Source organism: Neophocaena asiaeorientalis, unplaced genomic scaffold (genome assembly GCF_003031525.2).
Source record: "Neophocaena asiaeorientalis asiaeorientalis breed wild unplaced genomic scaffold, Neophocaena_asiaeorientalis_V1.1 scaffold671, whole genome shotgun sequence".
In the NCBI taxonomy this organism is placed as follows: Eukaryota; Metazoa; Chordata; class Mammalia; order Artiodactyla; family Phocoenidae; genus Neophocaena; species Neophocaena asiaeorientalis.
Window position 1 is genome coordinate 528,382 of NW_020175533.1, and position 72,089 is coordinate 600,470.

At 44.1% G+C, this 72,089-nt stretch overlaps 1 protein-coding gene across 1 annotated transcript; it reads right to left on the minus strand.

Moving 5' to 3' along the window:
• Positions 1-2,939: 2,939 nt before the first annotated feature.
• Positions 2,940-53,695, minus strand: FSTL1 (follistatin like 1). Its single transcript, XM_024769343.1, has 11 exons — positions 53,575-53,695; positions 53,357-53,413; positions 20,529-20,633; positions 17,724-17,853; positions 16,856-16,888; positions 15,441-15,571; positions 11,743-11,861; positions 10,319-10,431; positions 9,884-9,994; positions 8,882-8,958; positions 2,940-5,607 (listed from the first exon to the last, which is right to left on the minus strand). The coding sequence occupies exons 1-11, from the start codon at positions 53,575-53,577 to the stop codon at positions 5,563-5,565; spliced, it is 924 nt and encodes a 307-aa protein (XP_024625111.1). The 5' UTR covers positions 53,578-53,695; the 3' UTR covers positions 2,940-5,562.
• Positions 53,696-72,089: the final 18,394 nt, after the last annotated feature.

A 72,089-nucleotide genomic window follows, 5' to 3' on the forward strand; every position in this document is an offset into this window, starting at 1 on the left:
TATATGAAGTTATAAATATTACTGGTTGCCAGCTTTAACTATGGAGTCTAGTGGAAGGATTTTGGAGCATTTTGTTTTAAGTTGTCACTGCTCCTTGGAAAATGACAAATTCTGCTAACTTATATAATTTAAAATGAGGCAAGGCACTAGAAGGATAAAGTCCCTTCTCTTTTGGCGGCAGAAATTTCCTTTCATCATCCTCTTGACAATTTTATACAGGTTTCCTGGTTAAATATTTTATTCTTATCCATTAACAATCTTGCCTCTTATTTTCCTGGCAATATATTATTTTTACAGACCCTAACACTGTCAAGTTTCCTAAGTTTCTTATCTGACCACATCAGGTCAGTTAAGACCTGTGCATTCCAGTGATCATGATCAGGGTGCATTTCCTGTTCCTTTCTCCTAAATTCATTTAACCCGTTTTCCAGCAAGTTGTGTTACTCCATTCCACACATTCATGGTGTTTCCTTCTCAGTTTTGACCTCTCTATAGAATCCATGGTACCATTTCCCAGCTGAACTCTCTACATGCTGTTTTCATCTATGAATCCAACCCATTCTACCATTTTTCTAACGTGTACACCGTTTGTTAACGATGCCACAAGGAAGCAGGAGAAATACACGTACCCAGAGTTTCTCAAAAAGGTTCTCTGTCTTTATTATGGACCTTCCCAACTCAACATTTTCTTTTTTTTCTCACTTGATATATTCTCCATAGGCCATCGTGTCTACACAAAGGAACACTATCTCCATACTGTCTATTCCAAGATCTTTATCTCCAGCCCAGATCTCTTCCAAAACCTTCCTATCCAACTACTCATACCTCCAAACTCAGATTCAACCTGTGAAAAACTGAATTAATCATCTCCCATTCCTTCCTCCTTTCCCCAGCCAACTGGTTTCTCCTGCTCTCTTACCAATGCTAGAAAATGGCACCATTATCTACCAAGTCATCCAAGCTGGAACCTTAGGGTCATTCATGACCATTACCTCCTCCTTAACTCCCATAGCTAGTCATTAGCCAGCTCTTGTCAATGTTACCTCATTAAACTTCTATTAATCCCCACTGCCATTATCTTAAAATTCAAGTCACCATTATTTCTCACCTCATTCTTGAAGTAGCCTTCTATCTGGTCCACTACTGCCAGATCTTGCCACCCTCATGACAAAGGGCTAATAATAATACATGAAGAACTATTATAAACCAGTAAGCAAAGGCCAACAACCAACAGAAAATGAACAAAGGTAATGGAAGAAAAGAACAAGGACCAATAATTCACGAAAAGATGCTCAATCTCACATAAGGAATAATAAAATAATTAAAAATAAGTCAATGAGTTACCATTTTTCCTCTGTTAGACACCCCAAAGTTTGAAGACACAGTGCTTGCAAAAATTTGGGAAAATAGATATGCTCAGTGTATGTATTTTTGGTGCAATTGTAGGTAAATGCATGCAACCTCTTTGAAGGACAAGTGGCAATTATAAGCAAATTTATTAAGTGTACACACCCTCTAAGAGGATGAATTTTTTTCACTGTATTTTCTTTGATACAATTTGAATTTTTTCTTTTACCATGTGCATGTATTAGTTTATCAATAAGAAATGTGTTAAATAATTTTTAAAAGTGAACTCCTATTGACAGGAAGACCTCTCATTCAGACAGCAACATGATACTTCCTAGTTACTTCATGAATCAGCCTTCAGCAGCAGTAGCCCAGGGTTTACGTTCTTCATGTCTTCCACCTATGCTACATTTACTCCAGGGCTCTGAGGGCATCTGCTTAGATCTACTCGTTCAATAGACTTTTTTTACTCCCTCCTGCCCCTTATTTCAGAAGTAATTTAAGAGGACTGTTGGGGACTTGACACAGGCACTCCAAAACTAAAGTTAATCACAGTAATTTGTTCTAATTTACAGAACTCATAATGTTACATTTTGATTATAGGAAACTTACCTTCTAAATTATGTTTCTTTCAGGCTCCTTTAATTCATTTTCATTTCCTGAACACATGCATACTGTAATAGCAGAAGTGCTCCCAGAGCATGGTAGAAGGTTGGGAGAGGCCAGCCAGCATTTAAAAGTGGTTGTGGATAAGGTACCCTTCAAATTGGGTTTAAGAATTCTGAGAATGAAAGTTCAAAGAATCAAACGGTGATTAATGAGATCAGTAATTTGTAGCAATAACACAACCAGAGATGACATTTTAATATCTGATTAGCATTTGAATAACACTCCAAATCCAATCAAGGTGACCTGGCTATAATTGGAGAGAAGCAAGACTTCTATACATTATGACTAAAATTAAGAAAGCTTAAACCAACTGTAATGAGTTCTCTTGGAAGACAGAATTAATTGTTGCTGGTGGGGAGTACATGATATCTGTAAGAATCACTTGGACAGGGAGATGGAGAACTAGTATTGGTCATGTGTCTCCAAGATAGAGCAAAGCAGAGGGTCTTAACTAGCCAACATTCAGTCCACTTGGAAATGCTTATCCCTATGGTATACACGTGTACCTGGTAAACAGCCACTAAGATTATCCTACCAGATCTTCACATGCTCCCTGTGCCACCTTCCCGGGTTTGTTTGGCTTCTCATACAGGTTTACCTGCAGCCAGCCTCACCCGATGCCATTCAGTCTCATAAGGTCCATGGCAGTTTTTGGAGTCATTTAGTTTAACCTCTACCCAATACTGTTTCCTGACTTCTCATTACTTCCTACCCAGACCCACCATTGGTGATTCTTTTAAATAAACTTGTTCTATCAGTCCTTGAGTAAACCTTTCCCCCTGCAGCTGCAGTCCCGAGATTAGGAGAAACTTTTCAGGCCTCTTTTAAGCCTCCTGAAACTCAAATCTACTTTTATGAGGTAAATGGTTAATGTTCTTGCAACTTTATTTGGGCTTAATTTGGGGGAAAGAAAACAATACAACTATTATTTTAATTTCTTTATTTATCAATAGTATCCAAAAAAAAAAAAATCAAGAGTTAACAAAAAACAAGTTAAATGCAATAAGGAAGCCTACTAAATACAAATACATTTCACAAATACACAGGCAACAGAAACCTGTCCAAATTGCTTCTTGGAATTTGACTGTTTAAAAACACAAGTATAAAGGGAAGACATTCAGACTGGTCCACATGGGCTTATTAGCAGGTGGAGGAGCCCTGCTTTCCAAAAGCAGTGATGGAGTCCAGAGTCATGGCATGTGAGGTTTCCATGGACACTGAATCTTAACAGATGCTGTAATATGTTTATAAAAACCATACACACACAGAGAAAGCCCAAGGAAGCTTGCAGTCTAAGCCCTGTGCTTTTAGAGAGCTGGAGGAACTGAACCCAATTGAATCCTGTTTATTTGCTCCATGCAAAGCTTCACGCAAGACTCCCCAGACTAGGCTATTTAGCAGCTTTCCGTGAATGATTGTCAGATCACATGATCCTATGGTGCAGACAGTAGCTTCCCTATTTACAGGAGGAATGCAGATTTTGCTCTTGGGAATTCAATGTTGCAGGGGAGGGTCGTCTTGGATAGCAACCACTGACCTAAATGTAACTGGTGAGGAGACACTCTGCCTTCTTGCTTTAAACAGACTGGTACTCCTGCCCTCTCTTCCATAGTGTCCAAGGGCTGGCAAATCTTGATCAAGGCGTGCTGTTGGGAGTTCTCCAAGGCACTTTGACAGGGAGGTACATTGCAGACCACACAAGTTGGGTTGGAAGACAGCTTTTAAGTGGGATGATTTACAAAAGCTCAGAATTCTAAACAAAGTGGAATGTTTTCAAAGGAGAAAAAGGAAACCTGTTTAGAAGGAATTCCATTTTCAGCACAACTGTCTCAGAGTTGCCTGTGCAGTATAGCCTACATCATTTCCCTTTGGTGGTCTGTAATCTGCTCTCTGAAAATGAGATCTTATGTCAAGTTTTTAATTTTGTTATTCCAAATGCATCCTAAACATCGTATCGAGTGGAGTTAATTATCACAGAGGCCGAAAGACACAGGAATGACTGACTTCTCCCCAGTCACAGTTTTAAGATTCAATGTCCATTTTTTTCCCTCTCGAAATGTGAAACCTTCTTTCATCCTCATCTCTAAAGGGAAAGCCATTTCTGTTCCCACGAAGGTTAAAGATGAAATGCAAAAGTGAAGACAAAGTGAAGTGGTTCTCTTTCCCACTCTCTTCCTGGGCAGGCTTTACCAGAAGGCTCTACATCACAGCACAACCCGTGGGGCCATTCACCGAGGTCAGATTTGGTCAGCTTGTTTTTGGCTGTCTGACTCTTATATAACAACAAGGTTTCATTTATCTTAAAGCAGAAGGAGGAAAATCACATTGTCTCCTTCTGGACCAATTATCAGAACCACAGAATTTACAATTTCTCAAGTCAAAAGTTTAATGCATTCCTACCTGCTGAGGAAACTGAGGCCCAGAAATAGGAAGAGACAGGGACAGAGTCACTCTCCTAGTTAGTGGAGGATCAGTGAGCATATTGATAGGCTGGGACATCTAAGCCTTGCTTAGCTGCACTGGTCTCAATCCTTTGGAATACTGATTTGCATGGATCTATGAGAATGGATGAAAACAAATTAGCTTTTTGGATCTTAAAAGCTTTGTATGGAGACACTTCTCCTGGCTGCTGTCTGAGGTACTCCCTGATCCTCTGACAGACTGCTGACCCACTGGAAGCCAGGGGGCAAACTCTGGGCTGCATCTAGTATGTGGCAGGGCTGGGGGGGAGTCCGGGTGATAGCAGTCCCTGCACAAGGAAGAACCCCAAACTCTCCCACCTCTGAAATGGCAGGACTAATGAAAAATAATTACAAAAGCTTAATTTCTAGTCAAGAAAATAAAATATTAAACAACAACAACAATAATATAATGATAATAACTGAAGAATGAAATCAACTTGCCAAAAAAGTTTACAGAAAAATAGCACCTTTGGTAAAAAGTATTTTAAAAATTTGGTTAGGTCTCTAAGGGGCTCAAAAGTCTACAAGTATCTGCATCATTTGGGTGCACCCTCCCAGACACTGGGTAACTAGGAGGATGGCCGTGTATCTAGAGCCAGTGGCTGGGGCCACGAGGAGAAGCACAGATGCTAGAGGTCTGTTATGCTGATGGCAGCAGGAAGGGCTGGAAGCCGAATGCAGTCTTCTCCACTGAGCTTCCCAAATCCCCCCTCTGGGGACAGCCTGCTAAGCTCTTTCTCACTGCCTGCACCCCCTGCAGCATGTTCACAGCTGTGGTAGACTCAGAAGTGTTCCAGATCTGGGTACACTCTCCCAACACCGATGCAGTTTCCCTCCAGCCCCCGAGCACCATTTACAGTTTCTCTCAAAGTACTCCTAGAAATGAAGGCTATGGCCCTTCCCCTCCTAGCCAGCCACCCCCATTTCCTTTACTGCAAAACAAATAGACAAAATAAAACTCATTGCTATACAAGCAAATACTGGTGATTTGGCGATTGTAGCAGACACTTGCGTATACTGGACTCAGCGCTGAAGTGGAAGAGAAGGTGCCAGGCTCTGGACACCTTTCCCAGATGCCTCCTCATTAGATCTCTTTGGTGCTCACTCTCTTGGTCTTTTCAGCTGTTTCCTTTGAGAAGCAAGAGAAAATAAGCATTATGGAATAAAAAAAAAATATTGGCATTTATCTAGTCTTCAAGACTTTACATAGCATGACAGATACATGCTTATGCCGAGTTCTGTTTACTTGTCTATCTCCTCTGTGGATGATGAACAACTTGAGGACAAGGATCATGTCTTACTCGTGACACGGCTGTATAGGGACTGTTGCTAAATTAAGAGCTGACCCCATTTAAACTCCTATGAAACAATAACGTCAGACATTATTATATTCATGAAGAAATGAAGAAAAGGATGCTAAATGGAGGTGCTACAAAATGTTCTGAATCCAAGTTGGGAGAAGCATTAAAAGTAACAGGCTCGGGACTTCCCTGGTGGCGCAGTGGTTAAGAATCCATCTGCCAACTCAGGGGACATGGGTTTGAGCCCTGGTCCGGCAAGATCCCACATGCTGCGGAGCAACTAAGCCCATGAGCCACTACTAAGCCCACGTGCCACAACTACTGAAGCCCATGCTCTGCAACAAGAGAAGCCACTGCAATGAGAAGCCCTGAGAAGCCTGCGCACCGCAACGAAGAGTAGCCCTCGCTCACTGCAACTAGAGAAAGCCCGCAGGCAGCAACGAAGACCTAATGCAGCCCAAAAAACAAACACACACACACACACACACACACACACACACACACAAAAGAGCAACAGGCTCTGGAGGCAGATTGCCTGAGCTTGAATCATGGCTGTGTGACTTTCTGGGGGACTTTGGGCATATTATGAAATCTTCTGTCTCAATGTCTTCAACTACAAAATGAGTACTACCTCTTATACCAGTAGCCCATTTCTCCAAAGAAGACATTCTTACTTATAGCCAAAAAGCACACGAGAAGATGCTCAATATCTTTAGTCATTAGGGAGATGAAAATCAAAACTACAATGAGATGCCACTTCACACCCACTAGGATGGCTAATAAAAAATAACGACCATGACAAATGTTGGTGAGTTTGTGGAGGAATTGGAATAGTGCTGGTGAGGATATAAAATGGTACAGTCACTTTGGAAAACGGTCTGGAAGTTCCTCAAAAGATTAAACACAAAGTTTCCATATGATCCAGCAAATCTCACTCCTAGGTATATACCCAATAGAGCTGAAAACATAAGTCCACACAGAAACTTGTAGAAGAATGTTCATAGCAGAATTGCTTATCATAGCCAAAAAGTAGAAACAACCTAAATATACATCAACTGATGAATGGATATATAAAATGTGGTATATCCAAACCATGAAATGTTATTTCGCCATAAAAAGGAATGAAGTCCTGATTCATGCTGCAACAAGGATAAACCTTGAAAACGTTACACTAAATGAAAAAAGTCAGACAGAAAACGCCATATATCATATGATTCCATTTATATGTGTCCATAATAGGCAAATCTATAGAAATAGAAAGTAGATTAGTGGCTGCCAGGGGCTGGGGGAGGGGAGAATGTAAGTGACTTCAAATGGGTATGGGGTTTCTTTTAGGGAAGATGAAAATGCTCTGGAATTAGACAGTGGTGATGGTTGACAATCTTGTGAATAAATTAAAAACCATTGGATTGTATACTTTAAATGGGTGAGTTTTATGGTATGTGAATTACATCTCAATAAAAAAATTAAATAGGGAATAAAAAACAAGTGTCTGGCATCTAGTACACACTGTCGGTGCCCCATCCATAGCCCGTGCCTTTAACGTTTCAGTACACTGGCCTGGCTTCTTACTGCCAGCAGCTGCATCTCTTTGCCTGAGGCTTTCTCTGGCTGCTGGAGCCTGCTCTGCCCACACATGCTGACAGGGCAGAAATGCCAGGGAATTCATGTTTGCCGGTGGCTGCTCTCAGCCAATGGCTGACGGGAGTTCATACAGGCATAGCCCAGCTCCCTGCTCCCTTGTGCACAGTAACTATTCCTGGAGTTCTGCAACAGGACTAAGCTCCACTTGCTCCCAGTGGTAACGTGCCTGGATACGCACTCTTTATTGTTTCCTTCCCTTCCTGGGCTCTCTTCCCAACTCCCCTTCTGGTGTTTCCTGGGACTGCCTCCCAAATAAACTATTTGTACTTGAGTCCTTGCCTTGGCGTCTGCTTCCGAGGCAACTCACATAAAACAGAGACGCTAAAAAATGTTAGCTATTATCATTCACTCCCCACTGTCTACTCTGATCATTTCTCCACCCTAGATGAAAGGAATTCCTATTAAGTTCTTTCTGCTTTTAAGGGTTTATACTCATCTGGAGGCTCAAGGCTGCTGAAATATGGAAAAACAAAGGGCTAGGAGCTTCTGCATTTGTTTTAAAAAATGACATGAGGTTTCTACACTATCAGTGACAATAACGACAATGCATATGAAAAATCATCAATAAATATTGGAATTTATTATTAATACTAATAATTCTTGACTTTCAATTCAAATATTTCATGTCAATAGTTCTTGTGACCATTATACTCCTTAAAAACTTATATGTCAGAGAGAAGGCCCATATTACCAGACCCAGTTTACAGACAGATGATTCAAGGAGCAACATCCTCTGTTAAAACTACAGGTAAACCAGTGGAAAGACAGGCTCAGAAGTCCAGCATATCCATGTTTTCTCCCTAGGCCCTCAGAAAAATATGTCAGTGGATCACTATTCTGCTAAGAACCTTTTCGCCAAGAAGGTCTTCAACTTAATGACATAGAATACTGATTTATTATTTTCTCAAGTCTCTAGGAAGCAGAATCTCTAAGTTTCCAGGCTATGTTCTAGCTAGCTTGGCATTTAACTTAAATCCTTTCTGCTGTGGCCCAAATCCACTAATTTCATGCTCATTGAGAGCCAACTGTACACCAGACCCTGTGCTAAATGCAGGGCTACAATGGTGAGCAAGTCATAGAGCCTGCCCTCAAGAGGCTCACAGTCTTTGGGTCTGGGCACTGGTGGTGAAAAGAAATAGGAGGTTTTTTAGACTATGCTCATTTGCAAACCACTTCCAACACATTTGCAAACCACCACTCAGCTGATTCTAACTTATAAAGCAATGTACCAAGTTGTAACCTACATCTGTTGGGGCATACTGGCCCCACAAGGACTCCGTCAGGGAGCTATATGTATCATGGTTTGCGTAATACAGGTATACAGGTATATCGTTCGGGACCTAATGTATGGGACAGAGCACATCTCCTTGGTCACCTGGGGAGTTAGGCAGTGTCTGAGTGGTGGAAGGGCCTGGTGGCAACAGGGATACCTGAACCAGCATGGAGGCTGCAACTCACCTGGTGCTTTTGGAGCTCCTCAACATACCTGGTCATTTCCTCCTCTGTATGGGTCTGGGCCCCCTTCTGATTCTTTCCTGTAAGAAGAACCAAGGCTCAGAGCAGTGGTGGCTGAGGGAGGCCAGTTAGGGATCCCCACTAACATCTACCTTTTAGGCTCTCAATTTCATTTCCCATTTACCATATGGAAGGCGAGGTGAATTACCCACATTTCTCTAACTATAAAGTGTCCCAGTGCAAAGGACACCTCCCAAGTAATGTGCGTGGGTAGTAAGTGACTGGGCCAGGGCCCAGATCCAGGCCAAGGGGAGACGGATGGAGCTGGGGTTCTAGAAAACTTTTCTGAAACATCTCCTTGTAGAAGGGTGATAGTGGTGATGCTGGCTTGTGCACGGCCCCCTCCTCCCCAAACTCTCCCTGACATCTCTATCTCCCAACCCACCCTGCCCATGTCTCAACTATCTCAACTTTCTCTTTTTTGGGGGACCCAATGCTGTTAATTCAAACATGTCTATGAACATGCCTCCTTCTCCTGCTTGGCATGGATGGCAAGCAAGAGTCATTTTGTCTTCCAACCACCTAAGTCTTTGACATACAGGATTTCCTAAGCTGTCATAAGGATTAAGTGGGTTAATATGTAAAGTGCTTAGAAGAAATGCATGTAGTTCTCACTCTTATGCATTTGCTTTCTTTATTATTATGACCATTCTAATCTCTTATCAACATTTGATCTTGTCCTGGGTCTCGAACCTCTCTTGTTCCAAACCTCTGGAGTGACTTTCCAACATAATGCATCTGGCATAAGTGCTTTGCCCTCAATGCTGCCCCGTGAGAGCTCTGACATTACAAGTATGAGCCAGTCTCTTGCTCCCCAGTTTCCTTGCTGGGACCCAGCCACTGCATTCTTCCCCACCATCCCCACCCTGACTTCTCTCATGGTGATTTCACGACGGAAGTTGTCTCCGTGCCGTCCCTTCTTTCTGCGTGAGGCGCACAGCTCACCGTCACAGGTCATGGCTGTGCAGACCCAGTTTCCACAGGCACACACACAGCGGTTACAGTCCACTTCGGTCTCAGCTCCATCGGCATATGTTTCGTCCTCCAGAGCACACTCTGTGGGACCAGAAATAAGAGGCAAGAGTTTAAGGGCGAGGGTGGAACAGGACGTCTTGGCTATAGTCTGTGCATGTTACCCCTTTCCCAGACAAGACCTGCTTGTCCCTCAGAGGCACCATATCTGAGCAAACGCCACCAACAACCTGAAGATTTTTGGACCTGAATCTCAGCTCGGAGATGCTGGGCTGGCGCCCAGTCCAGAATCGTGGAAGGGAATTTTCTTAGTAAGCTCTGCAGAGTTCCACGATCCCCTCTATCTTGGCCCCCTCTAAATGTCCCCACTCCCTACAACCCCCTCCCTATTTCTTAGCTTAGGCATACTCTTCTCCGGAGGGTTGAAGGCTGGATTGAGACACTTGAGGAACTCTTGGAAGCTGAGTTTCCAGTCAGCATTTTCATCAGACAGTTCAATGAGAGCATCGATACAGAGTCCTCTGAAATGAAACACAGGAGAAACGTGTCAGCAAGACCTCAGCTTCAGTCCCAAAGAAAGGAATTAATAAGCATCAGGATTACACAGACCTAGGCCTCCACAGGCGGCCAAGGGGACTATTTAAAGAGAACATTTCTACACTGACCTACAACCATTATGCGACCCGACTCCTGTAAGCATCCAACCTTTAGTTTATTACATGGGATGTCAGATCACTCAAGCTGTTCAAATATGCCCAAGATGACTAGAGTTTCCTGGATGGTTTCGTCCACTTGGATTGGCAAATGTTTCACCACCTGCATACCTTCCACTAGCAGTTGCCTTTCCCCATGCTATGCATGTCAAGTCAACCCAACTAGAAAAATCAAACAGAAGTGGTAGGAACAGATGATATGAAATGCATGTGTGATTTGAAAGAACATGAGTTGAAGCCAGCATCACCACTATCACCCTTCTGCAAAGAGATCTTTCAGAAAAGTTTTCTAGAACTCCAGCTCCCTCCGTCTCCCCTTGGCCTGGATTTGAGTCCTGGCTCAACCACTTACAGCCCAAATGGCCTTGGGCTAGTTATTCAACCTTCCCGCACCTGTTTTCTCATCTGTAAACTGGGAATGAGGAGCCCTCCTTCACTGGGATATTATGGGGATCAGATGTTGAACTTGTAAAATATTACCTCATTTCAGGTTATCAAAATATGAAGGATTTACAGATATTATACTTTAAGATCATGGGCTATTATTAGGAAAGAATCCTAGAATCTGGGTTTCATGCTTTGAAATCTTTTGAACAAATAGGTGCTTTTCCTATTTTTAATTCTTACCAGTATACTGGAACCACACCAGAAGTTTCTTAGGGGTTAATTTTTATTAATATTTACTCTGGAATAATACCAGAAAAGGAGAGGAACGTGCTTACATTTGTAACAATTAGAGTCCTCTACATGAAATAGCACTGGTTATCTTACAATCAGGACTAAAGCTATTTTAGACCTATCGTTAAATAGAACATTAAAGTAATTCCTTAAGAAAATTAAACATCACCCATGACACTCAGAAACAACTTTGGTCTGATGTGATCATTTATCTTAAAATTACATTCTTCCATTCCTTGCAATTTCTGGCCAAAAACAGTAACTACTTGATCAGATATCATAACGTTCACAGAAGAGACCAGGACAGAATCCCTATTTTGCTTTTTATTTCACATTGACTTTGACACTGGTGGCTCCTGTGCAGGTAGGAAGGGGTTCAAATCTCTCCTTTTATCCAGCCTTCCCTCGTGGGCCTCTCCCTTACCCGCTCACTCCACTCACCTAAGCAGCTTGTTGTTCCCCTGGTCTGCATAGGTAGTGATGTTGATGGCAGTTTCATTTTGCTCCACAAATTTCAAAAATTCGCTGGAGTCCAAGCGAGAGTCACCATTATCAAAGTTCTAGAAAGGGGACAAGGTGATCTTTCAGAAATGTTTTGTAAAACCCCAGCTCTATCATTCCCCCATTCAGCTTGACCCATCTCTGGTTCATCTTGTTCTTGACACTGTCCAACCCTGCTCTGCCCTTTGAGCAAAAAAAGGTTCAAAGCCCTGGGGCACCCAGAGAAGGAAGGCACCTGTGCCCCAAGATGAGAGAGTCAAAGTGTCTGGGCAGAGGTCACTGAGGGCCTTTCAATCCTAGACCCTGCTCAGGATGGCAGCCTGAACCTAGGCCTGCACTGTAAAAGGAGCCTGGGGGTGCTTAAGAGGTCTCTGTAGCCGCGTCCCTGACCCTGTTCCAGACATTCTTGACTTCACTCCACCACTCCATGTTCTCAAACCCTAATGATCATGGAACAAACTTGTGACTCAGAATCTGTGTCGGAGCCCAGGATATGTATTTCTAACAAGCTGCTTGGGAACAATGGTGCAGGTGACCCTCAGAGCTCACTTTGGGAATCACAGGACCATTTCTTGCTGCTTGAATTCCAGCCTCCCTGGCCTGCTCTCAGTGCTTACTTCTTACACTGGTACACCGAGCTGAACTCATCAGTGAGAAGTCAAAGGCAAAGGCCCCTGCATGTTATTTGCATTGATAACCTGCCCGTGGAGGTGGTGCAAGCCCCCTACCCCTCCACCCTATGCTGCAGGCTACACTGTAGATGGTGCAGCCTGTCCTCATGACCCAGCTCACACGCCATGAGCACAAGGCAAGGGTGTAGGGAGCTCAGTACTGTCCTCCCTTTGGCAAGATGCTAAACTGAGACCTTAGCCATCTGGGACAATTCAGGATGCCCAGGCCCTAGCTGCAGGAGGAGGGTGGCAATTTCAAGGCTCTGATCAAAGTCCAAGTTGGATAACTGCTGCTCTCCTAAATAGTTCTAGTGGAAAAAAATTTTTTTTCAAAGTTCTTTCCCTAGGCTGCCTCATATTGCTACCCTGGGAAATAATCTGCACCCCCATGTTACTTTCAAAGTGGCTCCCAGGTGGTGGAAGGGATTCTGGAAGAAAAGTCTGACCAGGTGGAAGGGAAAGATACAGCTACTGACTCTCCTTGCATGACTCATGTGTCATGTGCATTCTACACTAAGGTTGTAAATCTTTCCGTGGTATGTATGACGGGTACGTATAAAACAACCCTGTAGGCCTTTGCTTAATCCCTAGTTATCATTCTCATCCTAATTCCTAGGAAAAGGTCTCAGATCTCTGGTCACTATACTTATACCCTGGCTCCAATTTCAGCCGTGGCCACCAGGAATTCAGGGTGTGTGTGTGTGTGACACGGTCATAAAAGGCTCTTTCTACCCGGTCTTCCCCTCTTCACTCTGTTATGCTTTTGTCTAAAAATTGTGACCGAAACACCAGTTGAGATGAGAGTCTGATTCTGGTCTTATCCAAATTCCGACTAGATTTGTTTTGCAACTGATTTTGAGGTAAGGAATGCCGACTGGGCTAGAGGGCAATTCACTGGTTTAGAAACAGTCTCTGTGAGATACTGATCTCTCAGCAACAGGCAGCTGTCTGCCTAGTGGGAGGAAGCCTCCCTTTGAAGATTGCACCATAGGGTTCTTTGATAATCATCAACAAGTAGATAGTGAAAACCCTGTTTTCTCGGAAGACGCTGGGGAGAGTGAGCGTTTGTTTGTCAGTCAGGAGTAAGCGTTCTTGGTTAGCGTGAGAATACCCTACAGAAAAGCTACTTTCTCAAGTGGCCTTGCAGTGTTTAGATGGGAGCCTATTAGAGAGAGTTACTGCCAGAGGAGGTGGAGACGTGTGGAGGGGGTGTGTGGCCCTGGTCCTTGAGAATCAAATTAACAGCAGCTGCCAGTGATGCCCACGGCAGGGTGCCATCAAGGGGCCACCAGAACGGTTACAAGGTTCCAGGAGGTCTCCTGGAAAGAGCGTCCTGGGCCCCACGGCTCCTGGGTTGTAATGACCATGGCAAAGTCACTGCTCACGACCGACCCAGCAGGTGCTGTTCACTTGGCTTTTGAAAAATCATTTTCTTTTAAGTAACCTTCTGCTCCTGTCTGACTCTCCTGGCTCCTTTCTGTAGACAAGGAAACGCCCCTGCCCCCAGGGCTCTCTAATGTGGGAGTAGTTGAGAGAGAAGACAGAGTGAGAGGCTGTGCTTTCTCTTCTCAAACACTTGGAATCCAGAGAGATTTACTTTCTGTCACAGAGAGAAACTTCTACCTAAGGACGGTAACGCAAATGAAGTCCTAAATGACCAATATCCTACTTCAACCCAACCTGGTATGTTTCCATCTGTGGGGTCCATGATGCCAGTTAGAAAGAGGAAGCCACAGACTAGGCAGGTGTTGACCACATTCAGTGGCCACAGAGGTGCCAAGAAGTCCCTTGTGTGTGTGTGCATTGCCCCCGCGTCCGGGCTGGCTAGGCCTGCGACATACCCTGGGGGCATGTGAGGGCGTCCGTCTGGGGATGAGCCTCCAAGGGCATCTACCCAGAGATGTGTGTGTCTGTAAGTGAGGGGGTCTTTTGTGCAGGTGTGGGAATGAGGGCACCTGAACGTGTGTGTAGGATGTGTCTCTGTGTGGCATGCACATCTCTGTATGTGGTGTGTGTACGTCTGTGTTTCTGTGTGTGGTATGTTTATGAGTGTGATGTATCTATGTGTGCGACTATGTCCTTATCAGTCAGCAGGAAGAGCGCCATTAACTGCTTCTTCCAACAACTGTCTCAAGCTCTCTGAAAGATCTCCACATCATGGCAGCCTTACTCATTGCTAAACACTATTCCCTCCCTCGTTTTCCTCTTTGAAAGCAGCATCTTTCCTCCCTCCAACTGGAACGATCTGTTTCTTCAGCTAAACACAATGGGAACAGCAATATCTAGGTTCATGAAGAAATCTGGACCCATGAAACACCAGTCCATTGACTCTCCTCAGATGAAGAGAAACTCTGCAGGCCATGGATGGTCAAGTTAAAGACTTAGAGAAGGGCTTGCAGTGGTTGAGAGTCCGCCTGCCGATGCAGGGGACACGGGTTTGTGCCCCGGTCCGGGAAGATCCCACATGCCTCGGAGTGGCTGGGCCCGTGGGCCATGGCCGCTGGGGCTGCGCGTCCGGGGCCTGTGCTCCGCGACAGGAGGGGCCACGGCGGTGAGAGGCCCGCGTACCGCAAAAGAAAGAAAAAAAAAAAAAAAAGACTTAGAGAAAAGCCAAACTGGGTGGGAAAGAGGCTGAAGTGGCCTGGGTCTGGGTATTGGCAGGCAGCTCTACAAGGTGTCATATGGAGGATGGGGATACAGCCTGGCCATATTTTTCATGGACAGGCTCTCCAAGACCTTTGTGGCTTTAATTGCCCAAAGGGAGCAGCCCATGTGTGTTAGATCCCAAAGGCTGGACTCCTGGAGTCCCACTGTCTGTCACAGCTTCATGGAATGATCTATGAAGAAACTTAGGGACTCTAGGCAGGTTTATGTTTCCTTGTGGTCTGGGAAGATGTGATCAGGTAATGGGAGAGGAAGACTCTCTTTCTCTGGGCTGAACAGTCTTTGACTCCAACTCTGGTTTACCTTAAAGTACTTGTCTAGGATTTCACTGTAGTTGCTGCCTTTAGAGAACCAGCCATCTGGGATGATCTCCGCTTCCAGCCACTGGATGATGCGACGCCGGAGTTCATCGCGGTTGGACTGATAGCAAACGACTGCAGGAAAGGGGAGGGAGGTCAGCCGAGCAGTGAGGACCCCAATGTCACCCAGCACCGCGCACGTGGGGACTCAGTGCCCAGGAATCTGCATGTGTCATCTCACTGAATTCTCACAGCAATCCAGGGAGACAGGATTATCACACACATTTACAGAGGAGTCAGCCCAGGGTACACACTAGAGAGTATCTAACCCAGGATTCAAGCTCATGTCTAAAATATAAAGTTTGAGAATGTTGAAACAGAGATTATGTTGCTAAGGCGAGAAAAAAGAAAGAAAAACAAAGGACATTTTCATTAACTTTAGGAAGCTGAGGGGAAAAAAAAAATCAATCAATCAATAGAACAGCTCTCTTGGCTCAAAAATGAGCTGAAATAATAAACGAATAAGTGAAAACATTACAATTCTTTATGCACTGGATTTCTGATTCTTTCTATATAGCTTTTCGTCTCTCTCACTTAAAAACTTCTCCCACTTAAAATTTTATACTTTATTATGAACAACAGAAAATGAGGCCAAGGAAGGGCACATTGAAGCCCTGCTCTGGACAGCTGTTCATTGTAAGCCACATGGCAACAACAGGTGGGGCTGAGAGTCCAGTGGATGGGGAAGCAGAGAAGGGAAAGCTTTGGCAAAAGGGAATTCCTGGAGGCAACACATGTTGGGATGTGAAAAGGGCACTGAGCCAGGGAAATGAAACTATGGGCACTTTCCCCCACTCTGCCACTTCCTAGCTGTGTGACTCAGGGAAATTTACTTAACTTCTCTGAGCCTAGATTTCCTCATCTATAAGGTAATTATAGTAAAAGCTACTTCACAAGGTTATTGTGAGGATCTAAGGAAAAGTGTATGCTGAAGGAGTCTGGTAACTATAAATCATGAGGAAATTTTAAATTTGTATTCATAGAAAACCATGGAAAGAGTCTCACTGTCATTTCCAATCACCCCTTTCAAAACGAGTGTCCTATCTGATTCTCCTTGTTCTGTGACACCCGCAAGTCTCACAGAGCACTGAAGGAGGGACTTGGTGGCTTTCCCATCCTTGCAGTTCAATCATTACTCAGCAAAAATGGAAAACACAGCCAACATTCTGACCCAACCAGCTGCTTCCCATGACAAGCACAAAAAAATGCAGTTTTGCAGCTTTTGTGAGCTATGTTGAGGAGTGACCAGTTCTGGGTCACAAGTTCTGACACACTGAAGATCTTGTGAGCTTTGGCAGGGATTGTGGAACATGGGATTTCCTCCCTAAGATGCACACCGTAGAAGAAACAGGCACTCACCTGGGCTGGCAGATGGACTTACAGATTTCTTCTCTGCAAGACAAAAGGAGAAAATGCATAATGCAAAGTGAAGAAAAAAGAAATTTCTGTGTATTGCTAGGATTAAAACTGCCCACATTAAGGGGGCCACTTATATCTTTCCATCACTTCGTCTTGAGTCCTTATATCCTCTCCTTCCAGGTCCCACGTTTGGGGATCTTTGCTTCCCTGCTTTGTTTGACATTTTGAGGCCACTGAGTTACCCTCCTGATATCACACCTCCTATTGTTAGCTTGCGGGGGGCGCGGTGCTGCTGGGGGTTTGAGAATTCATACAGAATCATTATGGACAAAGAAATGGAGACCAACATGTGGGAAACAGCTTCTTATTTCTCCAAGGAAGTTCAAGGCTGGCCAGGCGGCTGGTGTCTCGGTAGCAACAAGCTTGGGACCCCTTCCCTCTTACCTTAATAGCAATGGTTTGAGTGTGAATTAGAGGAAATATAATATTATCAGGGCTGAGAGGTGCCCAAATTTTAAAAGCATAGGATATGTGAAATTTATCTGCTTTCTAAAAAGGTACAGAATTCAGTTAAATGCTACCATATTATTGACTGTTGATGTGGTTCCCTATCCACTATCCATCTCCAGACAGCACTGAAAGCCACATTGGGAATCTGATGCAGGAAGCACAGGGCAGAGGCCTGGGCCACCCAGGGCAAACCCAGCAGGCTCATGAGCACCAAGGGGGTGCCTCTCCAAGCAACTGGGTGGTCTCCACAGCTTTGGGCACTATGCTCAGGGTGGAAAGGACTCCAGGAAGCCAGACACTGCTCCGTTCCATGGCTCCCCAGCTGGAGCTGTGATGTGGTGATGAGAGCACTCTTTACCTTTGCAGTGTCCATCGTAATCGACCTGGATTTTGGATCCAGTGAGGCAGGCATCTCTATGCAGCTCGCAGTGGTTGAGGTAGGTCTTGCTGTTGCTGCCACACACAGGCCTCTTGTGAGGTTTGCATTGCTGAAACAGACCGCGGAGGACGTTGGTGCAGTTAGGGCTGAGTTATGTGTGCACACGTGCACACACGCACACGCACACAGAGCCATCTTGTGAGGGGAGTCCCCACCAGCAGAGATGCCTTCTAACCTGCCAGGGCAACAGGGAGCCTCAGCTCTGGCATCAGTGACCTTACCTCACTCATTGTTAGCGGGACCACAGCACCTTGCAGCCCCTCGTGGTGCTCTGTGCTGATCCTGGCCCAGGGTCATCTCTTCTTCTCAATGAAAAGAAATAAATCCCCCCTACTCCAACCCTATCAAATTAGCAGGAAGGGCATTTTATTCGAAGTCAGGAATCTGGATTATTTATCACTCTATCATTTTGTAGAAAGTCAATCAATGTCTCTAGATGATCTAAGATCCCTTAAAATTCCAACATTCTTTTTTTTTTTGGCACGCGGGCCTCTCACTGTTGTGGTCTCTCCCGTTGCGGAGCACAGGCTCCGGACGCGTAGGCTCAGCGGCACCCGCTCACAGGCCTAGCCGCTCCGCGGCATGTGGGATCTTCCCAGACCGGGGCACGAACCCGTGTCCCCTGCATCGGCAGGCGGACTCTCAACCACTGCGCCACCGGGTAAGCCCTAAATTCCAACATTCTACGACACAAAACAGCCAGAGCTGGGAATGTGGAGAGACTGAGCACATACAGCTCCCTACCCCCATCACCCCAATTCTTCACTTATTCCAGGGTCTAGCTACAAGAATCTTTGCTCTCTGGCTTTATTTAGTATTTTGTTTTTCTCCTAATCTCACAACAGTTGCTGTGAGGCAGGGGCAGGGGGTGCCTGGGTCTTTGTGAAGTACTACATAGTAAATGAACTAAGGTTCACTTGGCAACCTGATTCTACTTGGCTATACTATATAAAGTGCCATTGTGACAGGCAAACTCAGTTTCTTTAGACTTCATGATTTTTTTTTAGTTTCTTTTAAATTCATTTAATTTAATTTATTTATTTATTATTTTTGGCTGTGCACGGGCTTTCTCTAGTTGCAGCAAGCGGGGGCTACTCTTTGCTGCGGTGCGTGGGCGGTGGCTTCTCCTGTTGTGGAGCACGGGCTCTAGGCGGGCGGGCTTCAGTAGTTGTGGCACGTGAGCTCAGTAGTTGTGATTCGTGGGCTCTAGAGTGCAGGCTCAGTAGCTGTCGTACACGAGCTTAGTTGCTCCGCGGCATGTGGGAGCCTCCCGGACCAGGGCTCGAACCTGTGTCCCCTGCATTGGCAGGAGGGAAGTCCGAGACTTCCATGGTTTTTGAAAGGGGTAAGGGGGGAGCAAGTTCTGCTCAGACCTAATAAAGGCACTAAAGTAAAAATGAGCAGCTGTGGTAAAAGAACACAGAACCCCGGAACTGGAAAGTAGCCCAACCTTTCCAACTTATAGACCAGAATACCAAAGCCCAGAAAGACAAACTTCTTTTAACCAATACTTACCACTGGGTTCTTACCATGTGCTGGCCCTGAGCAAAGCCAAACATGGTCTGTCTTTATGGCATCCAGTGGCAACTAATTTGTTTAAAATCACACAATGATATATGGCCGAGCTGAGGCTAGACACCAGGTTTCTGGACCCTAAATGGCCACGCAGTGGCCAGGAACACCACTAGTGAGGACATCCCAGAGTCCCCAGCAGATTTGGTTTGCAGGTTTCTGAGTTGGGGACTTCCTTTCTGGGACAATGGGTCAGGATCTTTCAACAGGGGACTAAGGTGGGTGTATTTACTTGTAGAATTACAGATGAATTTCCAGTCTTGGGTTCATTTGACAGAAAGGGGAAAAAAGGGCATACATCCAGGTTATTTATGTTTGCCAAGAGCAAGAATCCTGCCTACAAAAGAAGTATTTCTTAAAAGGTCACTTTGTTTTTTAAACTTCATTAAAAACAAAACCAAACCTGAGAAATCTGCATTCCATCTAATATTTTAAAATATGCATATCCTTTGACCTAGCACGCCCCAGTGGGACTCTTTATCCTACAGAGATAAAGCCAGCAGCATGTAAGAACATTTATAGAAAGATGTCATTGTTTGTAGTGGTAAACAACCCATGAAACAACCTAAATGTCCATCTATAGGAAAATGATTACATAAATCTGGTTCCTGTACATCACTAAATATTGAGCTATTAAAAAATGAGTTAGAACTATATATGCTGACCTAGAGGGTTGTTGTTATATATTAATGAGTATAAGATACAAGTTGCGTATATCTAGATCTGTCTATATTACGATCCCATTTTTGTATAAAATAGGGGGAAACCCTATATGTTTATAGCTGCATAGAAAACAAACCCGTGTGGAACAAATATACACCAAACTGTTTACACTGGTTATTTCAGACTAATGGGATTTGAGGGTTATGGAGAAGATTATTAATTTTATGTTTGCATAAATGTCTGTACTACTTGACTTATAAAAAGCAATTGTTAATTTTGTAATTTAAAACTCTTATAAAGCTAAACTTTTTTTAAAAGGAAAAATATCCCTACATTCACATCTGATTTTTAACTTCTGAGATAAAAATTTCACTTCTCTCAGATAGACAAGGTGTGCTTTTATAAAGATGATGAAATCGTTGGCACTGCTCTGCAGACTGGTAGCTCCAGGGAGATAACCACACTCTGGCTCCCACCCTCGGGACTTACCTCAATGCAGAGGCAGGTGGGCTCTCCCTTCTCTGTGACTGCACATTCCCGGCCGGCTCCACAAAACACATTGGCACAGATCTTGGATTTGCTCCTTGGTTCCTCCTAAAACACAAAACCATCAAGGAAACCCTTGTGTCAGTGAGATGAGCCCATCTCCGGATGAGCCAATGGTGGTGATTATCTCTCAGGCTCGGGCCGTGGCCTAGAGTCGAGGCTCCTGGTGCTGAAGGGTCCTAAACAGCCAGAAGTTCTCCCCAACAGCCAGCATCCGTCTTGCTGGCACTGCTCCTTCTCAGGCCCAGCTCCCTATGAATCTCTAAGATTGTTTCTCAAAGAGCAAGAGCTTCTTTCTTGCAGGCTTCCTTTCTTCTAAAACGTTTACTGAGCACCCAATAAATGCCAATACTAGGCTAAGGACTGGAGATAAAAAGGCATAGTCCCTGTCCTCAAGAAGCTCCATGGCTATCCAAGGAAACAGAATAAAGAGACCTCTAGAAAGCAATGAGGAAGTGTTAACAACAGGAAGGTGAGACTCAAACAAGACTTTCTGAAGATAAGATGCCTTAACTGACTCCTACAGGATGAGAAGAGCAAGCTAGGCAGAAGTGGAAATGCTTGAGAGAAATACAGATACCTGAAGGACCAAAATCTCACTGAGCAGTGTTCAAGGCACTGCCATCTCAAAAGGCAAAAGAAGGATGGCTAAACCATTGGAAACATGGATCTGCTATTATTCGACATGGTCTTACGCAGCCCCTGCCCATATCTGCCTCTGGCTTCAAGACCAAGAGGGCCAAAGAATCACATGACAGAACTGTTCTCAAACCACTTGTGGTCAGACATTCGTGTTCAGACATGTGCAGCAAAACTGACAAGGCAGGGAATGGTCCCAGTCTGTGCCACTGACAATGTGGGTGTTCACAGGCACTAATCTGTCAGTGACACAGTCCTTCCCTCCTATTAATTGGTGGCAGAAAGCTAGCCCCACCTCATCTGCCACTCAGGTCAGCAGTAGTGGAGGCTGAACGACGGAGAATGTGATTTCTTGAGCCCTTTTCTTGACTGCATGGGTAGGCAGTCACCAGTGCCTCCAGGCTTCTGCCCACTGGGGTAGCATTGGCCGTGGAAGAACCAGCAAAGATGGCAGAGGCTGGGATGGGGTCGTGGGACTGGCTATAGTAAAGATGGGGGATGGAACCTAAGATTCCATCCTTCAGGCCATGTCTGCCGTGTCATGCAGAAAACTCACACCCGCAAAGCTTGTAACTGTAAAATTCTTATAGTCGGTAAATGTTTTACATCCAAGAAAAGGTCAAAGAAAGCAATAAACAAAGTGGATGTTGAGGGCTGAGAGGGTATGTCCAATACAAGTTGGTCTGCTGCCACCCGGAGGCTGCTTTGCAAACTCTAGGTTATTTTCTCTCTGAGCCAGCTTGCCCGTCATGCAGGGCTCCCATTGGTCTAGAAACCCTTGCCATGCTCACATTTCATTGGTTCACAAGCTGTTGCTAAACCCATTCTCTTTTGGATGTTGCTAAGGCGAATTCAATAAAGCTGGCAGGGAGCAAAGAAAGAGGAAGTAATTCCCAGCAGGCTGGGGGTACTGGAGAGCTGTTGTTTCCTAAACCAGGACTGGAGATAAAATCGAGTATATTCTCCAGGCAGGGCCCTCTTGGAAACTCCCTGGGAATGGCAAGCAGCTCTAAAAATGAAGAGGAAAAGGCTATTGCTGACCAGTGTAAAAAAAAATCTCACGTAAGACTACCTTCTCCTCTCCCCCTTCATGAAACAACATGCTGAGGGCTACAGCCAAATATATACCCCCAGTGAGTGTGTCACGTGAGTTAAAGACACACTACTGCATAAAAAAGCATGCTCAGACATATGCCTACACTCAAAGACACACCAGCAGACAGTCCCACAAGCCTTTACCACTTACTAGCTGTATGTCCATAATTAGTCACTTCAATTCTCTGAGCCTTGCTTTCTTCATCTGTAAAATAGGGGTAAATACCTGCCCTACCTTGTGAAGATGAAATGAGATAATATATTTGGAACTGCATCATAAACTGTAAAGCAAGCTGCTTGCTAAGTATTATTCATTTTAATGATTATAGAGTTTCCTGAAGAATAACCTGTGGCATTTACAGAGCCTATTTTCATCTTATGTTTGTTTCTAGTGAGTATTAAAAATAAAAGCTTTTACTGATAGGTCGAACTCAACCCAAGTCATTTTTCAGAAATAATTCTCAAAAACCCATTTAAAGAAACAGATACCCTTTACATAAAATATAATGACTAATAATTGAATAGTACTATTAAAATTTACAAAGCGTTTTCATACATACAATTTCATCTTACTGTGGACAGCCCTGCAAAAACATGCGTATTATTAACCACATTTTATAGATGAGGAAACAAAATGGGAAGGTCGAGTAACTTGCCCAAGGTCCCACAACTAAAAATGAGGAGCTAGGATTCCAACCCAGATCTTCAGACAATAGATGACTAAGCTCCTATTATAAATGCCTGGCGCCCTGCTAAGTGAATTTCATTTTACAGGATCTTATTTAAGCTCTACGACAACACCATAAATCAGACATCATAACTATCCCCATTTTATAGATGAGTGAGCTAAGCCTTAAGAGCTTAAATAAGTAGAAAGTGGCAGAGTTAGGGTTCTACCCAACCAAAGGGAAAACTATTCTTTTATATTTGATTTATTTTCATATCTATAAGATTGAAAATTAAAGAAATTATGATGGGGATTTGATTTGCATAATTAGCAAATGTCAGGAGAAAGTGCTTAAGGCTATGACAGAGTTAGATTTGATGTCCACCTCCCACCTCTGCTCCTTACTTGCCATGGTTGTGGGCAAGGTACTCTCTTTAAACCTCAGTTTCTAGTGTGTAAAATGGGAACACTAATCCCTATGAGGACTGTGGGAGGGTTATATGAGAGGTACTGCATGCAGCACAGTGCCTGCCACACAACAGGAAGCGGCCGTTATTACAGAGGGCAACTGATTTTCATACAATTTTCCCACCGTGATGCTGTCATCACCTTGGGCTGTCAAGTCCCCAACCATCCTTCCTTACACTGAATAATACTGAGAGCAGCACTGACCGAATGGAAAAAACCAAGGGCCTAACAACCCTGTTATCGTGTCTGAAGACCACAGAGAAATGCTAGCTAAACAGCATTCCTCTTTGCAGGTGGCACATCTGTCAATAGGGGGCAATCTCTCTCTTTGTGTTACGGAGCTTGGAGCTGCAATGCAGAAGCGCAGCTTTGGCTTCAGCAGCTCCTCCCAGCTCTGTCCTCCCAATCGAGATGTGACAAAGCGGGGTGGGAGAATGGGCGGGTGCCCTGAGGGCATCAGGACACCAAGAACCAGGGATTTGCTGACTTGGGAAAAAACATCTAACATGAAGCCCTCACAGCACACCAGCCCCCTATTCTGCCCATTCACAGGCATGCCGTCATGTAGAAATCAATAAGGAAGAAAAATTTCTTTGTGTCATTGAAAGCCCTTCTCCAAGCCCTATGTTCTCTGGGAGCAGGGATGTCAGGAGCATCCCTGAGGCTCCTGAGAAGTTCCTCAGAGCGGTAGGTGCTCTTACCCATCTGCTGAGTGACTGATTCTGAGTGGGGGAGAACATCTTGAGAGGGGATAAACATGGCAGGAACATGCTCAAGGTACAGGACAATGGCTGCCTGGTGTGTGAGTGGTGGAAGAGAGAGATGAGGTGGGGGCTCGCAGGTGGCAGGGGGCGGGTCAGGCCAGGTGATCCAAGGGGCTCTCCATGGATCTGATGCACAGTGAAGACCCTGGGAAGTTTGGGACGGGGCAGGTGACATGATGAAGGTGTTGCTTTCGAATATTGCGTCTGGTCCCTTCCAGCTTGGAAATACTGACTCAAAGTGCAGGGCAGCCTGGAGAGAGGCTGGAGACAAAAACCTGCCAGGTGTAAGGCCGCAATCTTGTGGGGGGTGACCAGGGCCTAGGGCTAGTATTAATCAGGGCACCTACAACTGAGTGAGGCTCTTCACAGATCTCTTTGTCCTCACAACGTCTGTGTAGGTTTCCATATTTTTAGTTCCATGTAACAGACAGGGAGGAATTATAAGATTCAGAAAAGCTCTGTGATGTGCAGAGTCCACATAACTAGCGAGAGCGGCGTCAGAACCGGAACACAGATCAGCCTGACCCCAGAGTCCTGATAATCCCTTATGGGGAACAGTCAAATGAGCTGCAGGGAGAGGGTACAGCTACGAGGGCTGGTACAGGGAGGAGTCACAGGCGCAGTGCAGTTCTCACAATGGAAAGAAAATTGTCTGCTTTACTACCATAAAAATTTTAGGAATTAGGTCCCAAAGCTGTATGAGAATTTCACCTACGTAGAGATGACGACGTTGGCATCTGAATATTCTCTGGGAGCGTGAGGTCGCAGGTATGTGAACCGGTTGTCTGAATATACCTGTGTGACTGAGTGGAGAGAGGGAATGTGTTCTGGAAGTGAGGCCACCATGATATATTGAGAAAAATCAACAAAATACTTGCTCCCTATGGAGAAACATCAAGTTTCTAGCTTTATGTTGACTTGCTTGCTTTTATGTTGTTTTCATTGTGTTGCAAGCCATGCTCTGGGGGTTTGGTCTCATGTTACTCTGCACACTTCAAATTCCCCTTGGTAAAAGACGACCGGGAACATTGCTGACTTTTACCAGGGAAAAACGTCCTCTCTGAGCCACTGCATGGTGATAATGATACTTTCTGTTTGAATAGCAATTTTGACGAGTCTGTAATTTTTACTGTTACTTTTATTTTCCAAACCTTTTAGGATAGGCAGGCAGGGGTTACTTCTAAGGTCCCTCCAGATGTAACATCCTGTGATAAAGAAGAAATGGAGGCTCACAGCTGTATTGACTGGTCCAAGACTTCATGGGTACAGACCTGGGTCCTGGCCCAAGGTCTCCAGACTTTATTTCCAGTCCTCTTTCCACTAAACCACTTTGCCTCTCTACAAATCAGAGCTAGAAAAGGTATTGTCTTGGATCCAAGGTCTAAAAAAAAAAAAAACAAAACAGAAATTATCTTTGCACTTGAAAAAGGTCCTTTGCAAGCCATGGGAAAACCAGTTATTTGCAAAACCACCAGTAGAGGTGACAGGGTGTCTGAGTCTCTGGGCTGACCAGCACTAAGCCTGAACATAAAATATGCTTTGAATGTTTAAAAGAAGTCTTCTGAAGTAAAACAATTTCTGGAAGAACAGTGTGCTTTGGCAGGGGAGGAAGCTTATAAGCAAAGCCATAAAACTGTCAGCTTAATATACCATCATCATTTCACTAATGTGAACTGGGTTGGCTCTGTCCCCTCCATCCCTTTTCTCCTTCCCAACTTTCTTTTTGAAAAAAAACAGCCCTACGTATGCCAAGGTGGAATTTTGGCTCCCCTTGCCACTATTCTGTGACAGAGCGGCTTTGCTGACATGAGAAAGGCTCTCCTTGCTTTGCCAGAATTAGTCATGGAAACTTCACAGGAACACCAGGGCCCCTCAGATATGCTGAGCACCAGAGCTGGGGACAAAGGAATTCACAGAACTGGGGAGAGCAGGAGACCTGGGTGGGGCACAGGCTGGGACGGCCGTTCTGGAATGGAACCCAGTAGCACAGGCTTGAGAAAGCCAGGAAGAAAGCAAGGCCACTTCAGGACCCTGAAATATGGCTGGAGCATCAGGTGACCTTGCTCAATTCTCTGATTCTTTTTCTCTGAAGAGTGTGTTGCTGCGTCCTACATATTCCAGGAAAGAGGAGGAAGGAGTGACTTCTAGCAGCTGCTCTGATGCGCTTGGCAATAGGCACTGTGTTTGTCCCTCCCTCGTGGGTGCTCACAGCCAATCCCTCATCTTAAGGTTTAGGCACCAGGGCCAGACCCAGGTTTTGTGGGGCCTGAAGCTTAAACAAGTTGAGGGGCCCCCCTTAAGCAAAAGAATACACCACTGTGACTGCAAAATTGGGCACAGGGCTTTGGAAGTGGGCCTTACAAGTAAAAGGACCGAAAATGAAGCTTAATTAGCTTCTCAGTCAATCTGACTCACCATAAACAAGAAGGCTTTGAGGCCTTTAGTCTGTTAGTCAGAGCCCTATTTAATATTTTATGCACACAAAGTATATCTCAAGTAGACTAAACGCCCGCACATTTTGGCTTCCCACAGACTCACCACATTGTCTTGCCAGAGAAAAATGCTCAGTAAACGTTTTTTACATTAAATGTCATTTGGGGTTCTTCAGGTTGGTGTCAGTGTCAGTGGCCAGCGACAATGCACTCAGGATGTTTGGGGTAAGGCATGGCTAAGCTTCATGATATCAAAATAAGGGCTGCATCACCCCCCAAATGTATTGTGTGCATGGAAATGCCTACTTTCAAATTTCAAATGGGACAAAGCTGTTTACCTTAACCACTGTCTTTGTTATTTTACAGATTCTGTCACATTCTCTTAAGTGCTGGCCCTGTCACACAAGGATCTACACTGCCATCTTCATATGGAAGCCCTTTCACCTTCCCAGCTGCTCATCTGCCATCTCTGGAATGCCTCCCCCTCCATATGTTAGGACTTTTTTGAGGTGGCCCAGATAGAGCATGGCAGACTGGATACTTGGTTTCTATATAATGGTAAGTTCAGTTTTCTGCAGTGGTCTTGTCCAGTCATAGCATAAACAAATAGTGGCATTTAGTAAGCACAGAGTTAGCAATATGTTAGGCCCTTTCACATGGACTGAAAATAATCTCACAAGGGTCTATGAGGGTGGAGTATTCATCCCTGTTGGCAGTGAGGAGGCTGTAACTCTGAGCTGTGTGTGAGGCAGGTAGGCATTTCTGCTCCCATGCCTTCAGGTCATGGTCCACAGCAATGAGCTGGGTGTCTTCCTGTGGAGTGCCATGCTATCTCCCCAACTCAGGCACATGCAATGATGTCACTCTGACAGGGGCTCCTGGGCTCCCCACTATCTGTCAACAGTCTTCAGAGTGACCCCTGGGAATTCCCAAGATAGCGTGGCAGTCTTCCTAAAGGGTGCTTTTTGTAAGTTCCCTGGTTTCACAATTTCACCCTTCAGTTTCATCAGAACCCTGAATGGAAACTTTTAAGCCAGACCACTCTCCACCCTGAATTAGTCTGTTAGGTGTGAGCATGGTATCATTTTCTGTTTTCCAACCATCTGCCTGAGACTTGCCCATTTTAAAGGACAAAGTAGAGGGTATGGATAGTCCTCTAGTCTTCTTCAGTGAAAGCCAAAGCAAGGAGTTTAAACCTCTCAGAAAGCGTATTTGATAATGCCTATAACAACAAACAAGAAGGATAACAGGGGCTTCCCTGGTGGCGCAGTGGTTAAAATTCTTCCTGCCAATGCAGGGGACACGGGTTCGAGCCCTGGTCTGGGAAGATGCCATATGCCGTGGAGCAACTAAGCCCGTGTACCATAACTACTGAGCCTGCACTCTAGAGCCCGTGAGCCACGACTACTGAGCCCGCGTGCTACAACTACTGAAGCCTGCGTGCCTAGAGCCCGTGCTGTGCAATAAGAGAAGCCACCACAATAAGAAGCCCGTGCACCGCAACGAAGAGTAGCCCCTGCTTGCTGCACCTAGAGAAAGCCTGCGCACAGCAACGAAGACCCAACGCAGCCAAAAATAAATAAATAAAATAAATAAATTTATTTTAAAAAAAAGAAAAGAGGATAACAGCCTGTGACCAGCATGGTACAAGTCCTGTGGCATATACTCTAAAAGAGTACAGGATATGGCCTCTGCCTTCACAGAAGTTTCTAACGTAGTCCGGGAGACGAAACTAACACACACAGACCAATGCAGTCCTGAAGTCAATGGGGCTGACCTTAGGAGATGGGTGTCATGGACGAGGTGGGACTCGTCCTGAAGAATGGTAGGATCTGGACAGAAAATCTGTAAGTTTCTGAGCAGGAGGGGTTTTTTTTGTGTGTGTGTGGTACGCAGGCCTCTCACTGTTGTGGCCTCTCCCGTTGCGGAGCACAGGCTCCGGACGCGCAGGCTCAGTGGCCATGGCTCACGGGCCCAGCCGCTCCACGGCATGTGGATCTTCCCGGACCAGGGCTTGAACCCGTGTCCCCTACATCGGCAGGCGGACTCTCAACCACTGCGCCACCAGGGAAACCCTAGCAGGAGGGTTTTAAGAACAGTTGGGTGGTGGTATGTGGGAAGAAATAGGTCAGGAGGAATTGGGGGCACAAGGAAACCAGCTAGAAAGAGTCTGGGGTGATAAGTCTCATGGAAGGCAGTGACATGGATTCAGAGAAAGGAAGAAATCCAAGAGCAATCTCTAAAGAACAAGGGGATCTGGCAACATACCAGACAGAAGAGAGGAAGGAGAAAATCCAGGGAGCTGCCAAGATCTTTGGCTTTGAAGGCCTGGAAGGCTGCTGGTGTGTCTGTCAGAGTGGAGCCCTGGGAAGGGGCTGAATGAAAGAGGGGCAGGCGATGATGAGTTAGTTATGGACATTAGTCTAAAGGGACAGTAAAACATCCCACGAAGTTGAAAATAACGGATTGGAGGTGCACATCTGGACATCATCTGTGTAGATGATGAGAACAAATGAGCTCAGGAGGAAAGGGTGGGAATGGAGGGCTGAGGGCAACTGAGACAAAGGGACAAGATGAGCACAGAGAGCAGCAGAAAGGAAGGCAGGTTGCCCATGGGGTCCTTGTGCAAATCAGAAAACGTGTCTTCCCCTTTGGGCAGATGCAACACCGGGCCAGGTTACAGGGCTTGGCAAGCAGAGTGCAGGCTGGATTTCAGCCGCCCTCACCTCCTTGTGCAGTGAAGAGCCTGCACAACTGTATGGGGGCTGTGAAGGCAGGACCAGCCAAGAAAGCAGAGTAGGCACACTCAGAAAACTGGGAGCAAAACCAGGAAGTCCAGAGAGCTCCTAGAAATGGAAGATGAATGGCACTGCATGAGAAATGCTCTGGCAAACATTGGGAAGTAGGAAAAAAAAAAAAAAAACCCACAAAAAAACTTTTAAACCTCTGCTAAAACCTGAATCAGTAACCCAGGCATCAGACCAGGCAGAGGCAGTGAGGTCCTATGTAAAGAGAATTGGTGCAAGAGCCTGGAGAGAGGCCTTGGACATGTCTCTGCTTCTAACACACTGTGTGACTTAGGGCAAGGTGCTTGACCTCTCTGGGCCTCAGATTCCCCATCTATAAAATGTAAGTGTTGTTGATGATGCCAAAGTCCCTTAAACTGTTAGAATTCTCTTACCTAGGAAGCACAGGAATTTACCATTTCAGATGTTCCTGAGTATCAAACTTTAATCTCCCAAGGAAACTAACCTAAACTAAACTAAAGATGTTGGTTATGTATAGACCCTCTTGAGGGTGTTTCACGGTTTTTGCTGGGCTTTGGTGGGGGAATTAAAGTTGGATTTCATAGTCAAAGGATTTTCATAAGCAATGCTTTTTCATTCCCTCCTGGATCATGGCAGAGGAAATCAGGGGAGCAGTAATGGGACCCCAACTGAGTGGCCTGATTTCACTCTTAACTGGTTGGAACCCTCTACTCCCCTAGAATGCCATTAATAACATTTTTATTCTATTTGTGTTTGCCTTGCAAGAAAAAAAAAGGAAGAAAAGAAGGGAGAGAATGGCTAAAGGAAATTCACATGAGATTCACAATTCTTCATTCCTGCCAAGAACCTGTCACTGAAGTATGTCTGGGACTGCCAGGACTTACATTTACTCAGCATTCATGCTCTAATTATTTCCACATGTAGTTCAAGGAAAATGGTTGATTAAAGGTTAAAAAAAAAAAACGCACACACCTAAGTCCCAATTCCCTCAACTAAAGAAGGGAGACAGCTCTAGGGCAGCTGTGGAAGAGTTCTGAGAGCCAGTTTTAGAAGTGTCCCCTGCAGTGCTGGCCACATCTGGACCAACATCCCCACACATTCCCGGCACTCCTTCCCAAGCAAGCCAACCCTCCACCTCCCCAGGCTTCCCAAGCCCTGAACAAAAGAGAATTCACATTCTTTGGACTTCTGAGTGGAATACAGGATTTATTCCCCTGCTTTGGTGGAAGGCAGAAGAGACATGAATACAGGCTAAGAGCTACAAGTTCTCCTCACCAGCCCTTTTGGCCTGGGCTCTTCTCAATTTAGGTAGCTCCTGATATCACATAACTCCTAAGGAAGGAATCCAATGTGGCAGAGAACTTGGGTACCTTCCCTGAACTGGGGGATAACCATTTGTGGCTCCTTTCCATCATCCCAGTTTGCACATGGCTCTCCCTAAAACTGAAAGGCAATCCACCGCTCTCCAAGGTGGTTCACATGATCTGGCACCAATGCCAACACTGTCACCTACTTGGCCACATTTAACCAGGTCTTTGGCACGTGGCTCAGCCTTCTTCCTCTCTTCTGGGTGACTTCATTGTTTACTTGGCCTTCTCACCTCCAGGAATCCTCATTTCTCAAGTCCTCTGGCTATAGGCACTTCAGGAGGTGTCTGTGAGTAGAGCAGGTGGCCAAAGCAGACTAAAATAAAGGGTATGGGGCAACTGAGGTACTACGTTTGAAAAGAAAACTCATTACCCTTTGAAAATGTCAGCACCATGAGGTATTGTTATCTGCTTCTTTAACCTTCAGATGGGCAAAGAACATCCCACAGGACCAGCTAAAAAAATAATGTCACCGGGCTTCCCTGGTGGCGCAGTGGTTGAGAGTCCGCCTGCCGATGTAGGGGACACGGGTTCGTGCCCCGGTCCGGGAGATCCCACATGCTGCAGAGCGGCTGGGCCTGTGAGCCATGGCCGCTGAGCCTGTGCGTCTGGAGCCTGTGCTCCGCAAAGGGAGAGGCCACAACAGTGAGAGGGGAAGTCTGATTTATCGTCTGGATTGCCCCAATTCTTCCTGTCCTTCAAAGCTTAGCTCAAGTTACACCACTCCATCCTCAGTGACTTTTTCCTTTTGATTGGTATGAATTCCTCCTTCCTTCTCTGAACGTTCATCCCTCTCTGTATGAACTCCTTTTGATCACTTTTAAAAAACTTTTAATTGTGCAGATTTTGTCTTCCCAGCTGAACTATAAGTTTCTAAAGGACAAGGATTATGTTTTAGAGTTCTGTCACAGGTCCTGGCATAGCACCCTGTGACACTCAGTCAACCTTCGTTGAAAGTATGAAAGGGGGACTGAACCCCACTGCCCTAAGGACTTGGAGCAGGGGCAGAAAGCCAGCCCTTGTGCCAGCTTCCCTCCTGGGGCTGCCCCCTTCCAGGACCAGTCTTTTTGGGGAAATAGGATCAAGACCCAACTCTTCCACTAGGCCATAAATATTTAGCTTGGAATTTCACTAATTAGAGATTGCCTTAGACCCACAGAAAGACATTGGGGTGCACGTGTATGTGTGTTTTGATAAAGTGGACAGGAGAACAATGGGGGACTGAAATGACTTTCAGACATGTCCTTGTTCACAATTAATGTATAACCTAGCTGATACGCTGAGGGAATGAGAATTTGGTGGAGGGAGGGAGGGTGGAAGATGAGGTGATGCGGGAATATGAGGTCCCTCAGGGAGGGCAAAATTGGGTGGGACTTCAGAGTGTAGCGTACAGGCCACCCAAGAGCAGCCCAACAAGGTGGCCTATAAAAGGGAGAAGTGGACATGAAGAGAAGCACGTGAGAAGAGGCCAAGAGAAATTGTGCAAATGGGCTTATTATCAAGGCAGCTGTTTTGTGTTACCTCTTCTCAGGAACCCCACCCGACACTGCCCTATGGGTAGAAGGAAGGCAAGATGGTCAGTCTTCCTACATGAGAAAAAGAGGCTTCTTGCCTTGTTCTTCCCCTCCTCCAGTCTGAGAATATCTCTAGCCACTCCCCTCTGGCTCATCCACTAGGCTGACCTTGCAGTGGGCTGGAATACACTGAAATGAGTTGCCAGGGCAGGGCAAAGACTTAGCTGTGCCCGTGTGATTTATTTCCCCTGGTGCTTGGGGAAAAGGAATTGTGATGTCCAACCAAGAGCTGAGACCATTTGACAGAATGGAGCGGGCAAGAGGGTGGGGGGAAAGCCAAGAAGGCAGGGTTGACTGGAACAAAATAGAACAGAGAGACCCAGAGACCCAGCATAGCAGAGCAGCCTAAGTCTCCTCTTTAAAGACATAGACAAAGCCCTGGGAATCTTTTGGGGTAGTGGAGCTGAAAAGCATCTGTCAAGTTTGCAGCATCCTGGCAATTATTCTCCAGCCCAGGGAATGCAGAAGGGGTTAAAACCCAGCAAGAAACTCTGGACTAAATGAAGTCTCCATATGTGTGGCTCGGTATGGTTCTAGGAGAAATAGACAGATGTAATTAGAAGTGCTCAGACATTGTGTTGTCATGGCAACTGCCAGACAGGGGCAGGGGGAGGGGGGCACTGGGGGGGGAAGTAGGGGGAAAACCTGGAGTCTGAGGAATACAATCTTCCAACGAAATGCCAGAGGCAGGTGGCGGTCATCACCCTCAGGCTCCACAAGCAGGGTCTGTTTCTCTAGCCTACCCACTCCCAGACTCTTGAGGACTCTCCCTACCCAGTTCCTCCTCACTTCCCACCGGCTGGGTACATACCCAGAGCAATTCCACATGCAAATGAAGGGCTACTTTCAGATGGCATCCAAAGGAAGTTGATTCTTGGGGAAGAGTTTGTGCAGGTGATATTGTTCTCTGGGCGGTCTCTGGCCCCAGGAGCTTTCTGGATCTGAGTCTGAGGACCAGTGAAGGAGGCTGCAGGTTTAATTTATATATCACTATGGAGCCTAGCTCCTCTATGAGGGGGATGCTGGATGAGTGCTGAGGGCAAGTAGGGGTATGTGAGCTTGAGTGGGGGAACACGTGCTCATAGTAGGACTATGATACATTTTATCAGCCAAACTGGGACATTTTTGAGAGTAAAAGGGGGAACTTTCAAATAGATTACTTGGACAACAGGCATTAACTGTGACACATGGTCACCTTAATTATTAGGCTGCCCAAGTGGAAAATGCTTATTTTCATTTTATAATGTGGGAATTCTTACCTGGTGTCTATGAGACCCTAGAAACCCAGCTATAGATTTTGGTACTCGGTTTTCCTAGGGCATAACCTAGGAAAGATGAAAAACCCAAAGAAAGTACTATTTTGGGCCTGAGCTGCCTCTTGTAGCTTTAATCTCCCTTGATTCAACTGCCACATGAGGATATCCATGGGGTTCTGCTGCTGCAAAGCTGGGGAACCTGGGCAGATGAGACCATTGTTACTTCAGAATCTTTGTCATTACAAATCCTTCTAACTACTTCTCTAAAGAGACAATCATTAATTTCACGCATCGTTGCCAAAGGGAGCCGGTCCTAATAAATTTACGGCAATAATGTGGTCAATGGAGTGGGATCATTCCACAGCAGTGAGACCTAATAAATCTCCCCCTGAAGAGGGGAGGTTTCCAAAGGTGCATTATTAAATATTCCTTAACAACAGAACCAAAAGCAGTGGCTCAGGGATCCTCTGGTCACAAAACCCAGCGAAAGGTCAGACTCTCCCAGGCAACCAGCAGAAATGACTGTATTTTAGGTATAATACAGCCAGCCTAGAAATTATAAGCATGTGGTCCAGCCACAACCTCAGTTACAAAATTGTAGGATGTTTAAAGGGTAAGGCCACCCAGGGTGCATCCCCTAGTATTTTCTCAGGGACTCTGGAAATCACAGCCATCTGGTCAGAGTTCCTGGCAGTTACTTAGCAATCACGGCTGGTCGCAGCCCTCTCTTCTCAACCCTGGTTCAAGGTTGGCAGCCACTGGGGCCAATGTGCCTTATTTACCTAGACCTATACCCCGACAGGTTCTGGAAAATGGGGCTCAAAATCTCTGAGCTTAATGTAGAGCTTCCCCAAGATTTTTAGGTGGCAATTATGACCCTTAATCATCAATTAACACTGCTGCTCTCTGCTGGGCAGGAGTGTCAGGAAATTCCAGCACCCACTGCATGTTTCCTGGGTTTTAATAGTCCAGTTTAGAGGAATGTTAATCTTTCTGGAATGAATTAAGAATTACATAAAATCAATCCTTTTGAAAAAAGCTACACTCCAAACACAATTTAATCTGCACTTCCTTATCATTGTCCAGAGTGGAATTGGACAAAACCTATTTTGGAAAAAGTCAGCAAAATATGGAATAATCAAGCAACAAAATATCAAATATCATGCTAGATGCTAGGGACTCAAGGAACAATAAAGCATAGTCCATGTCCCTAAGCTGGTGACAGTTCAGGTGAGAAGATGGAATTTTAAATAACAGAACAACACAATCTAATAAGAGCTAAGGCAAGACAATGTGTGGCTAAATGCAACATATGGTTAGGTGACAACTGTCTAGAGCAGTGCTGTCCAACAGAAATATAACACCAGGCTCATAAATGAGTTAAAATTTTCTAGTAGCCATATTTTAAATAGCCAAATGAAACAGATAAAATTATTTTAATAATTTGTTTTATTAAGCCAATACAGCCAAAAGATTACCATTTCAGCATGTAATAATTATTAATGAGACATTTTACACTCCTTTTTTTCATACTAAATCTTTGAAATCCGGCATGTATTCTATACTTACAGCACATCTTAATGGGACTGGCCACATTTCAAGTGCTCAAGAGCCACCTGTGGCTAGTGCTTTTCCTACTGAACAGCACAGTTCTAAACAGTAAGTTCTGAATTCTGACATTACTGAGAGCTGAATCGAGGAGGAGAGTTTAGATAGAGAGATTAAGACTTTAACTGGGAATGTTTTAGAAGTGGTGTGTATTACAGAAGTCAACAGATATTATCTGATCCCGCGGGGAAGGCAGCGTGCTGGGCTGCGTCTGAGACCAGGAAACTGAAAGAGTACCTAGTCCTTTGAAAATGGACAGGCATCCTGGGCGCTTAAGCCTAATTCTGACTCAGCTTTCAATGCCTGTGGACAAGGCACTTCACCCTTCTGGTCTCCTCTATAAGGAAGATAAAATGTTTGCTACCTCCTATTTTAGGACTGTATGGCTTATCTCATGAAACAGTGTTAAAGGGCTAATTAAACTACATATTTTGAGCCTTCTCTTTACTTAAATACGCTTTTTTTTCTGCATAGAAGTCCATGGACAACTTTCACAATGAGGTGGATATTTCTCAAAACTCTTTTTTTCATTTTTCCGCTCTACTGATATATTTACTGTTGCCATCAGCTTTCAATAATATCACACACACACACACACACACACACACACACACACACACACACACATTTTTAGTGCCTTGAGATTAAAGTCAATGAAAACATGCACATTCTATTCTTCTTGAGATACTCCTGCCTTGCATTCTTTCCTTGGAGCAGTTGGGAAGCCACAGCTTGCGGAAAAGGAGCTGCAAAACCTACTTGTGCTGGCCAATCAGGCCTTAGCCGACAGGAGGCCCACTAGTGGGAATGTGCCAGGTATCCTGCTCCATTGTAGCAAACTCCCTATTTTTGCAGAGATTAAAATCCTGTGAGACCCTTAAGCTATACCAACAATGCACAAAGACCTCCTTTTCTGTTCATTTTGTTTTCCCTAAGGACTGCATTAGAAACTCTACCCCAAACCCACTAGCTCAGTAACTACACACAGATTATCATTTGTGGTAAAAACATTCCCAAGTATTATGTGGCGGTATAGTTCTTAAAGCTCTGTTCTCCTTCATTTTTAACTGACTGAACACGAGAGAAATGCCACACACTGAAATGACTTCACTGAAAAGTGGAGCAAGATGCAGCGGAAGTCGGGAACGTGGTCTGTGGGTCAATGGCAGAAGAGTTTAGAGAGTAGAACTGCAGATAAGGGGCTGGTCTGTTCCCTGGGACTCCACTCACTACTGGCCACTGTGCCTCTGGTGGAACTTTCCCCAGGAGAGAAGACTTCTCTGAGATCTAATGTGGAAATCCAGATACATTGTTTTACCCATACTGGGGACATCACAGGTGCCATTCAAATGAAACAGAAGAAAGAACAAAAGCAGAAAGCCTCCCAAAAAGTAAAGGTCTCAGCAAATGGTGAGGTCAGAAGACAAAATGACCAGAGGCCTTGGGGCAAAGAATCACTGAAAACAGAATTTAATGCTTTATTTTACATTCCTTGGGACATATGCTTACTCTGGGAATAAGGCCCAGTTAAATCAGAATTGCTGATCATGGAAAGAAAGAATAAAAATATTTACTATTCAGCTAGTGTCTGTGTAAATTCCAACTTTACCTGGACCTGAGAAATCAGAATCCAGGTTTCAGACTAAGCAAGCCCAGCATTACTACCATGTCCAAGGTTAAGCAAGGTGTTGATGGACACGTACTATCAACCACCTTCCCAGGTGCACAATATACTTGCAGAATCTGGCACAGAAATGATTGAGGTGGGCAGGATACTATGCATCTTCTCACACTGCAGATGAGATATTTGAGTGCATTGATCAATACATTTGGCCAGTGGATTAATTCCACAAATTATTTACTGAGCACCTACTATATGCTAAGCTCAGTTCCAGGTGCTGGGGATTCATTGGTAAAGGAGAAAGAAGGGCTCTGTCCTGAAGGAGTACATATTCTAGAGGGAGGACAGTGAGTAAACACAAATAACAAGATCATTTCAGATTGTGATGAATGTTTAGAAGAGTACAGAGTATGTTTGACAGAGAAATCTGGGAGAGAGGTCACCACTTAGATCGAGTGGTTAGGAAACACTCTTTCGAGCCGAGACCTGAGGGATGAATGGAGCAATTCAGACAGAAGGAAAGTGTGAGGGTTCTGAAGCAGGGTGGAATTTGTCATGTTCCTGGACCAGAAGAAAGGTCACTGTGGCTGTGACACAGGGCCCAACAGGGAGAGCAATGAGAGGTGAGCTAGAAAAAGCAAGCAAGGGCTTGAGCATGTAGGGCCCTGTAGGCACGGGTAAGAAGTTTATATTTTATTCTTAATGAGATGAGGGCTAGTGGAGGGTTTTACATAGAAGAGTGACGTGATTATATAAGTGCTTTATGAAGATCGCTCAGGTTGCTGTGCAGAGAAGTAGATGGAGAAAGCTAGAGGGCAAAGGGGTAGAGCAGCTAGGATGCTACTGCAATAGCCCAAGTACAAAATGATGGCGGCATGGACTAAGGTGGTGGTCATGGAGACGGAACAGTCAATAGAGAGGTGATATACTCTGACAGCAGAGCCGACAGAATTTGCTGATGGACTGACTGGGTACGGATGGGGCAAGTGAAAAATCAAAAGGAAGATTCCTGGATACTTCAAGCTGATAATAAAAAACCCCAGCCAGTTCTAGGTAGGTATAGACATGGACATGCCAATGGTCCAGTCTAGAGTCAGGCTCAGAAGAATCTTCTGTCAGACTGGCCCTGGGATCCCGATGAGTCCCAAGCCTTCTTCACGAAATTGAATTATAGTTTAGGAAGTGAGTTCACCAAGCTCACTAAGACCTGGGGTAAACAGACTCTGCTTATGGAAATCTGTCTAGAATTGACCCATACTTCCAAACTGTTCCACTAGCCTTTAAATATTTATGGTATTTTTCAAACTGGTTTTCTGTGGTGAAATGTCTGGAAAACATTGCTTATAGTACTTTCTTTTAGAGAGGAAGATAAATAATGCACAGGAACGTTATAAGGGTCTGAAGTCTTGCAACTAAAAGACCATTTAACCAAGCACATATATTAACATCACTCAGTACTCAGTTTGAGAAACATGGGTTTAGGCTCTGTATGTCTCCCCCTGTAGTTCTACTCTCCCCTGGAATTCAAGCAACAAGAGAATAGCAGCTACTATTTATTGAGCACTTACCTTACATAAGGTACTTTGTACCATTATCTCCCTTGCTATACACACTATATACACGCACTGTTTTAATTTACATCTTGTGCATTATCATTTGCTGTTGTGAGTTTTGCTTATGGTCCACACATTCATTTAGTAAAAAGTCACCTTTCTTTTCTGATCGTATGTATCAGCAGAGTTCACTCACAGTATTTCCTCACAAAGCATTTAAGATAAAAGCCAGATATTCTTCACTTTATCACCCCTTCTTCCTTTACGTACCCAACTATAGCTAACGGTGAGCGTCTCCCACGCCCATCACCGCCTCCTTCCTCTCCCTGCAGTCTTCCCCAACACTACTTTCCTTCTTCCTATTTACTCCACGCATTTCTAAACAAGAAACTGTTTTAGGACAGTTCCATGCCTTGAACACCCTTGGTCTTAGAATCCTTTGTCTCTCCCTCAAAGAGAATGTCATGACTTTCTGAATATGGCTGTTGTCACATGTAAATCCACAGACTGGTAATGTAGACACACACACACACACACACACACACACACACACACACACACACACGCTCACTTCACCAACCTGGTTAGAGAGAAGACTTTCCTGGAGTTAAACAGATCATTGGGGAATGAGGAGGTCTTTGCACTCCAGGCCACTGTAATGTGAGTAATTATGGTCACTAAATGACAATGCTATTTACCCTAGGCCAAATAATGATAGCATTACTTAGAAAAATAACCCAATCACCAACTCAAATATAGACCCCAGGGAGGAACCCAGCTTGCTCTCTAATTCACACAGCAATTCAATGAAACAACTTAGGCAAGAAATGAAGAGCCTTCTGTTTGATCAGATGTGTAAAGGGAATTTAGAGGGAAAATGCAATTACCTAAGCTGTCAAATGACCAACATAGCAGGGTTAATAATCCTCAAGCGCTGGTTGTTCTTACAGGATTTCATATCACCTTCATGGTTTCTTTATTTTTATGTAAAAAAAGAGAAAGCCTAGATAGGGCATATAACAAACAAAAAAATACAGTTTCTTATTATCATCCAGGTTATATTATACCCGTTCTTTTACAGAAAACAAAGAAAAACACAGACTCTTTTCCAGTTGTATTTCTCAGAGAGAAAACTGTTAACTTTTTAACTGCCCTTTAAACGATACGGCCCACAGACAGCTTAGAAAATTTTATTAAGAAATAAGTCTGCAGTGGGTACTGAATTTATTTTACCCAACATTTAGCAAAGACTTGAATGTCTGGCCTCTGCTCAAAACACTTCCCAATCCCATTCTCCCTTCTAGTCCCATCCCCCAGGAAAGGAAATTGAGAAATCCCAAACAAACTCCTACCTGAAGTGGATATCCTTGTGCTGGGGTTTTCTTTGATCATTAGCCAGCCCTTGATGCCACGCAGAAAATTACTCTTTTGTTCAACATGATACAGACGCCAATTAATGCATAAAGTGAAAGGCTTTACCCTTAAAATAAAGAGCTAAACTAGGGAAGTCTGCTTCTCTGCATGTGGCTGCTGGCAAGGCCAAGGCCACACAGGCTAAGAAATGAAAGAAAATGCCAAGGACAGAAGACTAGAGGAGGGGTAGGGGGGACAAAGCACAAACGAACAGATTCCTGAAAGATCCTAAGGACTCTAAGGAGAAGCCAGGTGAATTTCCTGCTTCTGATGTAGACCTCAGCCTGCTCCAATTAATTGTAGCATTGTAATCACAGCATATGGTGAAGACCCAAGGATGGGAATGCCCTTGGAAAAGTGAAGCTGACTGTTCTGAGCATTTGTGAATTCTGCCACCGTTCCCAAGAAGGTGTTGCGAGCTGGGTTGGGGCCTCCAGAAGCCACACCTGGGTCCTCCTGATAGGGACCCTGACAATGACGGGAACTCTGGTATGTCTGAGTCTGGGCTCAGTGCAGGCATCTGGAATTCTGCTTCAAAGGTTGTAGCTGCTCTAATAGGAATTCCACACTCGTGTGTCAATTTCACATTAAAATCTAGATGAGCCAGGTATGGTGGTGAGTCATCAGGAATTTTAAGTTCTCCATCCATTTTATTTTTCTCTGTTGCAACTGTTATGCCATAAACTTGAGTCCTTTACCAAAATGGAAAATGTCTATTTAGCGTGACCCTAACAAAAACTAGTAGGACATGCTAGCCATAGAATTTGAGAAGAAAAACATACTTCTTATTCTTGGAATGAGGTAGGGAATGAATGAATGAATGAATGACATACATTGATTAAGTTAACAAGCAAACTTCACAACCACAAAAATAAACACTGATCTATATCATTAGGCTCAGAAAGAAATCAGGACATTATAACAGAAGTTAAGTACCAAACTAGATTAAACACAACAATCAAATTAAGGGAAATTTAATAACATATATGCTTCTCTTCTTTAGTTTCCACAGGAATTTGTTTTTGTGAGGGGAGTGTATTTGTGAGGGGAGTGTATTGTAGTCTATTAGTAGATGGTCACATTCTCCAAGTAGTGAAACTTAAGTCAGTTAAGTAGTAAAATTTATGGGTGTCTCTGTGTATATAGTCTACCCTGGAGAACAGCCAATTTGAATTCAATTCTGACACTGTACAAGTGGCCTTATTAGGAAAGCCACAGACAGCACTGGGCTGGCCCCCCAATTCAGAACCAAAGGTCAGCAGAGTTTAGCATACTGGGATTGTCTAGTGGGATTCAGGAACTAGAGTGCAGTTGAGGTACCAAGCATTAAACAGGACTAAAACATCTGTGCTGGCCTCTGCTTCCTTACTGCATTCACCCTCTCAAGTCACTTGATTTAACCACTGAGGTCAAGGCCAAAGAGCAGTGCCTTCAGCTGTAACAAGAGCCCTGAACCGATTTAGAGAGAAGGCATGGGGACCAGGGCAGGAACTTCATCAATTCCTGTTGAGGAAACCCAGGATCCTGGTCATGGGCCAGGCAACATGGTGAGAAGGCAAGAAGAGTTCTGGAAAACAAAATAGGGTCCATGCAACGCTTTCAGACAACGATTTTTGTAAGCTGTTTCAATATTGCATCATTATTTTGAAAAGAAAATGTGAACATTTACAAAGGTCAGAAGAAAGTTTTGTTTTTGTTTTTTTGTAAGTTCAGTAAAAGCTCAAGTTGCACGTTTTGGAATCTTGGGTTGTCTTCTTTTTTAAAAAAAGATTCCTTGCTCAACCCCAAGAAGACCCAGCATCCTTAATTTCTTGCCCAGTGTTGTGGATTAGCTGCTTTCTAAAGTGGAAAAATCAAGTGATTCCTTTCTGTAGAATAGACAGCAACTGGGATTTCTGGGCATGAAGACTGTTCGGGTGCCACGTGACGTACCGTTTATATTTCATTCAATGCACACAGGAGAAAGCAAGGGACACAAAACGCCTCCTGCTTTTTACTCGTTCTCTGTTCCCATTCCTGGGCCAGCTTCTCTTTCAAACTGCTCCTCCTTGGGCCGTCAATTAAGACAAGAGCTAATCAAACATCTTAACTCCATTAAGTAGAATACTTTGACAATCCAACCTAAAATGTCTGCCTCCTTTTATATGGATAGGATTTCAGAGCGGGTTTGAGAGCTCCCCTACTCTAACCCCCATATTTTGCAGATGAGGGGCCCAGTGACTTGCCCAAGTTCACTCCACCAAGGACCGCACAAGGCTCATTACCCGGGTGCCACTGCCTGTCCTGGGTTCCCTCCAGCCCATCTCTGGCCAATAAATGGAGGCTTGTTGGAACCTGGCTCACATCACGGAATCTCTGTAAACTCAGCCACAGATGCAGCCAGCACTGCTGATATTTTCTCAACTCTGAACCTCTCAAGACAGCTGAATCCTGACGGTCTCATAACTTCATTCACCTGCTTCTTACATGTGAGGCTCATGCCAGTCCCCTGAGACAGTTTAAGGCTAAGAAAGCGGGGGCGAGGGGGCAGGGAATGAGTGAAGAGAGGCAACCCAAGTCAGAGCTGCAGAACTGTGCAGACTGTGCTGAAAAGGCTCACTGCCAAGCAGACACTGTCTAGACTTTAACCGGCCTCTCCAGAGGGGGGTGTGGGGAGGAGGGGGAGTAAGGCCAGAAAGCCTGCTTGCTTTTTATTCAGCTAAGGCAAACACATGACACAACCTCTGACAGGCTCCAGGCTGGGAGTTCACTCTGTCTAAGACGTTTCTTCCTCGGCGCTGGAATTCAGCTGTGGGCTGAGGGAAGTTGTGCTAATCCAGCAATCCAGGGGAAGCTAGGAATGCTTTTCTCAATTCCTGGGGAATCATAGTTCCCAAACTAAATTGAGTTGGGCAAGAGCCAAAAGTAGCACATTTCTGGTTGTAAAAGGACAGATTTTTAAAAATTTCCATTTGTATCATCTTAGGTAATCCATGAGGAAAATCCACAAAAATACAGAACTGGCTTTTGGTGGAGGCCTGTTATGAAAGCTTTCTAAGACTCTGAATGATATCAATTTACAAAATGTACAGAGGAGAAATGGCCACCATAGTCAAATAAGCATCTTATATCTGAGAGAAAATGTTGGGTCTGGGAAGCTCTGCACCATCGGTTAGAAAAAAGGTGGTTCTCCCTCTGGGTGGGCAGACAAGGCCCAGGATAGGGCAGAGAGACTGGTAAGCAGAGTGCAGGACGGAGTCAGCCCAGGTGGCTCCCTTGGCCAGCCACTTTTGTGCAGTCGACAGTCTGAACAACCATACCCAGACACTTAGCTGGAGTCTTAGAGCTGTCTTGCAGTTTGGTCTTATTCAACGTGGAATCGTTGTGAATACATCTGAAGGACAAAGAAACTGTTTTAAAGCAGCTCCTGAGTCACTGACCATTATGAGGCAAGTGCTCTGATGGAACAACTATACTGTACTTCAATGTGGGTCAAAGAAGCACCTGGACCCGAACCAAGGTGAGGCCATGCCCATGTCGATGTGGCCAGAATGACCATGACCAGGCCTCAAGTATTGATCCAGGCACTTGCAGCTGATAGAGCATGAAGAGTTAAATGACAGAGCCTGTGCAGTTGTTTTTGAGTCCATATAACCTAGAGAGAAAAGGTCTTTGTTTTCAAAGTCACATTCAGAAATAAGACTCAGTGGACCTTAAGCACACTTGAACACAGGGTATTTGCCTTCCTTGAGAGTTGGAAGTCCTGGGTTTGTATCCTGGCTTTACGATTTACTAGGTGACTGATTTGGGGTAACTAACGATCTCCTGAGCCATGGTTTCTTCACTGATAAATGAAGATTATAGTAACAGCATCATCATGTTGTGAGAGTTAGATAAGGCTCCTTCCCTCTCCCTGCTGTTGTCTGGCTAACACCACTCATACTTGGGGCTCAGCTTGGGGGCACACCCTCTGTGAGGCCTTCCCGCAACCCCCAGTGCTGGGTTACGTTGTCAGCCCTGTCCTAGCACTTACCATGCTGGGTCACTCCGCCCTGTGTGCCTCCCTCAGTGGACCGCAAGCTCCTTGGGGACAGGTCTGTGTCTTAGTCACCAGCATTAACTCAGTGCCTGATAGAGAACAGGAAACCTTTCCTTCCTCGAGTTTACTTGGAGAACTGTTACTTTGTCCCAGATGGTTGAAGCAAAATAACGCGTCAAGATTTTGTGCAGCTTTCTCTCTGCATGAAATGTGAACCTGGTGCTCTGTGTATGTTTTGGCAGCTCCGAAAATGCAGCCCAAACACTCCACGATGACCTCTTTGTTATGGTGGAGGAAGGAGATGAGAAAGAAAAGGAAAGACAAGAAGGCAGAGGGAAAAGATGAAGAGAGCAACGCAGGGAGCAATAAAGAAACCAGGCTCCGGGGCCTGGGAATTGGTGGCCACGTGACGCTGCAGTCAGGGCTGGCTGCCAGACACAGCAGCGCCCAGCAGAGGACTCAAATTTGTGTGCAAAACACCCGAAGCACTGCCTTGGTTCCCAAACGGACAAATCAGCCTGCTCCAGGGATACTTCTTACCCTGTCTTTGACAGAAGGTATTTATTTTTCTTTCTTTCTTTTTTTTTTTTGCGGTACGTGGGCCTCTCACTGTTGTGGCCTCTCCTGTTGCGGAGCACAGGCTCCGGACGCACAGTCTCAGCGGCCATGGCTCACGGGCCCAGCCGCTCCGCGGCACGTGGGATCCTCCTGGACCGGGGCACGAACCCGCGTCCCCTGCATCGGCAGGCGGACTCTCAACCACTGCGCCACCAGGGAAGCCCGGTATTTATTTTTCAAACAGTGAAAGCAAAGGGTTCTATTCCTTTGCCTGATCATTATTTTCTAAACCCCAAATTGAGTATTTGTGGCACAGGGACAGGCTGTGCTACGGGGACTACAGCAAGAATATGCAAATGACAAATCCCACAAAAAATCCAAGATATCTGGTGGCCACCTCCATGTGTAAGAAGGGTGGACACAGGAGAAAAACTGAATCTGGAAAAATTCCAGGGGAGTTTTATCACCTCTCTTTTTTGCCTTTTCTCACTCTTCTTCCCTTTCCAGTTCTCTGCCTTGTTCACTCAGTCTTCAGGAAAAACCTATGCTGGCTTACAACATGCACTGCCTGTGCCAGGAAGGTGCTCAATGAGTCCTTAACTCTTTTCCCGGAGGAATGACAGAGCTGTGGCTTCACAGAGGAAATGCTGGAAGTTTGAAGGCAAGATTGGCTCAGTAGAGGCAAGGGTTCTGATATGAATTCTGGGCGTCAAAGCATCCACTGAAATAAATATTCCAGTTGTCTTTTGAAAGGTGATCCTTAATCTCTGGAGAGAATAAAGGAAGCAAGGGGAGTTCTGCCAGCCATGAGCACATGCGAGTGTGCAAACACACACACACACACACACACACCATAGCTTTTGGAGCTCTTCCAATAAGTAGAGATGCCACAAGCTTGATAATAATAGCTAACATTTACTGTACTCTGTGTGCCAAACCACTCTTCTAATTGCTTTACATGGAATAGCTTACTTGATTCTCACAACTAACTTATGGGGTAAATACTCCATATTAAGCCCATTTTATAGATGAGGAAACAGACCCAGAGAGGTTAAGTATTTTCCCCAAGTTCACAGGGCTAATAAGGGCTACGCTAGGATTTAAACTCAGGTAATATAGCTTCAAGGCCTGAGTGCTAAACCATTACACTATACTTCCTCTCAACGATAAATCAGTGAACAGAACAACAACCTGAGCCAGTGCACAGGTTGTACAAATACAGACAATGCCTAGTGAATGTTAATGTGTAAACTGAGAATTCTCTTGTTGAAATCATTAGAGTTAAAAACATTCTTTATCAGTGCCCAGTAGGGACTCTTAAGATGCACTTCTTTTTTGCAAGTGTTTGGTGTTGGCTGTGTGCTATGAGGAGAAGAGGCTTTTCTATTATCTAATTGGATTGATAGGCAAGAGAGACGTCTAGCCATTATTCATTTTACAAATGGAGAAAGTAAGCTCAGGGAGGTAAAGTAATTTGCTCATGGTTTCACAGCTCGACAAGGCCAGAATTCAAACCTATTCATTACCCCAAAGCCCTTGCTCTTAACTGAGGCTGCAAGTCAGAGATATTAATTAGGTGGCTTTAAAAAGGTAACATTAGCAAGAAAGGGAAAGAGCAGGACTTCTAAATCAAGGACTCTTTCACTATGTTCTTCTTAATAAGAAAGTTCTGTAACAGGGTCCATGTAAAAGGTAAGACTTGGAAACACCCAGATATGAGAACAAGAGAAGAGAATGAAGAAAGGAACTCAGTAGAAGGCTTGAGTGACATGAAAACAAGAAATAAGAGAAAAGCGCTAGCACTCCAAGAACAGACACAATTTCAGATGAAGTTCCACACAAAAAGCTGCCACCTACTGGACAGACTGGTCAAGTGGTCAAGGTGAACAGCCTGAAAATGGCCCCAGCAGCTCCCTTGGAGCCTCTCAAATTCTGAGAAGGCATCCATCCCACAGCTGCATTTCAGGGATTTCTGCACCAGCAGCAAGAGGTGAGGAAGCGGGTGGTAATTTCTGTGAATGCCAAAGATTTGGTCCCCTAACGGCCAGGTCCATTTGAGCTGTACAGTAGCTAAGGTGGTAGCAGCTACTTCAGAATAGGGACCAACATGGTACTGCTTTTAGTTCCACACTATTCTTAATAGCAGTATATGTGCAGAGTGATTGGTATAACTGGCACTGCTGTAGATCAATAAATTACATTCATTTACTATCACTGAGGGACAGAATGACAGACTGTGGAATAAGACAAATTTTGCCTCAGACACAGGATTTTAAATCTTGAATACGATAAAAAGTAGTAAAAGACATTTTCCCTACCTCAAGCCAACATCCCATGCCACACATACGTATAAACCGGGCCTGCAACATATCATGCTTTTGCCATGTGTCACATGACTTGTTTTGGCAACAGCTTAGTTGGTCACAAATAGTGTCTGGGATTATACAGGAAACATTTTAAAGGTCATAAATTCAGACAATCCTGGGAATAGCTTACTAGTGATGGCTTCCAAATGAGCATATAAAAAGTCTGCAAAGAGAGTACATGGAAATCCTCCAACCACAGCAGAAAATGCAGATTTACAGGATATATTTTGTACTCCAACTACCCAGAGAGCTTTCCATTTAGCAGTTTCTTGCCAGGCGGCTGCTAATGCAGAAGCTGTTATCTATGACAGCAGCAGCTCTTAGAGCCTTAGCAAGAACAACTATTTACTCCAGCAGAAGAGCCAAGAAAATTCTCATATTTTTGTTGATGGCCAGTATTAGAGAGTTTGGCTTACATGTTTAAGGTGGTCGAACTCATCTAGAGAACTTAGAAGCTTGAGCCAGGAACAAACTGCTGTTTTCTCGACATTTTCATCCATTTGCTACCCTAGTTCCATCACCTATTACCCCATGTTGTTGTTGTTTCACATAGTCCCAAACTCTGCCTTCTAATCATCTTAATTCTGGCTAAAGATATACCAATGTCTGTCAAATTGGATTGACTTTTCCAGCAGAAAAGGCAAAATGTCTTTTATCTCACACACAGAGTAACTGCTAGTGGCTGTCTACAGCATTGCTGAGAAGGGTTTTCTAACCTCCTCCAGGCTCAGAAGGAAGAATTCTGATTGATTAGTGAGGTCTGCCATGGGTAAGGGAGAGGGTAGTGGTGACATGCACACCATGTTTGTTCCATCTCTGCAGGCGATTTATCATAGTGTTGGGAGGCACCAATTTTCACTGCTTACAGTGTCTAGTAGGCATATCACATACATCTGTTAATTGATTTTGATAATTTCTCTGAAAGGAGGGATGAAGGGCTAGTTTATCTTTAGGTGGTAGAATTATGGGCAACTTTATTCGTTGCTCTAGTTTTTTCTATATTCTCTGAGCTTTTTATGAACATATTTAATTTCCATATTTTATCAGAAAATAGCACTTTCTTATTTAAATAAAATAGCATATATTAGAAGGATAAATTCCTCTCGAAAAAGGTGAGATGTCACAAGAATCCTCATGATGGATTTTAAGACATTTTGTCATACTTCTCTATAAATTGTTACATAGTTGTGAGGATAGGCATTGGAGTGGGGGGGGGTGTTCTGCTTTTTAATTTAAATGATAATCATTTGCCGGAGCCTTAAATTTTTTGTAAACATAACTTTTAGTGGAATATATTGCTGTTAACTCTTAACTCTTTTCCTCTTGTTAGGTATGTAGTAGGCTTTAAGTTTTTAGCTTTCATAATGTGATAGGCATCTTATGTAGAGTCCCTTTAAAAGTAATAATGACCAGGGCAAAGTGGTCAAACAGAATTATCTGAGTTTTTCTTTCCTTGATTTGGTTTCTCAGCGTAGATTATATGGAGCCCTGAAATATCCATCAGCAAAACAGTCAAGTCAGCTATACAAAGTTTGCTAAAATGAATTCATGTCAATAAAGACTGTATTTAACTGTGTTTGCTATGTTTTTGTAGCTAACAAGGAAAACAATTTTCTACTGCAAGCACTGTTAACTACAAGTTAAAAACGCTTAAAATAATATCCAAAGTGCAAGTCTCACATGGCGAGGGTTCATTTACCTTTTCATGAATTATTAAAGGTTCATTATTGTTAAATCATGAACTAAAAGCTTGCCAAATGTTAGTAGGGACAGACATCAAGAGACTGGACTAATTAAATGATAATTAATGATCATCAAGTGATGAAACGTAACCTCGATCATATCTATACCTCACTTTTTTTTCATTTTAACTGTTTCCACACACCCTGAGTTCACAGCCTCCCTACTGTACCAGCTCCCTCAGTCTTGATTGGGTGGTGGCTACATGGGTATATTCACATGTGAAAGCTCATCAAACTATACATTAAAGATTTGTGCATTGTATTAATGTAAAATAACTTTAAAAACCAGGGGAAGTCCCTGTTAATGTAAAAAAAAGCAATAATAATAATGAAGATGGTTGTTCATCATGTAGTTATAATAATATACGTTATAGCTGCCACAGTTTAAATCTAACGGCCCACCATTAGATTGTAAGCAACCTGAGGGCAGAGACCATGTCTTGCTATGACCCTGACATAGCTATGCTTGCTGTGACATCCATGACTCTGCCCTGTGTAGGGCACGCTCAGCCTACATCAGGGAATACTGACTAATGGGCACCGTGAAGTGAAGGCCTGTGCTGTTAATGACTCACTCTTGGAGAAAGCACCCCAAGCCAAAGTCACAAGTGACAGAAGATGGAACCTTAGAGAAAAGTATGCATTTGACCTACAGGACATCAGTCACATAGCTTACAAAATGAACCCATCTAAGTATAAGTTGTTTTTCAGTCCTATAATATCTGGTGTCCTTAAGCTAATACTATTTGTGGCTACTAGAAATTTCTGTCTGGATGTCCATTTATTTGAAAAGGAGCAGGAAAAAGACACCATGATGTTTTCAATCCTCCATGTGTGACCACTGGCATTTACAGCTCATCCTTTCCCTGTTCTCCTGGAAACATGTGTCTTCCTACCTCACTGACTTTGAAGACTTTATTTTCTTCTTTGCGACATTACATTCATAGCAGCCCATGCCCCCACCTCACAGCTCTTCCCAAACTCATTCCTCTGAGCCTGAGAATGGACTCCTGCTTTCCATTACCCAATCCAGAGATGTCTATGGGAATTGTGACAGGTCCTTTCTAAAGACAGTCTCAACATCCAGGGCCTCAATTTGCAGGGTGCTTGTCCATCTGTTTTGGCTATTCAGCAGAGTCACTGCCATGTTTTAACATCCCAATTTCTAACAATGGTCTCCAGAATCACAGCAAGGAGTTTATTTGCCAAAGGATAAACAAACAAGAGATAGTGGTTAATGTACAAGATGGATATTAAAATCCTAGTTTTTTCCGTAGCTTCAAGAAGCAGTCAGAGGATGCGGGGAAAATCAAGGCAAAATGGGAAAATCACACTCTAGGCCTTCCTGAATCCACTATTAGAATAATTCTAAAGAATAAAGAGGAGACCCCACATCTGCCAATAATACCCCTGGTGGTTGCTTAACCGTATGTTGATAACAGGGTATAAATGAGGTTATGAAACCTGGCTTCAGAGGGACAATGCCCTAGGAATCTTCTTGCCTATCTGTATAATTGTTATTGTTCTTGCTGCTATTATCTTAAACGATGCACTCACAGTTCGTAGGTTAAGTATTCCCTTACTGGAATGAGTGTTCTGATTTGTGAATCAGTCTCCTGTACTTGTGACTTATCATGATGAATTTATAGACCTTGAATGTTGGAAATCAGAGTGCCAGCAGAGATAACCACCAACGGAGAGTGGAGTGTGCTTGGACACTTGCCAACGCTGCCTTTTGGTGTTAAAGTAGACTCATACCCACCACCTCCTGAGACTCAAGGGCACATGGCAACCTTTCCCAGCCTCCACTATCCACACCTCGCAGTGAACTGCAGTAATTCTCAATGGGAGGGGGATGGGTGAAGGAAGAGTGAGCAGGCCCACCTAGCCCCCTCCCAAAATATTCTGAAACAAGGTAGCTTGCTCTGCCGCTGCAACCCCCCATTCCTTGTCCATTGCAGATACTAATATATACTCATCAAGAGATATGTGCCAACACCCCGTTTCAAGCAGACTCTAAAGAGTACATGGCTGTGAGCTCAAGTGGATGGGATGGAATTTTGATGGAGGCTGCCTTAAGTATTAAGACAAAAAGAAAGAAAAAGAGGAAGCAGTCAAAAAATCAACCCTGAGGTGCCAAGAGACCATGAAAAACATTAAAAATATAACACTTTCCTTAATGAGATTTGTTAATAGTTTCTTGAATCTAACCAAACAGGATTTACAGACTGGCACTAATAATGACGACAACCACCTTTTCTCAAGCTAGGGACACCTGATTCTAGAGGTCTACTACTATTCCAAAGACTTGGCTTCTTCAACTATCAGCATAATTTGTTGTGCAATCACATACTTTAAAAATATGCTGAATTGAATCCTTGTGCTTGTATTAAATCAAAAAGCACCAAGAAAACTAAGTTTGTTTTTTAAATTTCATTTTAAAAGTTCAACAATATTTGTACGATTTCAGCCCTAAAGTCTACTAAAGTGAATTCATGTCAATAAGAACAGTAAATACCATTACTTGGCTTTGTTTGCTATATGTTGTTGCAGCTAACAAGGAAAAAAATTCCACTGCAAAAGCACCATTAACTACACGATAAAATGCTGAAAGTAATATCCAAATTGCTAGGGCTAATCTACCTTTTCATTTATTATTATTAAAACACTGATTAAAAACTTGCCAAATGTTACCAGGGTCAGATACCAAGAGATTGTATTGATAAAAAAAATAATCCTTAATAATATGGAGTCATGAAATGAAAGCTACATCATACCTACTCCTCACATACCCTGAGTTCACAACCTTCTTTCTGCACCACTTCCTCCGTTTTCATGCCTCAGCACTTCTTGATTTTGCCTCTTTCCCCACGATTTTGTCTTGGGAATTCTGTGAGAGTACTTTCTGCTCTTCCACCTCAAGCAGGAAATTGCTGCTGGGGGAACTTCCTATGAGGGCTAAGCTTTTCCCTGCAATGCACTGGGGGTGGGGGGTGGGGGGGCGTATAGTACAAACAGCTTGGGAGAATAGATCCCAGACCTTGGGCTACAGAGCCTTGCGGTGAGTGAACCTATGGCATCCTCACTCCTCAAATGTGCACTCCAGTTCACAGAGCGATTTCACACACTAGCTGGCAATTCCTAAACCTGCAGTAAAACAAACCAGGGATTCACCTCGTCCATCAACGGACTACAGCAGCCTTTTGAGGGCAACAGCAGGGATGGAAGGCTGTTTCTCAGCCAGGACTAAATCAGCCAGTGAAGGATCCTCCCTCAAACTCAAACCCTGGAGAACAAAATGCATTAGAAGCAGATCTGGAGTTCAAGATGAGCTCCACCAGTGGAAGGAGCTGGGTTCAGATCCTTCCTAAGAACTAGCTGTGAGACCTCGGGCAGGTTACCTAGTCTCCGGAACCTGTTTCTTCCTCTGTAAATTGTGGATAAAAAACTGACCCTACAAGGTTCTGGGAAGCTTTAAAAGAAATGAGGCATGCAGCCCAACCAATGTCTGCTATATAAGAAGTACATAGCAAATATGAAGTCCTTGTGTGAGACAGTGGTTAAGAGCCTGGGGTGCGATGCCTGACTGTGTTCAAATCCCACTCCTACCATTTAACAACTTAGAACACTAGGTAAATTACATGACCTTTCTGACTTAGTTTCCCCATCACTCAAATGGAGTTTTATTACAACACAAAGTAGATATCCAAAAAATATTAGCTATTTTTATTTCATTGTGAGTAAAAACAGCACGTGTTTCCAGATCAACCAAAAGTGTGGTAGTGAATTAAATGAGAGTTCAGTATAATGTGTATTTTTTTTTTTTAATCGGGAAGACCTTGCAGGCTTTTATGACTTTTCTGGGCAGTCAAGCTGTGATACTAAGGGTGGGGCTAAACTGTAATATGAAGAAAAAAAATTCAAAGAGGGAGAATAACCACCCACCAGGGAGCTATTTCTTTTGTAATGTACATTCCATTTCTTCTCCCTCATGCTTTTTAATTCCTTCCACATTTCCTGCCATAATTATCAAATGTTTGGTTTCTGACCTCACTTTTCTGGAGACTAGAGCCCAGGGAATTTATAATTGTTTATTTTCTGTCCATAAACCTTTGAGTTAATGGAGGGGCTTGTGAGCGAAGGGTTTGTTGGTTTGTTTGTAGTGTCTCAGGAAGGTCACTGGAGTTGAAAAGAAAACATTACCCAAAAGGCGCTGAAATACTTTGACTGGAAACTTAGAGCCCTCAGAGAGCAGAGCAATGGATCACTCATACTTGCGCAACGCCAGTTTAAGAAAAAAATTGAGATTTTAAAAGGCCGTTATTTGGCTCTGATAATAACGCAAAATCCGAGGGCACTTTACAAAAAAAGAAAAAAAAAAACCCAGAGAGTCATCATTTTACTTTATAAAAGAAAAAAAATATCCCGCCCTAAAGAAAGAGTCTCTTGCGATCCCCCGACCCCCCTCCCCCGGGAGACAGACTCGGAAGGGAAAAGTCTCCAACTATTCTCAATTTCCTCTTAAGTGAAGGAAAGAACTCAGGCGCCTTTTTAAACTCGGCTCCTGCTCTTGTTGCCGCCTGCATCCCAATCGGCCCTGCTCGTCCTCTCTCCCCCTCCCCACTCTCCCTCCATATTAGCCGCGGGGGGGTTCCCGCTGACGGCCCAAACTACTTTTCCTGATTTTTAGGTTTAAGTTTTGTAAGCAGCATTTCTGCTCCGAGCGCCCCCCTCACCCGGCAGATGGAAACTCCCAGTCCTACCCGGGGAGAGCATCCCCTGGACGCACGCACCGCCCGCGCGACGCGCAGACCCCAGCGGCCCCGGCGCCTGAGTTCGGACCTCCTCAGAGGCTCACCTACCTCGGCGTGGACCCAGGCGACCGCCACCAGCGCGAGCGCGAGCCAGCGTGTCCACATCTGCGGAAAAGACAAGAGCGAGAGTGAAGGCACCGGGCCCCGTGTCGACCTCGGAAACTTCCTCGTGCCTCGGAGGCTCGCTCCCTCCGCCCGGCCACCCTCGGCCGCCCAGAGGGGTCGGGCCAGTGCGCTCGGCTCCGCGCAGCAAACCCCGCTCTCACCATGGTCCCGTTCCGGTCTCCGGAGGGCGCGGGGGCAGGCGGCTGCAGCGAGCTCTAAGGGAAGGTGGGAGCTTCGCCGATCGCCAGCCTCAGAGGAAATCCGACCTGGCCTCGCCGCCCCTTAAGACCCCTCCTTCCCCGACAGCCTGCCCCCCAGCTCCTCCCCATTCTCCTCCCCCTTCTGCAGCAGCGGCCCCCGCGGCTCAGGGTTCCGCTCCCTCCTCCCAGCCCCTCGCTACGTCCTGGAGCCCGCGAGCGTCCTGGCGCCGCCGAACCCCTTTCCCGAAACCCAGGCCCCTAGTTTAGCCCCCAGGACGTGGAAGCCGAGGCACAGAGGGGGTGGTCCTGGGGGACACTGCAACAAAGGCGGAGGGGGTGTGGGTGTGGGAGCCGAAACCCCACCCCCGGGAGGGGCCGCTGGCTTGCTGCAGCTCGGGCAGGCTGCGAGTGCGGGCTGCGGCGGTGGCCAGGTGGGGCGGTAATGCTGGGGGCCCTGGCTCGCCCTGGGGCGGGAACCTGGGGGGAAAGGCCCTGCGGCGTGGGGAGCTGAAGTCGCCCCCTACGGCTGATAGAGAGAGGGCCAGAGGTGCAGAGGGACCCCCGCAGCTCCGGGTCCAGGGCATCACTGTCGCCAGAGCGCGAGGAAGCGGGGCGCGGGGCCCAGAAGACCAGCCAGCCTGAGGAAATCTGCTTTGGGTTCAACTGTGGATTTCCTGGCGAGGGGGGTGGGAGGCGGAGGCCATCCTCCTCTGCTGAGAAGATCCTGATTCTAGCGTTTGCCTGCAGCCTCATCCCGTCCTTCCCTCAAGCCCAGGAGCGACCGGGGTCCCCCTGCTCTCCTCCTCCCAGCTTCACCTGTGTCCCTACTCCCACCCCGGTCATCCCGGGCACCCTCTATGTTCATACTTCACATCTCCACCAACTTCTTCCCAGAGGTCCTCAAATGCGTGATGCGTCTTTGACAGCGTTGACTCCGCAAACTGCTCCCACTGTAGCTTTTTTCCTACTGTGCGCCCGGTGTCCCTGGTGCGGAGAGCAAACCAACTTGACACCTCAGATTTAATGTGCCCAAGGCTGAGACCCACTTTCCACCAGTTCCGGGCCTGCTCATCCACCTCCCTGAAAAACGTTATCTCTATTTCTCAGACCCCAGTTGTGACCGTATCCTGAGAGTTTTTCCTTCGAGATCTCCTGTTCATCCTTTCACCCCCATTCACATTTCCACTTCCCTAGGCCAGACCTTCATCCTCTTTCACTTAGGAATTATAGAAACCACCTCTGGTTCCCTCCAGCTCCAAGTTCTCCCCCGCCAGTCTCCACTGCAGCGCACTGCCGTATTATCTCTACATAAACACGGTCTTCCTCGTGCTCTTCCCCTGCTCAGAAACTTAAGCACTCTTCCCACGTCAAATCCAAAAGCCTTTCTTGTAAGTCATCCATCTAACCTTACTTAAGCTACTTATATGTCCTCTGCTCACATCAGGCCATCTTCTCATTGTCCTCTGAATTTGTCACATTCACTCTTTTACCATGGTTTATTGAGTGCCGACGGTTGTGGTCTTAGGGGGCTTTCAAATAACACCCATATCGCCCATGCAAGTTCAGAATCCATTGAGATAGCTGCAGGAGTCAGACTGGTGGAAAGCAAAATGTCAGCCTGTCCCTGGTAAAAACTGGAATGGTGGCAGTGGCTTTAGATCTGCAGGGACAAGGACCTGCTTGTACTTCACCCCAGAATTGAACATATCCCACCAGCCACAAACAGAGTTGGAAAGTCTGCTTGTATAAAACTGACTGCAGTTTTACAGTTTCTGGAAAAGCAGAAAATACATGCTTCCTGAGGCAGGCCTGCTTCCCGAAATTGAGGGGTCAGAGGGACACATCCCTAGTTCCTCCTTCAAGCTTCCCAGTCAGAAAATGCACTCCTGCTTCCTCGTTATGGAAGTAAGAGAAGTAGGGAATAGGCATTCCCCCACCAGCTACCCATCCCAATCTCTGTGCTGGGACTGAAGGGCACTATGTTGTACAAGTTTTGCTTCTGCCCTGTAACTTACAGTACTTTTCATCCCTGGCCCATGCACTGCACCCTCTCAGAATCTGGCATGGTCTCCTCTCTTCCTTCTTCCTCTTGTCTATTCAAATTCTGTCTTTTTAAAAAAATTTTCAGGATCCAAGTAAAGTTTCATTGCTTTTCTGGTACCTTTTCTGGCAATAACTTGGCATAGTGGAAAGCACATGAGGTTTGAGGTCAAATGAACCTGGCTTTCAATCTTGTTGCCACCTTTTACTGGCTGTGTGACTTTGTCAGATTACTGAAGCTCTCTGAACCTAGGTTTCTGCATCTGACAATAATGCCTTGCAGGGGGTTGTGAAATTTAAATATGGTATCTTATAGAAAGTGCCAGGCAGGTAGCAGCCCTCCATAAATGGTAGCCATTATTATTTCATTAATCTGCTTTGCATCTGAATTGCAGTTGGTATCATATGCCAGGCACTAACCACAAGAGCCAGGTCTTTTTAATTTAATTATCACAACAAACTGAAAAGTATTTTTTTATTGTGTCCACTTTCCAAGTAAAAAAAAATTGGGGTACTTTTCCGAGGTTAATAGTTGATTACATAGACTTACAACTTGGCATCTTATTGCATATTGTTATATGGTGTCTGACACTTGTTCATAATAGTTGTTAGTCTTGATTCTTCAGCCAGATTTTAAGTTGCTGAGGGCATAAACATTGTTTTTCATGTCTTCGTTCTCTCCACATCTGGAGCACAATTGATCAATTTGATTATATCAAAATTAAAGATTCCTGTTAAACAAGGGCACCACAGAAAAGTGATAGATTAGAACGAGATGTGTAATATCTAAAATGGACATAACTGCAATATATATGTGACCCCTGCAAATCAATAAGAAAAAGACAGGAAACTCAGTAGAAAAATGGTCAAAGGGTATGAACAGACAGTTTCTCAAAAAAAGGAATCCTGAATGGCCAACAAGTAGAGAAAAGATGTTCACAGTCACTGGCATTATTTAAACTACACAACAACCCTATAAAATCAGTATTATTTTATTACCTCCATTTTACAGGTAAGGAAACTTAGACACAGAGAGTTTAAGTAACTTGCCCAAAGTTACATAAGAAATGGTAAATATTACTTTACACTTATTACAGTGGCAGAAATTAGAGAGTTGGACAATGCCAAATGTTAGTATGTGCAGAGTGTAGTCTTTCTGGTATACTGTAGTGATTAAGAGCATGGGTTTAGGAGCCGGCTTACCTTGGTTCAAATTTGCCTTGGTAGTAAATCTTGGCTTTATTACTTACTGAGTAACCTTGGGCAAGTTACTTACCTCTGGTCTCAGTTTCCTCATTTGTAAAACAGGGATAATAATAATAGTAACTCCATAGGATTGTTCTGCAGATTATATGTGTTAATATATGTAAATTACTTAGAACAGTGCCTGGTACATAAGCTTATAATTAATGTGTGCTGCTAGGGGAATAATTCAATGGAAGGACCTCGCAGATACTGATGATAATTCTGTGCTACAGACTATGGTTAACTTGACTCTCTATAATAAACACAAAACAAAACAAAATGAACCGACAACAATAACAACAAAACAAAGGAGTTGATAGCTGTATCAGTGATGAATTTTTTGGTTGCAGATGACAAAGAGGCCAACTTAAATTGCTTATGCAATTAAACAGAATTTATTCACCTAGTAGCTGAGAGATCCAGGGGTAAGTCTGGCTTCAGGAAAGCCTTCATCCGGACTGCAAATAAGGTCAGCAAGGATCCTGTTTCTTGCCGTCTCTCCTCTTTACCTTCAGTAATCTTTATTCATCCCTGGGTTCCATATGGTGGCTTCTGAGAGTTCCAGTTTATGCTCTCAGGGTGGTAAACTGGTTTCAGTGCCAGCCTCATCACGCCCTTGGACTACCCCATCTGGGTGAGGGAGAGAGCCTCTTTTGGGAGCTGCTACAAAATCTTAGGGTTCACTTTTTAAAAAAGAAAGCATAAATTGAATTTCTTGACATCTCCATACCAGTCACTTTGATTGGAGGCTGGGCTGGGCTAATTTGAGCCAATGAAGACCCACCCAAAAGAAAATAAGGGTAATGTTGACAGGAAAAGCAGGAATGAATGCTGGGACCAAGCCAAGAATGTCCGCTGCAGCAACGAATCACCAACCTACACTGTGAAACCAGTACTCTCCAAAGTTGGGGTGCAGGGTCCCCCGAGGACATGGGAAAAAATATTAGAATGTCTATTTTTACTTATTTCCAATCTAAAAATAGAAATTAACTTTGCAAATATGTAGACAGACTCTGTTGCCCATATTTAGTCCCGATGTCAGACAGTCACGAGTTACGTCCTGTTGCCAAACACCATGAGGAAAGAGTGGGCCTTCTCCCCACAAAGGGATGACGGCATCGTTTCCTTTAACATATTGTGTTATACTGCAGTGTGCCCACTTAAATGGATTTACATATTATATGATCTAGTTTTAACTGAGCTAGATTAAAAACATTTTAGGGGGCTTCCCTGGTGGCACAGTGGTTGAGAGTCTGCCTGCCGATGCAGGGGACACGGGTTCGTGCCCCGGTCCGGGAAGATCCCACATGCCGCAGAGCGGCTGGGCCGGTGAGCCATGGCCGCTGAGCCTGCGCGTACGGGAGAGGCCACAACAGTGAGAGGCCCGCGTACCGCAAAACAAAAAAACATTTTAGGAACAGAACCATAAATTGAGGATAAACCTTCTTCCTATTAATAAGAAAAGGTCAGAGCTGACATGTTTCCTACTTCTGAAAAGAGCTCGCTGACTGACACATTAACAAGATAAAAACAAACGACTTAATTAGATCTGACAATGAGTCAAACACAAAAGTAACAATAAGACTATGTGAAATATGGATTCACTTTCATTATTATTAGTGATATCCTCATGCCTAGTATGCTTTGAGTTATTTGTTAGGAATGTTGTACTTAGGATTACCAAGAACTTTAGAAACCAGGTATCTGGAACATAAAGACATTGAGACAGATACCTATCATTTTTGGGGGGTGGGGTGGGGTGATGTTCGAAGATATGCAGTACTCAATTCAGTACTTTAGAAAATTTCACTCAATTTGATATTAAATATTTAGAGACACTCTTTTGGGTTTCTTACATAATAGCAAAAGACATACCTTGAGGGGGAACAATTATCTTCCTGATCTAATCAGGAATAGTAGAAATAGTACATGGAAAACAATACAATAACAAGTTAAAATGCATTTTTTGGTCAGCACACACCACTGGAATTGGCAAAAAAAATTCAAAAAGCCACGCACACACACACTCCTGAAGATCAGCAGGAAAAACAATTATTAGAGCAAATTACACCATCCATAGTTGCTATATAGTGATGAAAATATGGATGCCTCAAATGTTTCATTGCTTATTAAAGATTGGCTAGATTCTGTTTCAATAATGAAATCAACAAAGAACTGCTTTTTGTGTGTGAGCAACTACAGAAAGCTATAGTGCTGGAAAAGATACATTCTTAATATTAAATGACTTCTTTAATGAAAGCAACATCTTCTGGAAGAACTGTGTATGTGAAGCCACAGAAGAGCGGCTGCTTTGAACAGAGTGGAAGAAGGATTCAGGGTAAGGTTCCGCGGCTCCCCTCACAGGGGGAATCTGTGCTGCACAATTCACAGATGAGCTCCTGCAGCAAAGAGACTGAGGCCAGCGCTGCACAGCATATGCTGTAGAAAGTCACGGATGCGGTTTCTTTTATAAATTAACAGAGCAGAATATTTTAATATTTAGTAATGATATGGGAAATGACTATGAAAGCATTTTATACTACATTGAGGCTCACAGATTACCTTGGGGCAGAGGCCATAAATGTTGTCGAACTTGAAAACTCAAACCTTTGTCTGATACAAAGACAGCTGTTCTAGGATAGAAAGCCCAGAGATAAACCCACACACATATGGTCACCTTATCTTTGATAAAGGAGGCAGGAATGTACAGTGGAGAAAGGACAGCTTCAGCTGTTCTAAATTTGTTGTCTTATTATGTGATAACAAGGCTACCTATCATGTTAATCATGTTAAAAAAAAGAATCCACACACAATCTACCATTTCGTGGAAATTTTGTGATGCTAATAATGAGTGAGAAAATAATTGCTCTTAAAAACAAACTTGTGGGCTTCCCTGGTGGCGCAGTGGTTGAGAGTCCGCCTGCCGATGCAGTGGACACGGGTTCGTGCCCCGGTCCGGGAAGATCCCACATGCCGCAGGGCAGCTGGGCCCGTGAGCCATGGCCGCTGAGCCTGCGCGTCCGGAGCCTGTGCTCCGCAACAGGAGAGGCCACAACAGTGAGAGGCCCGCGTACCACAAAAAAACAAAAACAAAAACAAACTTGTGCTATGGAGAAAATACTTTGAAATCGGATATTTGGAAATGTTTCATTGTTAGGTGATTTTGTTGCCCCAAACAAAAAAGGTGTGGCACCATAAAAAACTCTCATGTATGCACATTTAAAAAACTTTAAGCATTGACATACATACACCACCAAATGTAAAACAGATAGATAGTGGGAAGCAGCTACATAGCACAGGGAGATCAGCTCAGTGCTTTGTGACCACCTAGAAGGGTGGGTTAGGGAGGGTGGGAGGGAGACGCAAGAGGGAAAGGATATGGGAATATATGTATACATATAGCTGATTCACTTTGTTATACAGCAGAAACTAACACAACATTGTAAAGCAATTATACTCCAATAAAGATGTTTAAAAATAAATAAATAAATTCAACAAAATTTTCTAACCTGTTTAAAAAATCTCCCAGCAAAGAGTTTTGATAGTTTATCTACTCACTTGTGAAAAGTTTAAATATGTAACAACTTTCAATTAATTTGAAGAACAAATGATTTCTGGAGCAGATGGAGATTTACTAGCCAAATTTAGACAAAACTTTTGCATGACTGATTTATAACACTGTCATAATTTTGCCAGTGGGCCACTGATGCACATCTCCCATTTGATCTATGAACATTTGGAGTGCATGAGTCTGCTAGGGCTGCTGTAACAGAATACCACAAAGTGGGTGGCTTACCGAACAAAAATTTATTTTCTCACAGTTCTGGAGGCTAGAAGTGCAAGATCAAGGCACTGACAGGGTTGGTTTCCGGTGAGGTCTCTCTCCTTGGCTTGCAGATGGGCACCTCCTTGATGTGTCCTCACATGACACATCTTATTGGGACACCAGTCCTATTGGATTTGGACTCCACCCTTCTTACTTCTTTTAACCTTAATTACCTCCTTAAAGGCTCTATTTCCAAATACAGCCACATGGGGGGTTCAACATATAAGTTCTGGGTAAACACAATTTTGTCTATAAAAATGAGTTATCTTTTTCACCTTTCACGGTCATCAAACCAAATATCAAAATAAACTGGACTTAGGATTAGACCTTCAACTCTCCCTGTCACAAAACGTTAAGCAAATATTTTCTAAATAAAATAAAAACACCACTCTCACTAAATTTATTATTATTATTTTTCCAATGAGAGCATAAAGGTTTTTCAACCATTAATAAGTAAAATGATGTGTTTTTTAAATGTTGATTATTTTGTCTTTAACTCATCTCCTTATTTTATATTTTGTGTATGTTTTATAATGTATATATTTAGTCCATTGTTATTGCTGGAGGTATGTCACCATAAAGTTTGAAGACCACTGCTACAGAAAACTAAATCTCACACTCAAGCCAAAAGAACACTTCTAGAATTGACTGCAATATTTATTATTGCTAATCACGTTCATTGTGACATTAATCAAATCATTGTGACATTTTGTTTAATCATTGAGAGCACCTGTGACAAGACGCTTTCATCACCAACTTAGGGAAATATTACATATTTATGTGTTTATTTACATACACAGAACAATGTGTAATTTATATGTATGCCTATTCTACCCTGTCTAGAGGTGCTAGATTCACACAATCTTCTCCAAGTTAATTTCTGAAAATTCTGTGAATTGGTAGTATAAATTATCATATTGTGTTCACAAAACTATGATTTATGATATTTATCGTGAGCTTGACAGGCCTATTCATTTGAAAAAATAAAGGAATTTATATCATAAAATCTCTGATATTAAGTACACATCTATTCCTTTTGCAGCCAGCATGCTTTCACCCCACTTCAGGTAACCATATTGCATATCCCTCTAGAATACCATTCCTCTTCCACTCTTCATCCTTGTGTTCTAGTCCACTCTAGAGCTAAAGCAATGATATCTAGGGTAAGGTAATGCCTTTCATTCCCTTGGCCACAGTTCAGCAGTAGACATCTGACAGAAGTCAAACCAATAGGGCCAATGAGATCCAATTTCAAGATTTCTGTTCTACCCATCAGGGAAGGCTACTTTCTCTTCCACTGGCCAGGGTACAAGATGATGTGAGTTTGAAGCTGCAAGGGGCCGCTTCCTGGGACCTGAGATACTGCCAATTGTAAAGGGACAGAGCTAAGAGATGGAGCACAATAATATCATCAGAGCCTCAAACTGAGCTGTACCTGATTAGCCCCAGATTTTTTAGCTTTGTTGTCTGCTTGGTTTTGCTCAAGCCTCTTAGGTTGAGTTTTTTGATCATAATTGAAAAAAGTCCCTGATCATCAAAAAACTGATCATCAGGCCATAAATATAAGTACAGAGTGTTTAAAACAAAATAGTTAGCATATGCAAATGCAACAGTCCTTTAAACCTAATCTTTGTAAGAGGTGTGAAGTATCAAAGCTGGGAAAAGGAAATGGTTTTCGCAAACACTTGCAGAAGAGCAGATGTTCTGTCCACTGCACTAGGCTGCTTCCTCCGTGTTTTTCCCAGCTTGCTGCAGACATGGGGATGTGTATCACTTAAGATACCTTTAACACAAGTGATTAAACTCAACTTATACTAGCCTAAGACAAGAAGGAACTTATTGGCAAGAAATAAGGTCTCAGAGACTTGAATGGGACTTGTGGTAGGCTAAAAAAATGCTCCCCCCCCCAACTCCCACAAAGATTTATTTACTTCCTAATCTCTGGAACCTGCAAATGTTACCTTTTAGGCAAAAAAGTGAATATTACTTATATGGCAAAGATGTGATTAAGTTGAAGATCTCGGGAGGAGGATCTTATCCTTGATTTTCCAGGTGGGCCCTAAATGCAATCGCATGCATTCTTATAAGAGATAGGCAGAGGGATAGTCAACACAGACAAAGGAGAAGAGACACACAGAGAAGGCCATGGGAAGTGGAGATGGGAGATGGTACAGTCACAGGCCAAGGAACACCAGGGAATGCTGGCAGCTACCAGAAGCTGGAAGAGGCAAGGAACAGATTCTCCCCCCAGAGCCTGCAGAGGGAGCACTGCCCTGCCCACACCTTGATTTCAGTCTTCTGGTCTCCAGAACTGGGAGAGAAGAAATTTCTGTTCTTTTGAGCCACCAAGGTTGTGGTAATTTTTTATGGTAGCCCCAGGAAATGAATACAGTATTCAATGCTATAAGTACTTGCTCGCTCTCTCTCTTTCTCTCATCAGACTCTCAGCTTATTCTGCAGTTTTAGTTTCTCCATATGGCTGACAAGATGGCTAGTGCAAGTCCCCAAATTGCATCCTCCTCCCAGCTTTGGTACCACAGCAAGAAGAGAGTGTGTATTTTCCCAAGGTCGTGTGCATCCAACCCAGGGAAGGATTCTCATTGGTCCTGTTTGTGTCATGTTCCCCCCACCGCTACCATGTGCTTGGACAAAGCATATTGTCAAGGGGTTGGTCCTGTGCTAGGCTGTATTTGGGTCATGATACCATCCCTATAGCAGGCAGCACATTCTGATTAACAGCTTCCCAAAACACATGGTATGGGGCAGGGGTTTCTTCCCAAGAAAGGACACTGGGCGGACTAAAACAACAAATATCCACCACAAGGTAGTCGGCCAGATTCCTGGGCTCTTTCCCAGCTTGGGACACCATGAGGACGTGTAGGGTTATGGGCAGAGGAACAACAGACTTGTCTCTGGGACATGGGACATTGGATATTCCCTCCCCTAATCCAGATGAAGGAGTAAACAACTGCTTTTGGAATTTATGTGGAGACTGGAAAAGCTGCGTGTTTGATCAGAATGATGGGCCCACCCTCCTACATGTTCCAGTCAGAGTGGGCCTGGTCTAGGCTGGATGAGAGGGTGGCCTCGGTGGTGCCACGAAGTTAATTGGCAGTCGCCGGTTATGGATAGGTTGGGACTCTCCTGAGAGGACCCCTAGGGACAGGACATTTTCATGGCCAGAGCTCAAGGCTGAAGAGAGCCCTTCCTCATTCTCTGGCAATTTCATTTCCCTCTCTTTTCCCCCTTTTAATCTCCCTCCCTCTACTACCCTCCCTCCCTCTTTTTTCTCTCTTCTTCTCTCCTAACTCCCACCCTTGGGGTAAGAAGCAGGATGCTAACGCACCAGCCATGGGCTTTGTAGAAAGCAGTTTATGATATTTTTTTCCCCACTGAAAAGCAATGCCTTCCCCTGCCTAGTTTTGGTGGAACAGTCTATAATCAGCATAACCACTGACATTTATCATAAAACCTCACAGACTGAGATTCTTCCAGGGTCTGGGCTACTCCCCGGGAGTAAATCAGGTATTTTGAGCAATGACAGGGCTTCTTTCAGATCCTTAGGTATTATTTTTAATGCACCAGCAAAACCTAAAAATGGAAGTGAATAAATGCAGCTGGTTAAAGGAACTGACCTGCACATGAAGGTCATGCAGTAGAAGAACTTGGTTCATTTAGGATGTGTGAACGTGGCAGAAAATGTTCATTTTTACTGGCTTTTCATGGTAAATAGAAATGCTGCCAGTAGCCTCCTGAATACGACTCAGAGTGAACCTACCAGAGATGCTGCCTGGAAGCCCCCTCCAGCTGGGTCTGCCCCCTTGATGTTTCTTCTTTGCCCTCATTAAATTTTTAGGCACTTATGGCTTCTTCCAAAGAAAGCTGACTCTTTCAAGTTACTGACTTAAATAGCTGTAATGGGTGTATGGGGGAGGGGAAGGAGGAGAATGTAATATCTCTTCCTTGCAGATAGACGTACAGTTTATTTTTTAATGTGAGGAAATGGTGCTACTTCAGTATGAATGGAAATCTGTGGACCAGATTGACTGTGTGTTGGGGGATCCCCAAGATTACTCCCAGTTCCATGATTTGCTAGGAGGACTAACAGGACTGGCCACATAGTTGTGTTCACAGCTATGATTTATTATAGTGAAAGGATACAAAGCAAAATCAGCAAAGGGGGAAAAAGCACATGGGACAAAGACCAGAAGAAACCAGGTGCAGCCTTCTAAGAGTCTATTGCCAGTGGAGTCACTCAGAATGCACGGAATTCTTCCAGCCCCAAATTGGCACAAGTGTGAAATATTGTCTACCAGGGAAGCTTATTAAGACTCGCAACCAGGGCTTTTATTGGGAGCTGGTCATATAGGCACACGCTGCTTGGTCCTACCAGAATTCCAGAGTTTTAAAAGGAAAGCAAGTGTTCAGCATAAGCCATACTGTTTGCACAGATTAGGCACAATGAACCACTCTCATCGTTTCTGGGAATGGTGGGAACCCTCCTGAAATCCAAGTTTCCTGATGCCAGCCATGGACCAAACTTGCAATCAGGACTTTCTAAGGATAGCAGTCTCAGGCCTGCTATGTTAACTCTTTAATCTCCACAATTTGCCAGTGTCTGTAGTTTTTCCTGCTTTAAGGAAAACTTGAGGTTATAAAACAGAACTTATTAAATATAAATTGGGAGATACACCATGAAGCCTCAAATGTCTGTCATGCTCCCACCTTTCTTTCAAATTGGATTTATTTATCATGTGTTTATCCTGCTATCCTGGCCATAAATGATGAAACAAGAGATTTCTCCTTGAGCCAAAAGCTGCGAAGCGCAGTTGGACAGGCTCTAGACCAAGAGTCACAGAGTGTGACCAATAAGGGGAGCACTAGGGTGGGGCATGACAAAATGATCCCATCCATGGTCTTTGGAAGAATAAATGCTAGATGGAGAAAGGGAAAGTGGGTGACTAGAGCTCAGACTGAATGTGAGCAATGTTGAGTTGTTGTTCCAGGTCTTTGTGAAGCCTGGTGTGCTCCTCAGTTTTGGAAGTCTACGGTCAAGATGGAGAGGATGCCTCCTGGCTCACATTCTCATGTATCCTTGCAATGAATTCCTTTACCAGTAAGGGTGTGTTTTTCCCAAGCAGCCTGAAAGAGCCTAGCAGACAAGGGGGTAAATTTTCCCTTTACAAAGAGATTTGGCAACTAAAATTAAAAGAGTTGTACTAGACAGCATCCAAGGAAAACCTGAAAGAGTACAATTTAGGTCAATAACAGGAAGTAGTAACTTACACTGCAAAAAGGAAGTTTCAGAACACATTCCACTCCCTCAAAATTAGAAAACATAAGTAGGCTTAAGAAAATTTTTAAACTTATCTGTGTGGTTGAGTCATAAGGACTTATTGGGAAAAGCTCAATATGTTGGGACTATTTCCTCTTCTATGAGATGGATGTCAGGAAAGAGAGTGATGATCTCCTATGGCATAACTGTGGCGTCCCGGGCAGGACCAACCCAGGACGGCCTGAAGCAAGGGTTCCTCTTGATAAGGCTGCCAGCAGGGGCTGTGAAGTTGAGAATGGCCTCTGAGGACATGAGCCCCAGAAGCCCTAAACCAGACCTGAGCAGTGAGCTGAACCATTGTGATGGGCTCAGTGGGAGGCAACATTCAACCCCTGCATTCAAAGCAGCCCCAGAGGCAGGAATATAGTGTATTTATCAATTTGTCTGTGGACTAAATATATCGAGTCAACATTTTGGGTCTCTGCAAGGATGAGGGTAATTAGAAGTATACTCCATGGACACATTGCCTAGCCCAGAATGTTCTTGTGAAAGGCCCTCACAACAGATAGTGTGGGAGACACAGTGCCTGCCACCTGGCTAAGCACTTCAGAGACTCCCATTGACATGTTGTGGGCTGAGGCAGGACTGTGATTAGAAAGGATGGTTTCATTCCAACACCTCGGCGTTCTTAAGAAAAGGATAACCTCTCTTTAACTGGCATGTGACCTTTTAGTTGAACTTGGAGTATTTGGGGCTGTTCAGAGATAGTGCTAAATGGCACAAGAATACTTACTCTGTGATGATTGTTCCCTGGTGAGCTTCCTGCAGTAAAAATGATAAGGGTTGTCTGAGACTACCCAGTTTTAGTATTGGGGCCATTTCCATCCTTTGTTACGAAAAAATGGGCTCAAGTTTTCTTTCTCTATAGGGGGAGGGGAAAATTAATAGTTTCCTTAGGCATTCAGGGCACAGTTATGCTTTTGAATACAGAGCAGTGGTTAAGACTACAGATTCCAGTGTATGAGAGACCTGCAGCTTACTAGCTGATTGGGCCAGTTACCTAAGCTCTTTGCTCTTCAGTTTCATCTGTAAAACGTGACGAATAATAATATCACACAGCGTTTTTATGAGGATGGAACTGGATAATGTATGTAAAACACTTAGTGCCTAGCACAGAGTGAGTTCTTAATTACTACTTAGCTATTTATTTAACTATTTTATTTTTTCATAGGTACTGAACCTGCATACAAGTACTTTATTCCAGAACCTTCCAATATCAGAATTCCATCGCTGGAAATGGTCTAGAGCAGAATGTTTTACAGACATTTAGCAGGGACAGATTTGAGCCATTTGTAAAATGATGTAGACCTTTGTCATTCGTGGATTTCAGTTTTGTGGTTTCAGCTATTCATAGACAATCTCAAGGGTTCGTGACGTGGTATATATATTTTATATATATATAAAATATATATCACCTTAATCTAAAAGGGATAAGAAGTAGTGAGGATGCAGTAGAATCATTTTGAGTACCCACCCAGTCATGCTCTCCTCTGAGAACTTCCCCCCCAACAAAAGAGATGGACCCCCAGAGCTGGCTTGTGACCCCTCACCACAACTGATGGGACACCTGACCCAGGGAGAGCTGATTTGGTGCTTGAGTCAACCTAATTTTCTCTCCCGGATTGTTCTTATTTTCTGGAGATACATGAAGAAGAAATTGGGAATCACATCTCATGATAGACATAATTTATTTTCAAATGGTTCAGGAAAAAAGTGTATATATGTGTATATATTATACAGAGAGAGAAAGCAAACATCACAGAGTTATAGCAATTAATAAATCTAACTGAAGGGTATACAAATGTTCATTGTACTATTATTTCAGTTTTTCTTTGGTTTAAAATTTTAAACACTGGAAAAGATTGTAGTGGAAAATGAAAAGCCCCTTTAAAAAGATTAAAACAAAACTCCTTGAGTTACAATGAGCTCCTGAGCCTCCAGGCATCTCTCCTAGGCTCTGAGCTGAGAAACTGCACGTTAATCTTGGGTGGAGGGGCCAAGCATACACAGAAGAGAAAGCTGTACTTCAGAGAGAGATAAGAGAAGCAAAGGTACAGAAACATGCAGAGGGGAGAGAGTCTGAGATCCCTGGGAAATGGGGAGCATGGAGTGCGTTCCTGATCTCTTGGTTCTGGGTCCAGAGGCCTGGTTCTAGTGTAAGGTCTACCTCTTCTTTCTGTCTCTGAGGTTCATGGAATACACTGGTAGCCTTCCAATAAATTCTTCTTCTTCTTCTTCTTATTTTGCTTAAGCTATCTTGAGTTGTTCTGGCCCTTTTGAAAAAATGGGCTCCAATCAAGCCCCCTGGCCAGTCTGTGGTAACCGGTGCAGTGCGGGCATGTACGAGCCTCCTCCTGTGAGCTGAGATCGGGAAGAGTGGCTTAACTGGAGAACGTGCCTTGCAGACTGCTAGCTTCTGCATCTCAATGGAGTCGAGGCGGAATAAAAGTATTAACTGGAAGCATAATTTTCAATTGTACTTTCCAGCTTTTGGAAGGGTAAACCACATGTGCAGTGGGAACATATTCTTCAGGCCACAAACTCAGGTGTGGGCTAGGGCCTAGGGGAGTAACATTTGTGCTTTTTCGATGCTGAATTTAATTCCTATCTTCAGCCTTCCTCTTACCTGGTAGCAGAGTCTGAGTTTGCTCCCCGGGTTCAGTGTTTTTCCTCTTCCCCCCTGGGGGAATGCACTGGTGAGGATGGGCTATAACCCTGGGTCATCACCACTGATGCATGCCTGGCATCTCCAATGATCTCCCTCACCCTCTGGTCCTCCTGGCCCTCCTGCTCTTGGGGTCCAGACCTGCTGCCTCAGTGCACAGGGACTCTCTGAGGTAGATTCTGGCCTCTCAGCCCACACCTTCTCTAGGGCCAGACCCTGCAATTGCTCCACTGCCCACAGGGGTAGAGTCTTGCCCCTCCCTGGGCTCAGATTTCCCCAGCAGGATTCTGAGTGGTCTGTTCATTTTCCTTCCTGGCTTAGCTTGTGGAAGGGCACGAGGGCCTTTCTCAAGTTACTAGCTGACATTCTTTCTCTTTCCTCTTGTGCAACCCTGGGATGGTGGACTGGATCATAGACCCTCCCCTGGAAGTCTTCTTAGCCTCTTGTTTATGGCACATTTTCTTTTAAAACATAGTGTTTTATTCTTACTAGAGTACCTATACAGAAATAGCTTATTTGGTTGTTTTCTTTAATTACAAAATAACCAGAACTAACAAAGAGAGTCTTTCTATATTGCTCTCCTAGAAACATGGGATTCACAATTTAATAATATATAATTTGATATGATTTTATGCCCTGAATTTTTTTTGTTATTAGCTTTTGATATCTAAAGGCCAAGCTTTGGGATCTCAAACCCCTTTTTTCTTGCAAAGCCTATTTGAAACCCCAAAGCTAAGAACTGACTTGTTATTTGCATTTTGTTGTAACAAATCTACCCTGAGACAATGACAACTTCAGGTCTAGGTCAAATGCAGATTGGACAAAGGATAGCAGAAAGTGTGTGGGTGGGTAGGAGGAGAAGACATTGGGTCACAGTATCCACTCTGTATGCCAGTGGAGTATTCATGAATTGGGGGATTTAAATAGAGCCCTGTGTTCCCCTTGCCAAGCTCAAGGTTTTCCTCTGTGGAAAGAGGAAAAGATTTTCCCTTGCAAAGGTTCTACTATATGGTGACATCTCTTCTACCTGAAACTTGGATTGGACTTAATCAAAACACAGCTAGGGATAGGAAGTAGCAAACAAAGTCTCAGAGTCACGAAAACAGGTTTCACAGAAGACATACACCAAAGAGTTCGTTCATAGGCAAGCCCCTTAAAGCCTTCAATAAAGCTTATTTGTTCTTGTTACATATTCAAACATACCCAAGTTATCAAGTTTCTAGGCTAGATTGGGGTTGGTAAGTGACAGGAGGATCTAGCTGTATATTGCAAACAGTAAGAAAAAGTGCTGTTAGCATGATAGCAACAGAAGAGTCAGAAATACAACAAAAATCAGATATAAACATTTAAAACATCAGTGCTGTCTAGGGACATCAGTGTAAAGACAGCATGTCTTAAATTTCTCTTTTGTTTCTGTAACCAGAGCTGTAATTGATCAGTGTCTTAGAGCTCAGTGGAAATTCAGAGGAATCTAATCCAAGTATGAAATATGGGATTCATAATTTAATAATATGACATAATAATAACAGTGTGACATGATTTTATGCCCTAAATCTTTTGGTGCATTAGCATTTGATAACTAAAAGGCAAGATTTTAGATCTCAAAACTTTTTTTTTCTTTTTTGCAAAGATTATTATGGGCTGAATTGTGTCTCCCCCAAACTCATATGTTGAAGTCTCAACCTCCAGTACCTTAGAATGTAACTGTCTTCTGAGAAAGGGCCTTTAAAGAGGTGATTAAGCTAAAATTAGGCTATTAGGGTGCGCCCTAGTCCAATCTGACTGGTGTCCTTATAAGGGGAGATGAGGACACACAGAGACACCCAGTGATGCACACACACAGAGAAAAGGTCACATGAGGCCATGGAGAGAAGGCAGCTATCTGCAAGCAAAGGAGAGAGACCTCAGATGAAACCAAACCTGCCAACACTTTGATCTTGGATTTCCAGGCTCCAAAACTGTGAGAAAATAACGTTCTGTTGTTTAAGCCACCCAGTCTGTAGTATTCTGCTATGGCAGCCCTAGCAAAATAATATGAAGACTATTTTGAAACACAGAAGCCAAGAACTGACTTCTCTGTTATCTGCTTTCTACTGAAAAAAGTCTATCTAAGGTTTTGTAGTTTAGTCACAGAGCAGACCACGGGTTTTTCCAAGATCTCCAGGAAGGTACAGAATTGAACCCAGCGCTCCCCAACCCAACCTCCTGCCCACCAGGCAGCAGCTTGGTGTAGCAGAAAGAACCTAAGGCTTTAGGTTCAAATACAGGGCCCTGCCACTTAGAAGGTGGGCTGCAGTTTACAATCTCCTTCACTTCTCTGAGCCTCAGTTTGCCCATTTACAAAACACAGATGAGGTGTGCAAATTATATGAGATTACATTCAGGTTATATGGGCAAAACACCTAGCACAGACCTGGCACATAATAGGCAGAAAACAAATATAGTTCTATTATTATTTCTACTCACCATATGATGACCTTAAGTCATCAATAAAAGATTAAACTCTGTATGTAATTTTCTGTTGAAGAAGGGGGGGTATGTTATTTTTAAAACAGATTTTTAGCCTTATGTGATAAGATTCAAATGTCTTGAGGGTTAAAGGGATGAGCATTAGGTATTCAGAATGCTGGATTATCCAGAACTATTCTCCAAAGATGTCAATAGTTGAGACTTCAGTGTAAATATTTTGTGACCTCTGAACAGTTTTTAATTCCTATTCTCCTTTTTAATTTTTTACTCCAAGAATCCCAGTTGTCTCATAAATGCCCCATGGCTTCTCAGAACTTTTTTTTTATTACTATATTTTATTCTTTTCTGTATTCCCCCAAATGTCTATAATGACTGCGTATTAATTTTAAACCAAGACAAAAACCATCATAAAACCTTCCAAGAGATCAGGTAAGAGAGTACAAAATAAATTTGATTATTTGGTCATTGCTGACCTTAGTGGAAGGTGTTAGGTGAGTGACAGTGACAGATGCCAGTATGCACAGGTGGAGGAGTGACTGAAAAGTGATGAAGTGAAGATATGTGTGGATGAGAGCATGAAAAGGGAGCTGGATTTGGGGAACCCTTTTTTCAGATGGGAGAAGACTTGGATATATTTTTAGTGGATAGGAAGTAGCTCTTGGAGAGGGTGAGATTATAAAAATATAGACAAAAGAGCAAGGCCTGGGGAGAGGCAGGAGGGATTGGGTTGAGGCTCAGGGAGGTGAGGACGTTAGCCTGAGATAGGAGGACTGAAATCTCTTCCTCTGGGCCAGGCAGGAAGGAGGAAAGTTGTGGCCACGATAGGTGAGTTTAGAGGAAGAGGAAAGAGAAATCGAGGGGTTCCGATCTGATGGCCCATTTTCTTTGTGACAAAT

What these genes read in the sequence shown, in the direction of transcription:
- FSTL1 (XM_024769343.1), bottom strand. An exon ending in TTACGATGGACACTGCAAAG is followed by an intron (nt 16,889 to 17,723) that starts GTAAAGAGTGCT and finishes TTTGTCTTGCAG; the next exon opens with AGAAGAAATCTGTAAGTCCA. An exon ending in CACAGCCATGACCTGTGACG is followed by an intron (nt 8,959 to 9,883) that starts GTGAGCTGTGCG and finishes TTCTTCTTACAG; the next exon opens with GAAAGAATCAGAAGGGGGCC.